The following is a 72,089-nucleotide window of genomic DNA, read 5'->3' on the forward strand; positions in this document are numbered from 1 at the left end:
AGCGAGCATCGCATTTGAAGCTTTAGATAGGGTGAAGTATTTTAGATGTCTAGCAATAGACATCTAACATTGTTACAGTTTTCAAATACAAGATTCTTTAGTTGGAGAGAAGTACTTTATATATAACATTGTTTCTCCTGATTTTCCAGTAGAGTTATTGACTCTATATATTGATGATCACCCATCAAGACTAGACTCATCTTAAAAAGATATGAGTTTGTGGTACTAAACACAAAAGAAAATAAAAGTGTTAAACATCTTGAAGCAACAAAGAATTTTATGTAAATATTTGCCAGGAATAGTTGCCTCTAGCTGGATTTTACAACCGATAAAATGTAAAAAAGCAAAGTCCTCTTTGATTTTGTGCTTCTTTTATGCTTCCTTCTCTTAAGTACTTTTCTTTATATTAATTAGTTAATTAATTATTGATAATAGTATCATCTCTCTCACTTATTCATTAACTCACTTTACTTTTTCTCATTTAAAGCTACATGAATGTTGGAAGTCCTCTTTCTCTTATGGGTCTTTTCCTTCTCAATTTCCCTAAAAATCATTTTCATTTCATTTCATTTATTAGGTACCATGTTTTTATTTTTATGGGAGTATCAAATTTTTATTTTTATAGGGTTCTTTATTTTTTTTATTTTCTATGATTTTTGTTTGTTTGGTTATTGAGAAAATGGTTAAAAAGAAAAGGATATATTTTTAAGTTTTAAAAATGTTATATAATTTAATTCAAGAAAATATAGTGTTGTGTTTTTAAATATGTTTTACAGATCAAAGAAAAACAAAACAAGATTTACATTCTTGCATGCCAGCAAAGAAATGGTGGTCAATTAGGTTAATTGTTTGGTAATTTATTCAATTTACTTTTTGTATTATTTGCATCATGCACCAAATTTTATTTGGTGGAAGTGAGAAGCATATTGATGTATCATAGGAAAAGAGACCATTTGATTCAAATTCCTTAGTAGCTTATAAAAGGCTAGGAATCGATTGGCTTTATAAAATATATTTTTAGGTTAAGTTATGACTACTTTTGGTACTATTATTGTGCTTTACAAATTAAAAAAAAAAAAAAGGTGATGAGTTTTCATGAACAAACTGTTTTATCAGATTTTTTAATAGAAAATGACAATTTTTTTTGAGATTTTTAAAGAAAACACCCAATTGAGATTTTAAAAGAAAAAAGGTTTTTTTTCTTTCTTTTTCACTAATTCATAAAATTATTTTAACTATTGAATTGCAAATTATGTATCAAAGCATGCTAATTACCTAAAATTAGGATACATGGTACACCAATTGACAATGGATAATCTAATTAACATGACATCAAATCTTGACACTCTTCAAAAGATACTCCTAATAAAAATTGCATTTGTTGATAAAGAATTATGCTCTAAACTCTCTCAGAATCTTGAACAAGCTTACATTATCAAGGTATTGAATTCTTGATATAGGGTTTTCATTTCCATGCAATCTTAATGGGATTGTTATTAAATTATGATTCTTGACATCAGTTTCTTCTATTTGTCATAATCATCAAATAATTTTACAATAGGTGTTATATAAAGGTAATTTTTTTAGTGTGCAGGATCTATTAGGTATTAAGTTTTTGGTTTGTCTGGTTATGAATGCAGAAGGATAATAAATGGATTTGTTGATTCTTGAATGGTTGAATTGTTATTTATTAGTCATCGATTGAATGATTTATGGTTGAGTGATAGGAGAGAACTTGAAGGTTCATTTTCTCACTCTAGTGGAAGGTATGTTTCTTCTTCTTATTTTTTGATATAATTTTCTCTTTTCACTTGGTTTTATTTTATTTTCATCATAAATACAATATTGGACAATGGTGTTAGAGAAAAAGATATTATGTTATGGATTGGTGATGATGTCTTTCGCTTTCATTTAGTTAATATTAAACCCTTTACTTTTTCTTTATTTAAATAAATTGTCAGCTAAATGCATTATATTATTCACTTTGACTCTTTTACTCTCTTTTTTTTTTTCATATTTTATTTTTTTAGAAACCTAGCAAGCAAGCATAAGCAGTGTTGTTGCACTAAGCATAAGCTTTACAAATATTTTTAGGCTTTAAGACTAAAACGAGTTGGTTTTCTTTATGTTTAGCTTCCATTTAATTATTTGGATTTTCCTACATGCTTCTTGATTTTTTTCCCCATTATTTTCCCTCTCCTTCACTCATCACAACTTTTATTGTTTTGCCTATGTATTTTTTCACGCGTTTGAAATCACCAATATTGTTTTAGGAAATCCAAAGTATTGACTACTTGGTTTTCTTCAGTTTATTGCATCCTATAATCAATGTATTGACATGATCAATTCACTGTAGTACCAATGACTATGCACTTTTTGAGAGCTATTAAAGGGATCATTATAATATTTTACGAAACCAGGCTTAGTTCCCTGTGTTGCTTTTCTATAAAATGATTTCTAAACAACCCCTCCTAAATAGCCTTATTTTTTTTTGTTTAACTAAGAAGGTCTATGCTTGCTAAAACATAAGTTATGTAAATTAACAACCGTAGTTGCTATTGGTTTTACATTTAGTTTGTTTGTAAAAATGCTTAGCAACTAAGTTTTTGCGTGATAGCTTGACATGCTTTCTTTGTCTCACCATTTTTTTTCTTGCTAGAATTTAGTAGAATAGAATTTTTATTATCTCAATTGACATTTGGAACCATTTCATTACAAAACTCAGAGGCAACTCGTAGCAAAGCATAGGTAACCTATCTAGTTATTAACTAGTCAGAGATTTGTAGTTGTGTAGATGGTATATTTATTTATAATTTTTTATTTTTACATAATTTTTTTAATTATAGATAAATGTTCTATTAATGATTGCATATCTACTTATAGAGAATATTTCAGTAAACAAAAAAGAAACCATCACTCAACACTATGATTTTATGGGATCCAATTATGCCTATATTAATAAGTGTAGAGGTGAAATTTTATTTATCGTAACAAGCACAAGTTTTATAGAAATGCCAAACCAAGATCTCAAATGCACTTAATCTCCATACTACACTATGAATTTCTCTAGCTAAGTTTCTATTTAACACTTAAAAAAATGCAAAATCATCATTTGAAAAATTAGGCTTAAAGCATAATTTTTTGGAAAATGTCTTTAATTCTAATGGGTAGAGGATTAGTCATAATCCTATAAGGATTTTTTTACTAGAAAAATCAATTATAACATTATAAAGTTTTCATTGCTTTATGTGAAGTGCTTATAAAATAAAGATTTGAATTTGTGTCATGTCATAACAAATCTCCACCATGGCTTAAAGTTTCTTAATAGCCAAAACTCTCCACCTTCATCATTGAGCCTTTTAACGTGACGTCATGATGATACTACTAATGAAAATCAAGTCCAAGCAATGTTTTAATTTAGACAATGAAAATGACTTTGTTAAAGTATTAGTTAGATTATCCTTGGTGTCAATTTTCTTCATAACAATATCACTCAAAGTAGTAATATCTAGAATAAAATTGAACCTAATATCAATGTTTTATCTTCTTATGGAACATATCAAGCTACATATATGACATTTTGAATATTACATTATATAATAATCACATCTTCATCTTAATTGAGCTCATTAAATAAACCTCAAAACTATATAGCTTTTTGAGTACTTCAAGCAGTACCAAGTATTCTAATTGTTGTAGACAATACCATAATATATTATAAAGTAGTCTTTCAACTAATAACAAAACTACCAATGTTATATAAATGTGTATGTGTGTATCTTTTGATAAATCTCTTTCGATTACGATCTTAAGCATAATTAAAGTTAATATAGCTATTAACACAACCAACTTGTCTCTCTTATAGCAAGTATACAAAATACCTTTTAAATGTTAAAAGATCCATTTCATAACCATACTAAGTATACTAAGTACTTGTCTCTCTTGATATTCCTTACTCATATTAGTTATGCACTTGATAACCACACTAAGTACATGAACTAAATTTTGATGAGTGCTTACCATAGTACACATAAGACTTTCTACTACTCTAGATATTATTGAACACGAGATATAAATTGCATATCCTTATATAACAACAAGTATTATACAACTAACAATTTGAAATGAGAAATAAGTAGCTACCAAAAGGTTTAGCATTTTGCATGCTAAAACACTTTTATAATCTCTCAATGTATTTTTTTTAATTAAGTACAAATATCCCCTCAACCTATCTTTTTTTATATCCATCCTAGGAATCCTTTTGGCTATTCCTAAATCATTCATTCCAAACTCCCTTCTAAGTTATGCTTTGACTTTAGAATTTATGAAAAGTCTTTTATAATAACAAACATATCATCCACTTACAATAATGAATACATAAAGGGGAAAAAAACCCTAGTCATACTTACTTCTACTATAACTATTACAAATTATAAAGGTACCAAACCACAATTGAGATGACTATTTAAGTACACATAATGACTTTCTTAGTAGGCACATATGATCTTCATTGCCATCAATCTTAAACCCTTTAATTGTTGCATATAAATATATCCATTCAATTCTCTATGTAGAAAAGTAGTTTTGACATCAAGTTGTTTTAATTTCAAGCTCATATAAGATTCAATGATAATAGAATTTTGATAGAACAATGCCTAACTTTAAAGAAAAATACCTCATTGAAGTCAACATCAACTACCTAATTATAGCCTTTTATAACCAACTAAGCTTTGTATCTAACATCTTTTAATTTTAAAAGACTATCATTTCTTTTGAAAATTCATTTAAAACTCACTGTTTTATTTCATTTTAAAGGCTTAGCAAGCTCCCATGTTTGATTTTTTCTATAAATATTTCATCTCTTTATATGTGATAACTAACTATTTATCAGAATCAACACTAGTAATTACATCTATATATAAAGAAGCCTCATTTATACATATATATTATTTAATAGATAATGCAAAAGCAACTATATTAGTATCATAAGACTAAGCAAAATTAGTATACATTGTTATTTTCTTCTTAATCCATGTTCCTCTTTCTTTGGTAATACCATATAGTACCTCACCCCCTATTATCAACTTGAATATCTTATACCTTTTTAGGAATATGTATTTGATCTGAATTATAGTGATCATAAATAATATTTTGCAAAAAGATTATAATCAATATTATCTAACTCCATTTACTTTAAGTTACTCTTATTGAAATAGAATTCATAACCACTAATTTCCTTGAATTGAATATTTTTATCTTATTAAAGGTAACTTCTGTAATAATAATAAATATTATTCCTTTAGGATAAAAAAAAAAAAAAACTAAAGCTTGTATCCATTCACTCCATATATTTAGCCTAAGAAAAAATAATTATGCTTTTGGTTGCATTTTCCATCATATATATAATAATAATAATAATAATAATAATAATAATAATAAATAAGTAGAACATATAAGAAATCTCAAATTAGAATAATCAGAAAGGCTACTAGACCTTAACTTTTCATGATTTTCAAACTCCAAAGTTGATGTAGAAGAATGATGAACCAAATAACAAGTTGTAGAAACAATTTTTGTCTAAAAATCCTTAGACAACCAACATTCAATAACATAATTTTTGCTCTTTTTAATAAAGTTTTATTCATCATTATATCTACTGGTGTCTATCTAACCATCCCATGTCTATTAATACTTTTTTTTCATATAAAACTCACCAATCTCTAATGAAAAAAAATACAAAACCATTATCTATCTTAAGTCGTTTCATCACTTTTCTTGTTTGTTTTTCAATTATGATCTTCATTTGCTTAAAATTATTAAATAATTAATGCATGTATTTAATAAAGTAAACCCAAATCTTGTTGAAGTATTCATAAATAAAAGTCATCATATATCTAATATCACATTTGAAAGAATATATATATATATAAAATTCAAAATACCCTTGGTTTTATGAACCACACCATCAAAGCAAACCTATTTGTATTTACTAAACTTTAAATAACTTGTACTTTGATAATTTAGTAAATTCTATTTACTCAACATACTCATTCCTTCCTCATTCATGTACTCTAGTCTCATATGCTATACTTGTTTACATATGAATTTGACATGTAGGATAAGGAAAGTATATCATCTCTAATAATTGTAACACCTTAGAAGATAGACATCCAATTTTCTTTTTATGATAATAAGTGCTTTTTGTTGACTCGTATAATTCTACCTTCAACAAAGTACTTGTACCTTTTATTATTAAGAGTACCTAAAGAAATTAGATTCTTCTTCATATTAGGAACATGTCTATCATTAATAAGTGTCCTATTTCATTATACATTTTAATATAAGCAATCTCGATTCCAATAACTATGATAGAAAATTATAACTCATTAAAACAATCTTATTACTAATAATCTCGTATATGTATAACTAACTCATATTGGGAGCAATATAAAATAAACAACATGTATAATTTATGTTTTTCCTTTTTCCATTTAGGATAGTTGGTCCTAAAGAGTCCTTTCCTTTTACAATAAAAATAGATCAAATTCATATTTCATGATTGGGATCTCCGACAATCAGTATTATTGCCTAAACCTCACTTTTTTGGTATACTATTGCTATAAATGCATCCCTTTAATTAATGTTAGAATTTTCACATAATTATTTCTCCATAAGATCTTTAGAAACTAAGAAAGACTTAACCTCCTTTAAAATTATGGCTTTTTTTTTTACTAAATAGAAACATAGTAGATAAAGAATATAACAATAATAGAGTTTGATCTTTATCATCAATTTCAACACCAACAAATAAAAATTAAAATAAATAAATTAAACTTATTAAGATGATATTTTATTAGTATAGCTTCTTTCATACACAACATTTATAAATGATGCTTCTAGTAGAGCTTGTTCATCAATGACTTGGTTATGTATAAGATTCCATCTTTTCCCATAAATCACATGTAGTCTTTTTAGCCATTTCTTCTCATTAAAATTCAATCTAATAATTAGAATTGGATCACTATAAAGGCTTTATCATCCACCTTACCTTTTTTTATCGTTCATCTATTATCATAGTCATTTTTTTATTATTTACATTTTAAAAACTTTATTTAAACCTTTTTAGGAAAGAGTTGTTCTCATCTCACATAGGCTAAAACTAGTGATTCATGAAGATATAGTGATTTATATAGATCAACCATAAACAACAAACTTAGAACATAACTATCAATTTATTGAGGATCACACATATAAATTTAGAGAATATCATAATACACACACGTGAGAGCGCGCACGCCTTTATATATATACAAAGAATAAAGTCTTAGAGAACTCTAAAATTCATGAAAGGACAATTTCATCTTATTGTTTTTTAGTTATTAACCATCAATTGAATCTATTATAAACATAATTATTATAATCTCTTTATGAAATGCAACCATTTTAATATCTTGAACATAACAAAAAGTAATGTCCTAGTTAGACTTTTAACTCCACAATGTAACAACGAACAACTAATAAAAGTTTATGTTGATATTTAAGAGTATAATAGAGATTGTTTTTTAAAGTGTTTTTGTTTGAAAATATATTAAAATGATATATTTTTTTAATTTTTAATATCAATATATCAAAAAAATCCAAAAATATTAAAAAATATATTAATTTAAAATAAAAAAATTCAAAATTTAATGAAATTGAAGTTGTACCACAACCCCAATCAGGATCTTAATTCATAAAATAAATCACTCTAATTAATTTATCGTTTACAATTTGCATTATTTTTATTTTTTTATCTCGAATAAATGACACACTGTCCTTCGAGCATCCTTCTTTCTTTGCACTTAAACTCAAATTCTAGACTTTTCTTCAATTGTTGATAAACCATAAGTTAATTCGTTGATCTACAAATTATGATGGGATTTGAATAGAATCATTTCATATTATTGAAATTTTTATGATTTTCACCACCATATTGAAAACCAAAATTTAAAAATAATCAACTCACTTATTACAATGGTGTATATATATATAAAAGAGAAGTCATTTTAGAGTTTATTTGGAAACATGGTTCCATGTAATTCTAAAAATTTTAAATTTTTTTAATTTAAAATGTATATTTATATTTTTTAAAATTATTTTGATATGTTATTAAAAATAAAATTTAAAAATAAAAAAAAAATAAAAAAAACTTTAAAAATCAATCGTTTCCCCCATTTCTTTCCACACACGCTATTAAATTCGTTCGGTGGCCATTGGTCAATTATGCAAGGAGACATGTAACTTTACCAGCATTGGACTTTGAGTGCTTAACGGGACATTAGTTGGACTTTTTGTCCCCTCCTTTGCTTTGGAAAAACTGAACCAAACTGTACTATCTTTCATTATCCTTCACGTGTTGAAATAATACATGTTTCTCAAGGATGTGTTGACATTGTGCTTTTGAATTTTTTAAAAAAAAATTAATTTTTTTTTTTTTTTTTAAATTAATATTTTTTTAAATATTTTTAGATAATTTTAATTTACTGATATCAAAAATTATTTTAAAAAAATAAAAAAAATATTATTTTAATGTGTTTTGGAATGAAAAACATTTTGAAAAACAACTGTTATCATTTCTAAACACACTATATCTAAGGGTGCAGTTTAACTATAATATATCCTGAGTTTACTTTTTAAAGTTTTCAATTTGAGTACTATAAATTTTAGAATTACTAGAGATTTATTTGATTGTTAACTTTAAAATCTTAATAATTAATAGAGATATGCGTAAATTAACCCTAATACCCACGGTTACCTACAAAATAATACATGCTTTCTATTTTCCCACACTTCACGTAAGACTTTGGGTTGCCAATTTTTGGGTACAATAGGAGTATATATTTCAACATCAACAAGACCATACCAAGATCCTCTTCAAAAACAAAATCATCCCACATGGAGGGACAAGTAATTTCATCTACTTGATAAGAATCCCACATGTTTCCTCTAAGAATAAGGTTGCCTAAATTTAGCACATGGAGAGGATCTTCACCCATAATATATAGTTTATCGAAACTAATTAATTAGTCCCCATAGTCTTAAAAACTATATATTCAATTATTGTGTTTTTGAATCCGCGTATAGCTTGATCATGAGTTTAGAGAAAAATATAAAAAAAGAACATCACGCGAGAAGGTTAATGAGAAAAGAAGACATTTTGTGGAGCAAAATATCACTAAATTAAGTATGATAATTATTGATTAAATGACTAATTAATTAGTTTATAAAACCTGGAGGGGCATATTTATGATTTAATTTGAAAAGAAAATGATATAATTTCAAGATTCAAACGTTGCTAGCAAGACTGCTGGAAACCTTATGATGGAAATGGACCCAGAAAGGATGAAGGGAATGAACCGAAGAAGCACAGAAGGGAGGGTCAAACGAGGAAGATCAATTTTCTGTCTTAAATAGTCAAACCGCATCTAACACCAATGATTTTTCTTTAATCAATCTACTTCTTTTTAGATTTTAGATCTCTAAAAAAAAAGCTAAAAATTAATATTAAAGAAAGCCTAATCAGTAATTAGCGCAGAGAGAGAGAGAGAGGTAGCATGCAATCATTGCTAACAAGCAGCCGCATGCAAAAGGGTATCTTTAATTTTTCATGTGAACGACCACAAAAATTAACTTTTCAGTAAGGATCCAAGCCCAGTTATATATTATAATCAGGCATTATTCAGGGCATTTAAGATTGTGTTTCAAATGGTTTTTTTTAAAAAAATATTTTTTTTTGTTTAAAATTATATTTTTGAATCATTTTAATTTGACGATTGTCAAAAATAAATTTTTTAAAATATTATTTTAATATATTTTCAAATAAAAAAAACACTTTAAAAAATAATAAATACCATATTTTCAAACACTTTTTTGGTCATGAAGAAGGTAAAAAGGAATCCTCGTCTTATTCTTTTTTTTTTTTGGGGTAAGGAACAGTCGATCAAAAATTAAATCAGTCAAATTAAACCCAAAAATTAAATCAGTCAGTCAAATTAAACCCAACTCTACTTGGAACAAACCCCAAATAGATGTATATAGCCGTAAGACTCATTCTGGGCCACCTGATTTTCAGCAATTAGACTCATTGATTTGGAAAATGAATTCCTTAATTTAACAAAAAATAAAAAACCCAACAAGGGAAAATCGAACAATCCAAAGCTTCATCATAGCCAAAATTTTGTTGGCTTTTCTAAAATACATTCATGCAGCGGAATTGATAAATTCATTTTAAAGAGTTTTTCTATAAAATATCATAGTCTTTATTTAAAAAAAAAATTACTTATTTAAGCATGAAAGAGTCTTCAAATTCACCAACAAAGATCTTTTGCAAATATCAGGTATCAACCACCAACCATCTTGGCTAAGTAAAATAATTTAGATTGTTGGAACCAAAAGATTAATTGATTATCCAACATATAAGTCTTGTTCTTAAGCTACTTGGATTTTTTAAAATATCATCAATAATGCCTTTTATGGGAACTTATAAAAAAAACCATTGATTGGTCTTCCAGAACTAGTTTATGAACATCCCTAATCACTGTCAAAGATAAATAATCAAATTATTCCTAGAATGGAACATATCATGGATCTTCTTATAGTTGTTAGAACATTTATTTTATTAGAGCTTCAACAATTCTTCAATAAAAAGTAGGAAAAGCTATGTAGTAATTTGATCGTTCTAAGTCAGAGTATGATTTCTTCTACGTATCCATTGGTTTAATGAGACAAGCAAATTTGGGTTTGGCGTTTGCCAACTTCATGAATGTAGTTAGTGCCTCAAGATTTTAGAAAGCTTTCAACAAATGCTAGCGGAATATTGGTTTAAATCATAAAACATATGATTTCTATTTGGCAACCGCCCATAAGACATTTACTAGAGAAACTCTATTATCTCCTCACTTAAAACTAAAATAATGATCTCAACAGAAATATCATTGAATTGATTATACTTTAAAGGATAAAAAAAATATACCATTTGTCAAAGAGTAAGAATGTAAGTTCTTATATATTAATTAAATTATTCATAGTAATAATATATTCTCTTCTATAGATGATATCTAGGGAAATAACCTCACAACCTTATAAGAATGGGATAAAATTAGTCTTCCTAGTATAATTACACAATTTACCTTTGAAGAAATCAAAGTCTTTTTAGTATGATTATATAATTTACCTTAAAAGGGATTGATATGATCTTCCTAGTGCGATTGCACAATTCTCCGATAATAAGACTGATACGACATCTCTTCAGGGCAGTAGCCCCATAACCTTCCAAGGATATGATGGACTTAGTCTTTTTAGTGTGATTGCATAATTTATCTTATAAGGGATTGATATATTTCTTCAATGATGGGATTGATATGACATCTCTATGGGGAAAAAGCTCCACAACCTTTCAAGGATGGGATAAACTCAGTCTCCCTAGTGAGATTATATAATTTACCTTAGAATGGATCAAAGTCTCCTTAGTATGATTGCATAATTTACTTTGGAAGAAATTAACATGGTTTCTCTAGTGCAATTGCATATTTCTCCAAGGATGAGATTAACATAACATCTATTTAGGACAATAGCCCCATACACATTTCAAGGATGAGTTGAACTCAGTATTTCTAGTTAAATTGCACAATTTACCTTAAAAGGGATTAAAGTCTTCCTAGTATAATTACACAATTTACCTTGAAAGGGATCAAAATTATATATCCAACATATAGACTTATTCTTAAGTCACATGATTTTTTTAAGATATTATCAATAAGTATTTTTCAAAAGCACAATTTCACACATATAGGACATGCCACGAGTAATCAAACCCATTATAGTTTAATAGACTTTTTATGAAATTTAGTTATGATTTAGAATTACATTTCTTTTATGTTCTAAAATGCTGATTAAATTATATTTTAGAAAATAATAATTGTTTTCAAAAAATTTAAAACCTTTCTATATAAAAAAACATTTATTTATAAATTTTTCAAAAGTATGGTAGAAATGCCCAAGTATATAGTTATTAAATTCAGCTAGACCCAACAGATTAATCTAAAAAACTAGTGTTTTTATTTTTTATTTTTTATTTTAACTCGGTCAATTCTAGTTGACTTGATCTAATTTGATCGAGACTTGATGAATTAGCTAAAAAAATTTAAAAAATAAAAATAATATTATTTTAGATAAAAATATATATACTAGTTGAATTAATAACCTATAAATTAATAAAAAAACCTCTGTACCTGAGCTTTTTTCAAGTATGTGAAAATTATGGCTCCAAGCCTTGGCCGCATATATTTAAGTTAAATGGTGTCTTGATGCTCAACTTTGAAACCAGAATTCTGACACTTTTGCTGTGGGTACCAAAATCTTGACCTTTTCTGTCCATTTCCTTGAAAATGAATGCGAAAAGATTCATGATTCTTGGGAAAGGTTAAACCAGTTGGTTCGATTCAAGCTTGAAAAGCAACCAATTAGAGAGAATTACAAGGCCATGTTTGGAGAAGAAATGACAATTCTTATCGAAAAGATGCAAGCCCAAGTGGGATCAAAAGTATTTGGAGCTTTATGACTCACATGAACGTGATGCTATCGTCGCAAGGGAAGCTTTTGGACAAGCTGAAGCTAACTAAAAGGCTCTTGTTGAGATTTTTGTCAGTCGAAAATCAAGTCATATTGTGCTCATCAAATAGGCTTATCATGAAAGATTTAGAAGGCATTTGGACCCATATATTATCAATCTTCAGCCACCCATCCATACCAAAAGGGAAGCTTGTTCAATGTTAAAAGGTTACCAAGTAATAAATACCGGATTCAATAATATACGTAGCATTTTCTGTATGTGTTATTTGAATATTTTATAAAAGATGATAGTAAAAGGAAGGCATCTATTGGCAATGCAACATGCTAATGGAGATTCCATGCCATTTCTCAAGATAATTATTATCCTAGAAGAATGATTATAATCAGTGTTCAATCTATATCTTAAAATATATTATTAGTATGCAATATTTCTCTATATGTATAAATGTCTATGCAACACATGCATTAAAAATCAAAAAAATATAAGCACATAATTTTTAGAAATATAACTTAACTGATCAAGTTTTAAATTTACTTTCTAAAAATTACTAATTCAAGTCCTCTAAACTTCAGGATCACTAGAGGCTTACATAATCGTTAATTTTAGAGTTCATGAGAATAATCGAGATAAAAACAAGCTGACCCGGAAGCATGCCTAAAGATTAAGAAAGCTGTGCTCATGAAAGGAGGAATAATGTGTCATCCACGTAGAAGGAAATCTTCGACAGCTGAAAGAAAACAGAAAGACACCAACCAACATAACACGTCAAAGCATCCAAAAAGGAAATATTCCTCTTCAAGAGTTAACCCAGAAGAAACCTCTTGGACCATACCTTATAGAATTTTCATATAAAAGAGAACAGGGAAAGACGCATCCTTCTCGAAAACAACTGTGTTTTTTCTTTCAAACATTTTTAGAGTGTATTTTAAAATATAATAATAATTGTTTTTTAAAATATTTTTTATTTAGAAATATATCAAAATAATATTTTTTATTTTTAAAAAATTAATTTTAACATCAACATATCAAAACGATTTGAAAATAAAAAAAAAATATTAATTTTGAATTATAAAAAAAAATATTTTTTAAAAATATTTTTAAAATAAAAAAACAAAAAATATTTTATAAACAAAAGAAGTAAGCATTGAATAAAAATCATGGCTGGAGCTAACGTCAAGCCCTCTTACGAGGATTCTGAACCCTATTGCAAGTGGAGAATAGAAGATGGACGGGACACTCTTGAGATTCATCTCCATGGTAACAAGATTTTCATCAAATTCTACATTAAATGTTGTCTGAAATAGTAAGATCTCTTCATGGAAATCTCTTGTCCAATGTTACAGTTAAGGAAGCTGAGATGGCTATGATACAAGAGATAGCAAAAGTATGTAGAGGTGGGTCATCCTAAATTATACTCCATAATATAAAATTTCCCATTTTCCTGGCAGTGATTTTATCACAATAAATTCAAAAGCAACAAATTATCTAATAAATTATAAAATTAGTAATCAATAATAATTTGTATTGTTCATTCTATATGCATAATCTTGGCATTTTGAACTATGACATTTCATTATTATTATATGGTTTTGGTTCAATCATTGGACCAACCGAGACCATTTCCTTATAATTAGTCCTCCATTAAATCACCTGGTTTCTTCAGCAGTGAGTTACCCTTTGATCTCACTAGAGTTTTTGAAGCATGTTCTCCAAATTCTCGTCAATAAACAAATGATGACAGACTTGAGAGGCTTTTGTTTGTTTCTTGTTTCTTTTTCTTTTTTATGACAGAGACTTGAAAGACTTCTCTAATATTCCAATCAAGCTTCATGGCTTGAACAGTAATCAATCATCTAGATATAGTCGTCCATTTTGTGTAGATTCCGACCTCCTAAATTAGTTTTTGCACATGGTGAGTCAAAACAAATATTAAGAAAAGGAAAAGAGAAATACAAGCAAACGTATACCCAAAGAAAATTAAAGGAAATCATTTCCTTTGAAACAGAAAAAAGAATTCATTCTTCTCCAAGATGAAACTCAAAAGGAACCTCCAATTTGTTTCTCATGCATGTGTCTCAAAACCAATGTATAAATAACAGCTCATTTCATTTAGTCAATCAAGAATCCACTTCTTCATCAATCTCCTTGATTCAAGAATAACCCTAGAGAAAGCCAAAGAAGCCCTCAGATGGAAACCAAGGTTGAAGAAGCCCTGAACCTCTCTTATGATGATTTTGAGCCCTTTTGCAAGTGGACAAGAGAGGAAGGACATGACAAACTCGAGGTCCATGTACAAGGTACTTCATTTAGTTGAACAGAACTTATATTTACAATCCTTTTATTTATTTATTTATTTGTCTGTTTCCATAGATTTCAAAATGGAACACATGAGCGTCCAAATAGAGGAACCTGGTGTTGTGACAATTACTGGAGAGAGACCTCTCGATGACACTCGCCGGAGCCGGTTTCGTAAACAAATCAGAATTCCGAAGGATAGTAAAACAGATGAAATTCAAGCAAACCTTTACGGGGATGTTCTTCATGTAGTTGTGCCTAGGAAAACTCCTGCACTTCCTGCCACAAAAAGCTGCACCAAAACTAGTACAATAACTGCATCTATGCCATCAAATTATTTGTTTGGCTTAATAAAGAGTGTAATTTCGAGGCTAGAAATGAACACCATGTTAGCTCTACCAGTTGCAGGAGTGCTTGCTGTGGTGGTGGCTTTCGTAGGTTATGCTTACAAATATTGTCACTGTGGAGATGCTGAAAGCTAATTGTTCCATATTGCATTATTGAAATATACTTCTAACCCAGATTCTGCATTTTTTATTTGAATTTGAAATAATATTAATGATGCCGGTCCTTTGTTTTTCCACTATTAGAAATTGGGAAAAAACAGTGAAACGCCGATGGAAAACATTTCCTCGCTAATTTCAGATGGAAATTGTGATGATGAATTTCTTTCTGCAGTTTCCTACAAAATAAAAATGATTTGCATCTTTTCGGTTACCTGACGGAGTAAAAAAATAAAAAAATTAATTAAAAATTATTCGACAATTCTAGCGGTAATTTTACACGCCATCATTTATCGACAAAATTTTCAATGGAATATTTCCATCAGTAAATGTAAATAAGTACCAATAATTCCTCCCTTCATTCTTCTTCTTCCTCCTTCTGCCAAAAAAAACTGCCAACACCCCCCCATTTATTACAAAGCTGACCATCCCAACCTGCCAGCATCGATCTATATCTATTGGTATCTATATCTATTGGTAGTATCATCACCAATCATTGATTTTTTTGTGAAGCTTCAACAACCATCCATTTTTTGTAACCCATTAATGTTTTAGTTTAATTTATTGAGTTGTTTTTTAAGTTTGTTTATATATTTAAGTGTTTTACAGCTTTTACCTAGTTAACTTTATTGTATTAATAAATAATTTGTATGCTAGGATTTGTTTGAGATTTGAAGAAAATTGAATTTTGTTGTCATTTGATGAAATTGAGTTTGATTATGTAATACATACATGTTACATTAATTGAATAAAGGATAGGTTGTTTTAATATCTTTCAATCATATTTTGTCAATTTTATTGTTAAGTTGGAAGTTTAGGGAAAATTGATTTTTTATAGAATTGATTAATATTATTCTATAAAGATTTTGTAATTTAGCAATGAATGATCATTCTTATATGTATCGAGATTCAGCTGAAAGGTTGTATAGGCAAGATTATCTTTAAGATGTTGAAGGTTTTATTAATTTTTAATTTTATACTCTCTAAATCAAATAATATTAGTGCAAATGAAATGAGATGCCCATGTGTGAAGTGTAAGAATAAAATGTTTCACCATAAAGATATTGTGATGATACATCTATTTAAAAAAGGGTTTTTTAAAGAAATATTTATGTTGGTATACATACAGAGAAACCCATGTTCCTTACAAAACTTTATTAGAAAAGATGACTAACTCAACTTCTAGTTCTAGTAATATATAGTGGTTTACAAATGATATTAGTAATTCTTATACGAGTATCATGATGGATAAAATAAGAATAAATCATGGTTATTCAAGTGAAGGTTCATGTAACATCATTTTAAAAGAAAAACCAAGTGTAGATGCAACTAGGGTTTTTGAACTTTTGAAAGATTTCATTGAACTATTATAAGATGGGTGCACAACTAATAGTAAATTATTGGCGATTGCATAAGTGCTTATATCACGCCAGATTATGGTTTTAATAAGGCCAATTATGATAACATCATTGAATAGGCTAAAAGAGAATTTTTATGTTATGAACTCTATAATGAAACCTCTTGATGTAAGATTCCAAAAAAATTAATATGTGTCCAAATTTTTGCATGGTTTTAAGAAGTGTTTATTATCAAGCCAGATTATAGTTTTAATAAGGCCAGTTATAATAGCATCATTTAATAGGCTAAAAGCATGTAAACTTATGGGAATAAGCTAAAAGAGAACTTTTATGCTATGAACTTCATAATGAAACTCTTTGGCGTAAGTTTCTAAAAAAATTAATATGTGTCCAAACTTTTACATGTTGTACTACAATGAATATGCAAACTTTATCGATTGCAAATCATGTCAGCATGCTTGGTATAAACCCAATAACAATAGAGGAAGGACATTTGTCACCTACAAAAAATTAAGATACTTTCCAATTACTACTAGGTTATAAATGTTATTTATGTCTCTAAAGACCACTAAGCACATGTCATGATATCATTCATATGATGTAGTGAATGAAATCATGATGTACCCTTTTGATGGTGAAGTTTATAAGCTATTTAATTAATAGTGTACATCCTCAGTTTTCAATGGAACTATGGAACATATGTCCTGGCCTGTGTATAGATGGATACAATCAATTTAGATCCCTTACTACACCCGAATTTTATTGGTAGGTCATACTAAAAGTTTACAACTTGCTCTGAGGGATGTGTATGAAGCTAAAATTCATGTTCTTGAATGTAGTTACACCTAGCCTTTACAATCCTGGTAGGAATATAGATTTTGGTCTTCAACCATTGATTAATAAGTTGAATCAATTATGGTCATGTTTTTGACATATGATGTTTCAAAAAAACAAAATATTTAGATGAAGACAATAATGATGTGAATTATAAATGATTTTCTTGTGTATGGGATGATTTTGGGTTGGAGCACACATGAAAAATTATCTTATCCATATTGTATGGAAAATAATAAAGCCTTTACATTAATGAATGGTGGAAGATTGTTTTTTTATTTTTTTTTATTTTTTTTATTTTTTTATTGCCACTAGAGGTTTTTACCAAGTTATCATTGATACATAAACAATAAAAATAACGTCTTAAAAAGTAAAGCTGAAAAAGATGTTGTGCTTCTAATACTGTAAAGTAAAGAATTATATGATATAGTTTCACAATATAATGATATTGTAATTGACTTTCATTATGATAAGTAGAAGTTTTCTGGTTTTGACATGACCCATAATTTGGTAAAATAAATTATATTTTAAGATCTTCCTTATTGGAAGACAAATGCCACCCGTTATAATTTGAATATCATGCATATTGAGAAAAATATGTTTGCCAACATTTTGAACATGATTATGGATGTGAAAGGGAAACCTAATGACAATATAAAAGCTAGAATGGATCTAGCTTTGTATTGTGACCATCAACATATGAAGTTATTTAATGATGGGTTACATGTTGTAAAGGCCAAAACCACCTTCACTTTAGACAATAATGCACAATTTGTTTTGTCTATAAATGGCTTTAAAGTCTTTAATTTCTTAAGATATATGCTTCAAACATAGCTAGATTGGTGAATTTAGATAAATATAGATTGTATAGAATGAAAATTCATGACTACCATGTGTTTATGAAATACTTATTCTAATTTGTTATAGGGATTTATTGCCAAAAGAAATATAAAATGTATTGACAAAGATTAATCACTTTTTTAGAGATATGTTCTCGAGTAAGTTGCATACCCATCATATGAAGCAACTTGAAACAAACATCATTGAGACATATGGATATATCTATTTGAGAGGTTAGTGATTACATGCATATTCCCATGAATTTAATGTATGAGGAAAAAGTTAAGGGTTTATGCAGTATAAATGGATATATCTATTTGAGAGGTTAGGAATTTTATGCATCATAAGTAATTGTCGATTGTTTTTTTTTTATTTTTTATATATAAACATTTAGTTATTCATCTATAATTACTTTCATACAAATACCTATTTAACCTTATAAAAATGGTTAAAAACAAAACACATGTTGAAGCTTCGATAAATGAGGCTTATATTATTAAAGAGATTTCAATATTTACTTTGTATTATTTTGAGTTGCCCGTTCTAAGACATAATGATAGTGATGAATTGCTTTGTAGTGAGAATTTGTCAATATTTTGCATCCTAGATGACCATTATTAAAGAATACAATGAGTAAAAGATACTTGACAGACATCAAATTCATACAAACACATAATTATATGCTATTCAACTGCAATGAATAATTGAGACATTTTTCGTAGTAAGTTAATTTTACAATTATATAGTTTTGAATAATTTTCGCTTATATTCTCTTATAAACTCAATTTAATAACTTCTTATAGGCAACATCATCAATTATTGTTACCCAAAATCCCAAATGCAATTAAAACTCAAGTTTTTTAATTACAAGATGAATAATTTATCACGTGGTTTAAAACAAACACATGCCAGTATTTAATAATTCACAACTCATAAGAAAATATTTATTTATGTTTTGACCTAGACCATTAATGGTTATTAATTAACTTTAAACAAGTTTTCAACATGGGAGGCAATGTTAGTAGGCTGAAATTCATATCTGTAGATCTTGAAAGAGAGTTCTAGTGTTATTAATTATGGGTATTTCATCAATGTATATGTTTTTCATACCAAAGACTATTGTGATGGTAGAAAGACATAATAGTGGATGAAATTTGTGTAAAAGGGTTCAACTTCTAATAAATTTTAAGTTGATTATTATAGCAGGTTACTAGAGGTTATTGAATCACGATATCATAATGAGCAAGATACATTTGTTTATTGGTATGATATCGATAGAGAAATTAAAGTAGATCCTTATCATGATATGCTCAAAAAAAAAAAAAAAAAAGGTTGACATTGCAATATCAACAATGTTTTTATTTTGATTTTGCCCTTCATTCTAAAAAAATCATTTGTATTTGGCCATAAAATCCCAAAAAAAACCTATAAAATCCTCCCAAAAACCACAAAATAATAAAAACATTTTGCGTACTCTTTAAAAAACGAACTAAAACTAGTTGTTTTGATCCAATTTCTAGTTAGGTATGATTCTATATATATATATATATATATATATATATATATATATATATATATATATATATATATAGTTTGGTTGGTTTTTTTTAATAAAAAATTGAACTAAAAACTCTCACCACTAATTCTTCCTTTCAAATTTACTTGTTCACATTGTCTATAGTCATTTTTTTTTTTTATGGTCCCTAAAGATTTTTATTGTTTCATAATTTTCAAGTTATATTGACATGGTTATGGTTTTGTGTTGAGATTTGTTTTTATTTAAATGTTTTTTACATATTTAATGTGTCATATAATATTTCAATGTTAAATTAAAGCTTTACTTGACAAAATAGAATTTTAGGGTATTGTTAAATGAAAATTTGAAAAAAACAAGGATCAAAATTAATAATAATAAAAAAATAGAGGTGCTTTATAACAAGTCATGAAAAACATCAATATTTTGGTCTCTCAAAATTAAAATTATACATAATTGGTCTATGTTGTTTAAGGTTTTACATTTCAATCTAAAATTTAATTTTTTTTCATGTTTCAATCTGAGAATGTTTAAAAAGAAGAGAGAAAGTCATTGACAAAAAATTGAGGAGAGAGAAAGTGTTTGACTAGTCATATTTTATCCATAAAAAAGCCAAAATTGTTGTGAAAGAGTTGGTCTTCAAGATGAGAGTTTAATAGAGATTGTTTTGATTTTTAAATTGAAAAAGTTGAATGGACTTGAGAATCTAATTTTGCTTCGGTTTAATTTTAAGTTTTTAAAGTAATTAGAGGGTTTTATGATTGTAATGTTTTTATCAAGGTTAATAGGATTTTTTAAAGATATTTTTAGATTAAAATAAAAAAAGCTAAAAAAATAGTTTTTTTTAGGTTTTAGAGCTCAAACCCTTTTTGTTTGTTTGTTTGTTTTTTTTTATCCCTAGAGACAATTGAAAAATATTAAAGCAAATGACATGTTATCCAACAAAATGAACAATGTGGTTTGCTAAAAAAAAAAAGAAAACCAGGTGTGCGGGCAACTTTGCTTTTTCAATTTTAGTGAAGCACATATGCTGGTGTGCGTAAGAACGCTTGACCTCTTTATTTTTCTTTCTTATATTAACATTAATAGATTTTTTTAATTTAAGTTTTGATTAATACTTGATGATACAAGGCATCGAAGATTCAGATAGATAGGGTTAAGGGAAGAGAGTCCTCACAAAATTCACAATAATTCTGATCAATCTCTTCGTACATCCAAAGGTTACTATTAATGTTCATTTGAAGGGATATGCATAGGCCATCTTTCTGGATTCTGTAGAAATAAAGAGCTCCTGTAATCATAATTCTAGATCATAGTGGGTACAGATGAACATTAATATCTTCGATTAATTAAACAAATAAATAAATTTGTTGCTTGCTGTGTGCGATTGTGTGTGCATGTCATGCCCTCACATTGGGCTGCGTGCATCTGTAATTTATGAAACTAAGGCTTGACTATGCTGCATTTCCAGGATAGTCAAAATGCCCCATACTCATGAAACCTTAATTATTTCTTTGCTTGAAAATAGAAATTACATCATATCAGTGCTAAATCATGCCGCGATCATCACCACGACAGCCACCGCTGCCGCAAAAATCTGATAGCCGGAAGCAGCAAGTCCATAAGCAGCATTAGGTTCTGGAGTTTCAGCCTCTACATTGATGACTAGCTTCTGGCCAAGCTCAGAACAATGTTTGCCATAGCCACATATACACCACTTCTTTCCTGGGCTGGTTAGTGTTATTATGTCGTTTCCGCTGGCCATGGGTTCTCCTGTTGCTGCACGGTCCTTAAAGCCGGCGCCGTCCACCTTGAAGAGATTGTGTGGTGGCGTGTAGTTGAACACTGCAAATTTTTTGCAAAAGATCAATAGCATCAAAACTCCCTCCTTTTTCTTCAAAGACATAGCAAACTAAGGACAAAAAACAAAGAAAATAAAATGCACTTTATTGTATTGATAAATTTACCTAGTGTATCACCAACATGAAATACTTTGCCACTAGCCCAAGTTGTGCAGTTAAAATTGACGGTCCACCCTTGGTCATCACCAACAACGTGCTCGGCTGCCATGGTGAGCGTGGGAAGAAAAATCGTGACAAGGGCCAGGGCAATAAGCTGATAAGAAGCCATTGGAGATTAGTTAATTAATATAATTGCTAAGCTACAATGCGTGATCTCTAATGTGAGCTCCAACGTGGGTCTAGTGGAGGGAAACATATAGGCCTTTGGAAATGCATAGAAAATCCCGACGTAATACCACCGGCGACGGTCGGCACTAGAAACAACTTTGGGTTATACGTACTAGGCACCAAAAGGTTAGAAATGGTTCGTCGTGTATGCATGGTGTGCAGAAACTGGCCAGAAAATGGAGATTACAAGCTAAATAAAGTACTTCTGGACTTGTTTATGGTAATATTAGAATGTTTTGTGTATGTCTTATTCATCTTCTTCTAGATGGTTTTGATATGATCAAAACCAAGAAATTTTCACCTGTTGACGAGGTCTAGATTAGCTGTCGTAGAGGATGATATCTGTCTCCAAGGAGGTATCTTTTCTTTCTTTCTCCGTCACAAACTTGTTTTTTGTGCATAGAGAATTGAAAATTGTGTGCTTTCATGTCTCTAATTTGGTTAAAAATAAACTTTATATATCGGAATTAAACAATTAATGAAAGTAATATTCCTTATAATTCAAATTTTAAATGATTTGGTGCCTTGAAAAGAAGTATACCTTATGCCTATCATATCAATCTCCTAAATTTTTTTTGTACATTAGTATATATTAAACAATTTGGGAGAAAAAGAAGCATCTTCGGATTATATATGACAATCCCAATCTGTATATTAAGAGCATATTTATTTTTATATTTGAAAAGATTTTTTTGAAAAAAAATAGTTTTTTTTAATTTTTTTTTCTTTATTTAAATTATTTTTTTATATTTTAAATTATTTTAATACATGGATATAAAAATAAATTAAATTTTAAATAAATACAGTCAAAGCTTATATAAATATTAAGGATGATCATTTTTAGTTCGGTTCAGTTTTTATATAAAAAAAGCAACCAAACAAATTTTTTTTAAAAAACAACCGAAACCGGTTTGGCTTGGTTTTGGCTCGTTTTTTCCGGTTTGGCTCATTTTTTTTTGTTTTTTTCTTTTCCTTAGGAGCATATGACATACACTTCTATTTCTTTTTATTAAGCATATGATAAGTTGCTTAAGGCAATAAGCGATTTTTCACCCGCTGTTCCTAAAATTTGGTTATTGTTGTGGTGGCTAAAAAATTAAAGGGAAGAGCTATTTGGCCTGAATTAGAGTTTTTAATGTTCAAAATATTAGGTGACGATTCCATATATTTTTTTACTGATAAAAAAAAAGAATTTTTTGCTCTTTCTATTAATCACCAAAAAATTTCGATCCAGGAAGATGATTATTACGACGCCACATATATAAGACAACATGCAACAATGTCTACAAATTGCTTTTCATATAAACTTGTTAAAATAATCAAAACAAAAGGAATAAATATACCATACAAGATTGTAAAACTACATGCATAAACTAAACAAAAAAAACATGCAAAGGATAAACTCTTACGATTGTAAACCAAAATAATTAGATGAGTGAGTATGGATGTTTATTTTATCACGGAGGAACGATAGAAAAGGTAAAATACATACATACATTGAAAAAAAGACCTTTATCCAGAAGTAAAAAAAAAAAAAACGATGTTTAATTTTTAGCCAATTAAATATGGAAGGAAAAAATACGGTAAAAAAATTAAAAACAAACTACCATGAACTAACCCGAGCTAGCATGATAGATATATAATTTGGACATTAAGGGGTAAGCTAGGCTAGATTAACTTGACACATCTGCATCTTAAGTTATGAGATCGAGATAATTCGACATAAAAAGAAATTGAAGAAAACCACAAAATTATTTTTTATTTTTTTTAAAAAAATATTGAACGATAGTATCAGAAAAGAAAATAAAACAAAAAAATAGATGTTAACCCCTATTAACTCTTCAAACTCGTGACTTAGATCATTAGACCAGAAGCACTATACATTAAAAATCATGACGCTTAAATCCTAGGAAATGAAACGTTGAAGAATGAAATAAAAACAATTATGCAATAAAATCCAAAATAAAAAATAAATAAATGGAAGGAAAATAACAAATTTTCAATTTGATAATTAAATTGAAAATAATAAAAACATTAAATAAAGGGAAAAAAAATCAAAAGAATAAGGACCAAGATGAAAAAAAATACACTATAAACTTGGATTGAAATGTGAAATTAAAAATAATAAAACTTTTATAAAAGAATCAATGAAAAAAATAAAAATCAAAAGAATAAGGATCAAATTGAAAACATTAATAAATGATAAAAAAAAAACATGTAGAATTTTTTATCATGTTTTTTTTCATAGAAAAATCTTTAAATGTAAATCAAAACTTATAATAACATCTAATTAAATAAATCAAGAACCATTTATGTAAATAAATGAAAAAAAAATGTTATTAATGAAATATAAAAATGAAAGTGGAAAAAATAAAGATATATATATATATATATATATATATATATATATTAAGATATTTAATATCGCAACATGGGTCATTTACCCAGTTGTGTTTAATGAATTTGTTTATTAGAATTAATTTGTAATAGAAATCAACACACATATAAAATTCATTGAATAAATAAAAGGAAAAAAAATATTATACAAGACTATACATATTAATAATAATATAAAAATAAATTTAATCTATGGAAAAAATAAAAAAATTACAAACTAACACTTAAAAACTTAAGCACATTTAATGTAATTAAAAATAATCATTATTTAAAAAATACTAAACAAGCAAAAAAAATATCATAGAGAAAGGGGTATTAATTAAAATATAAGCTTAAAAATTATTTTAAAAATATATAAAAAAATGGTACTAATTATAAAAATTAAAATTAAAAATTAAAAAAAGAAGACTAGGTGTTGTTAGGTCTGGTAAGCCAGGTCAAGTGCCTGGACCATCAAGAAAGGGTTCGTGCGAAGTCTTGCAATATCAGGCCCATGCACATGGGCTATTAATTATTTTTTAAAGTTGTCTAGAGTTCCTAAGATTCTGGCACCAGAAAAATAGGTTTCCTTTTTGTTTTCACCCAAAAATTCATTTGCAACCTATTTCTCATCCAAAAATCTAGAAAGCACAGTAGAAGCCTAGTTAAATCAATTCATGACCTTCAAAAAACACAAAAAACTATCTCAAAATCCAAAATAAACCTTAAATTAAAAATCTTCCGAGCTCAAATCTATTTGTTAGGCACTTTTGAGGTAAAAAAAAACCTAATTTGAACTCCCCTCATCGTATGGAAGTATTTGACACAAAAATATATTGTTTTGATGACCAAAATCATCATCAATGACAACTTTCTTTTTCTATGCTAGAATCCAGTGAGTCAACTCTCTTCTCCCACCAATAAAATACTGGAAAAAAAAAATTGGTACCAAAATTGAATTCTTAAAAATTAAAAGGACTAATTACCTAATAGTTAAAAAATATAGGGGGCTAAAATAAACTTTTCAAACAAATCTCTAAGTCACCACCTATTTTACTTGATTTTTTCAATTTAATCATTTGTCTTTCATTTAACCCTCCCTCCCAAAATAATATGCTATTGAGTGCTAATTTAGGGTCAAAATAGCTTAATTGTGCAAAATAAAAGTTTAAAGATTAGATTAAAAAAAAAATTAAAAAAAAAAACCGCATTACACTAGTCCACTATGCAACCCCCCCCTCATTTTAGTATATTTGTTATAACAAATGCATTTTGAATAAATTAGATGCTCGAGGAAAGTATAGCGTTCATACATGTTAAACTAATATTATAAATCATATCAAACTAAACAATATAAAAAATTATAAAGATTGTAGTATACATACTAAGCATATATTCAAAGATATAAAAGAGATTTAAAAAGCAATCCTAGCATGTATACTAATGTATTAGATTAAATAAAACTAAAGAAAAATACTTATATATTGAAACGCTTTAAATCCTTGATATTTAAGACTTTATTGCTCTTAACTTTGTATTAAAATTTTTTGAAATTCTAATAACACTATATTATTTATATATTATTTAGATACACTTTTCAAGAATTGTGAACAAGGTCTACAAACCAAGGGTACTGTAACTCAAGTTTCTCTAGAAATCTAAGTTTTAGATATGAGAGAAAAACCAAGACTGAAACAAAGAAGAGAAAACACTAAGAGTAAAAGGCAAGAAAAAGTTTGAAGATTCTCTAAGAAACAAAGTAGAAAATTCTTTCTTTGCCCTTTTTTTTGCAATGAAATTTGGAAAAACAATGATAAAGAATTAATTTTAATAATTACTGGAATTAATTTCCAGCCTTGATTACCTATCATAAAACAATAATTAATCACTTTAAATCTTATGTTTTTTTAACTAAACAAACTAGATGTTGAATCTTTAACCTCTTGAGTTTTTAGATGGGCAAAACAAACTGTTTATGTTGGAATCTTCCATGAGCGAGACCTTCAAAAGTCACCTCTTGTTCAATGTTTTCCATAAAAATAAAAACTTATCACAAGTAGGATTATAACAATATCTAATGCCACCTCTGTAGTCAATCTTAATGCCTCAACTTTTTTTCCTTGACAATTTCTCACCCCATCCAGGTCGTTACAGGTAACAGTAGGATTATAACGGATAAAACGACAAATGAAACACCAAGCATAAGCTGCTGCCAAGTCGTCTATTACAAACGTAAAGTCTTTCTAGCGTTGTCCTCCTAAATTTTGGAGGGCTACGATTAAAAATAAGAGGCACCCATCATTCACGTAGAAAACAAACATTTACCGACTCCGTTGAGGCGGCAACTCCACTGCAGCCCATTTGTCATCGCTGATGGGCAACACGGTGCTGCCTGCAGGATATGTCATTTTGGTCCCACTTGGATGAATCAGAACCCTAATCCCTCGGACCATAAACTCGATACTCGAGCTTGTGGCTAAATTAGTGGGGGGATCAGAAGGCAAAGAAGATGAAGTCAGGTCATGTTTAGGCGGGGAAGAGATGGCTGCGGCAGGTGAAGGTGTGATGCTTGCCATAGCTGAACTACTATCTTGCCCTGGAGATGCAATGGAGGGATTCTGATTGCTAACTACAAAGTTTGCTGCCACCAATTCAAAAGCTAAATGTTATGAGATATAGATGCCATTAAGATATCATGCAAGCATAAATCGCAATTTTGCCAATGAAAGAAGAAGAAAAAAATACTTTATAAGGAACATGGATGGAAATTTTTGTGAGTTCATCGTATATCACAGTAAAAGCTTCTGCATCGATGTAGGTTTTATTCAAGTCAAATCATCTAAAATAGCATGAAGACGCAAATCTTGACTTACTCTCTATCCTGGCTTACCGACTTGGTACTCTAAGAAAGTAAAAACCTTTTGAATATCTGTGCACTATGTTATATGTTGTCATATGAATGCACACATCTGCCATGGATATGCATAAATACATAACATAAACCCGCATCCCCATTGAGCACCATTCAACGTCATCAGAAATCTATAGGCCACAGTTAAAGCAGATTCTTATATTGAACAAATTCAGATTTCAATTTCCACCATATGTTGGCAGAAAGCATTTGCTCATGGTTTTGGAGATGTTAATAAAAACGTATAGAAGAGATATTTATTATAATATGAAACCATCTTCTAATGCCCACTAATAGAAATGCAAAATGCTTGGGGAATGTTTAGAAACTCACCTCTGTCCTCTTCAGCTTGTTCATTGGGCACGGGCAATTTAGGTTGGATGTTTTGTTGAAGATAAGCAGTGAGACCTGCACGTAGGTTAGAAACTGAGAACTGAGGAGTTTCGCTCTGAACAGCTTCTTGGGATTGGCCAGCAGGGGAGAGAGGTGAGCTCTGAGGAGCTTCTTCAAATTGGGAAGAAGTAGAGAGAAATCCAGGGCTCTGACTTGAGTAACCTGACCAAAAAAGCCATACAATCTGATCAAGCACTACAATATAATCTTTACTTTATAATTAGTTTTAATGCTTTTATTGCGGCATCTCTATTCCCCTCTGCTTATTAAAAAACTTAGAAGAACTATGAAGGGCATATGTTAATCATAAAAATGAGTATCAATTTAGAAGCTATAGTAAGAATGTCTCCACACAAATAAGTTGATTAACTGGGTACCTAAATCATGAAAGACTAAATAAGATTAAAATAAAGCATATAATAAAAGTACGCTGTTTTAGAGCTGTGAATGCAATCTTTGCTGCACTCATCTCTGCTTGCTTCTTAGTTTTTGCTCCTTGTCCTGTAAAAATCTCTCCTTCTATCTCCACTTTTGAAACAAAAGTAGGCGCATGAGCTTCACCAGATTTGTCTGTCAAATAAGTTGGCAAACCACAACCTTCTCTCTGAGCCAGTTCTTGTAAAAGACTCTTATAGCCAAATTCATCCTAAAAAGAAAACAATAAATTACATAAAGAGGAGTAATCATGTGTCTAAAAGATACAAGCACAAAAATCGCATTTGTAGCCAACAAATTTTTGCATCTCCACAATGAATTGATAACAATCTTAGAAAACTAACCTCTTCAACTCCATTCGGCAATAATGACATCAATGCAGCTTTTGCAGCTGCAAGTTCAGCTTTATTCAATGTGGGAAAATATTCTTGACTCTCGTAGGTTTGTCCGTTTACTGTGACCTTGCACTTAAAGCGACTAGCATGAGGAGGACCCACATGCTCACGAGAATACATAGGTTGACTGAAATTTCTCTTTTGAGCATAGGTTTGCAGCAGGTTTTTAAACAAGTGCTGCATACCTGTAAGCCAGGAGCAAATTCAGATGACTGTGTCAGATACTGACTTATCATGAAAACACAAAATAAACTGGAGCGTTATTTAAGAAACAAAATAAGGTGATTCAATATCAGGTTTCCATGGTCAGTAGATGCTACCACCTTCTTCAATCAGAATTCAGTTTCTCATTTGCTGCAATAACTTGGCAACCAACAGTGCGTTAAATATAAATGTCCCTCCTTTCCCCTTTTATACTCTACAATACAAACCTATAAGCTACCAAATGAATTAAATTACCCAATTACAAAACAATGATTTTGATTACATGCAGCAGATTTTCAACAGCCAAGCGAGGCACAACTGAGTACAGAGAAAATACAATAACAATAATAAACAAAGAAAGGACTGATAGAACAATTGAAGTAGAAGTTCTTATGTTTTCCTCCATTCTATATTCCCAAAGAAAGTATTCAATGAGACACAAGGGAAATAGACAGAAGAGAAGTTATCAGAGCAAACTCGCAGCATCTTAAAAGAGAAGTTATCTAGCTCTATTTGTTGAGATTTGGGCATGGGGAAGAGTCCATTCACCACAAGTATGGCCGGAAAGCAAGATTCACGATCTAACCCATCTTCAACAATCAAGAATTTTCATAAACTCTGTTATATATGGCAGCTCAGCCATGTGGTTATGGTTATTAATGAGTTCCTTTCATTTTTCTCATTTCAGTTCACTTCATTTCTACAATTGTTTTTAATGCGTGATAGATTTTTTAAAAAAAGAAGAGTTAAGTTTCATGTACAGAAATATTAGAAACATTCTAAGACTCCAATGTATGTCAAAGAAGGTCAATTCTAAAGATCATAAATCCTCACACTTAAAATTCAGATCCAAAGTACGAGCAAAAGCTCAGCCAGAAAGAGAGCAGACTTGATGCGGAAAAGTATAATATAGAAAACCTAAGAAGGTAAACATCAAACGACAAAAAAGCTACATCCATCAGAAGAAGATAGCAATTTCCATCCCAAGAAAAGCCACAAAAGTCATAAACATTGCAAGAGTGAATTTCATAATGATTGTGAAAATTGTCTTTAAATTAGATTTTCAATAATCTCACAAAACATTACACTATTTAACTATGATAATTTTTACAGATACATGAATGACATGCAAGAAAATAGTTAATCTAAAGATAACCAAGAAAATTTATTCCTAAAATAAAAACAAAGATGGACCCACGCAGGCAAGTAATTGAAGTTATACACAGATCTGTCAAATTTAAAAGATAAAGAAGAAAAACTGATTCCAAAACTTAACATATTTAACAAGACACAGGAGTAATTGAAGATAAATATATAGATATCAAGCTATTTGTAAAGCTAAAATGCTTACACCACAAACTAAGGGATTCCATCATCATTTTTTGCAGAAATTGTGTGAAGGCAACATATTTGAGATTTTTACCTCAAATTTTCAAATCAAGAATTAGAACCTTATTGTTCACGTATGAAGCAGTTGATTTTGGTTTATAGTTAGTGAGTGAATTAAAATGGCTACAGAGAGAAGGTTATTGTCAATGAGAGCCCATAGCATTTCCTTAAAAAAGATCCCATTAGAAAAATTGCATGGCAGCAGCACCAGGAAGACCATAAGAGGGGGAGCACTGATGATAATTAAGCTTAAGATGCTGTTTATATAACCTGTTTTCATGCCTGTCAATTTTGAGAGGAAAACCTATTATTTCCATAACAAATGGTTGCCGTTTTGAAATGCAACCATGAGTATCAAGCACATCCAACTGACTCCACTCCAGCACTAAGAAACGGTAATGATTTTGTAAGGAAAATAAAAAAAAACAATTCTATATTTGCTCTCACCTCCAAAGATCTCATCATTTTTGGCATTTTCCACGGCTTCATTTGACAGGGGAGTTGGATTTGCATCTTGTAGGTTTAATTGCAATTTCCCTCCAGGAGATAGACTTCCACTGGAACAGCCTGCAGAAAATTCAGCATAACATCAGTTTCATGATGCAGTGTAAATAAGCATAGGCACCACAAGATTGATTTATCATAAAAAGCTTCATGATTACACGCATCAATCAATCATTCTATTAACAATAAATAAATAAATTATAATAATCAAACGTTATTATGCAAGCATTCATTCGAAACAAACATTAATTTACAAAGTAATTTCATTTCATTAAAATAATTACATCCATAGGAAGAAGATAACAATGTCCCATCCCAAGCAAAGCCATAAAAGTTATAAACATTGCAAGAGTGAATTTCAAAATGATTGTGAAAATTGTCTCTAAATTAGGTTTTCAATAATCTCACCAACAACTACACTCTTTAACTATGATAATTTTTACAGATACATGAATGACATGCAAGAAAATAGTTAATCTAAAAGAAAACTAAGAAAATTGATTCCAGAAATAAAAACACAGATGTACCCACATGCACAAGTAATTGAAGCTATACACAGATATGTCAAATTTAAAAGATAAAGAAGAAAAACTGATACCAAAACTTAACATATTTAATAAGACACACGAGTAATTGAAGATAAATATATATATATATATATATATATATATATATATATATATATATCAAGCTATTTATAAAGCTAAAATGCATACAACACAAACGAAGGGATTCTATCAATATGTTTTCCAGAAATTGTGTAAAGGCAACATATTTGAGATTTTTACCTCAAATTTTCAAATCAAGAGTTAGAACCTTATTGTTCAGGTATGAAGCAGTTGATAGATAGTGAATGAATTAAAGTGGCTACAGAGAGAAGGTTATTGTCAATGAGAGCCGATAGCATTTCCTTAAAAAAGATCCCATTAGAAAAATTGCATGGCAGCAGCACCAGGAAGACCATAAGAGGGGGAGCACTGATGAAAATTAAGCTTAATACAACATTTTTTTTTTTTTAAAGGAGGCTGGTTATATAGGTTATCTTTTGACACCATAAAGACAACTGATTTAGCAAAATAATTTCTAGATGCTGTTTATATAATCTGTTTTCATGCCTGTCAATTTTGAGAGGAAAACCTATTATTTCCAAAAAAACATGGTTGCCATTTTGGAATGCAACCATGAGTATCAAGCACATCCACCTGACTCCACTCCAGCACTATGAAACGGTAATGATTTTGTAAGGGAAAAAAAAATCAATACTAAATTTACTCTCACCTCCAAAACTCTCATCATTTTTGGCAACTGCCACGGCTTCATTTGACAGGGGAGTTGGATTTTCAACTTGTAGGTTTAATTGCAATTTCCCTCTAGGAGATAGATGAGTATTCCCCCCTGCGCTTCCACTCGAAAAACCTGCAGAAACTTTAGCATAACATCAGTTTCTACATTTCTTGATGCAGTGTAAGTAAGCATAGGTACCACTAGATTGATTTATCATAAAAGCTTCATGATTACAAGTCTATTAACAAAAAATAAATAAATTATAACAATCAAATGTTATTATGCAAGCATTCATTCTTAATCAAACATTAATTTACAAAGGAATTTCATTTCACTAAAATAATTACCCTAAAAAAGTCTTTATAATATCTGATACAGTGCAATTAAAGCACAAGGAAATATTAAAAAAAGGAAGAAATGAAGCTTTGCAAAGAAACAAAAGGAATTCAATTACCAGAAAGGGGGGAGGAGGAAGGGTGAGAGAGGAGGGAGAAGTGGTTATAGGCAAGCTTAGCAGCGTCATTTTGAGCTTTCTTAGAGGAAGAAGAGGGGAAAGGAGAGGAAAAGAGGGCGGTGTTGATGGTGACGGTGGCAAAAAAGAGAGGGCTGTGATCTTGTCCCAGTTTAGTGACTTCATAGGTAGGGAACTCCCATCATATGATTCTGGTTTATACTTAGTGAATGAATTAAAACGGCTACAGAGAGAAGGTTATTGACAATGATGAGGAAACATGAAAGAAGAGAAACTGGGGAACAAAAACCTTGTTTCAAGTAAAGTGCCATTATGCTCCATTGCCAAACAGGCTATCAAACCCCAATATGACCATTTTTTAGACCCAATTACAGTTTATAATTTATTATGCACCCCACATATATGGTTATAACAATAAATGGAATGTTTCCATAAAGACAACTGATTTAGCAAAAAAAATTCTAGATGCTGTGTATATAACCTGTTTTCATGCCTGTCAATTTAGAATGGAAAACCTATTATTTCCATAACAATTGGTTGCCGTTTTGGAATGCAACCATGAGTATCAAGCACATCCAACCGACTCCACTCCAGCACTAAGAAACGGTAATGATTTTATAAGGGAAAAAAAATCAATCCTAAATTTGCTCTCACCTCCAAAACTCTCATCATTTTTGGCAACTGTCATGGCTTCGTTTGACAGGGGAGTTGGATTTGCAACTTGTAGGTTTAATTGCAATTTCCCTCTAGGAGATAGACGAGTATTCCCCCCAGCGCTTCCACTCGAAGAACCTGCAGAAACTTTAGCATAACATCACTTTCTTCATTTCTTGATGCAGTGTAAAGAAGCATAGGCACCACTAGAATGATTTATCATAAAAAGCTTCATGATTACGGGCATCAATCAATACATTCTATTAACAATCAAACATTAATTTACAAAGTAATTTCATTTCATTAAAATAATTAGCCTAAAAAAGTCCTTAAAATATCTGATACAGCACAAAGAAATATAAAAAAGGGAAGAAATGAAGCATTCCAAAGAAACAAAAGGGATTCAATTACCATAAAGGGGGGAGGAGGAGGAAGGGTGGGAGAGGAGTGAGGAGGGAGAAGTGGTTATAGGCGAGCTTAGCAGCGTCGTTTTGAGCTTTCTTAGAGAAAGAAGAGGGGAAAGGAGAGGAAAAGAGGGTGGCATTGATGGTGATAGTGGCAAACAAGAGAGGGCTGTGATCTTGTCCCATTTTAGTGACTTCACTAAGAAACGGTAATGATTCTGTAAGGGGAAAAAACATTCAAAACTAAATTTGCTCTCACCTCCAAAACTCTCATCATTTTTGGCAACTGCAACGGCTTCATTTGACAGGGGAGCTGGATTTGCATCTTGTAGGTTTAATTGCAATTTCCCTCTGGGAGAGAGACGAGTATTCTCCCCAGCACTTCCACTCAAAGAGCCTGCAGAAACTTCAGCATAACACCAGTTTCTTAATTTCTTGATGCAGTGTAAATAAGCATAGGCACCACTAGAATGATTTATCATAAAAAGGATTCATGATTACGGGCATCAATCAATACATTCTATTAACAATCAAACGTTATTATGCAAGCATTCATTCTTAATCAAACATTAATTTACAAAGTAATTTCATTTCATTAAAATAATTAGCCTAAAAAAGTCCTTAAAATATCTGATACAGCACAAAGAAACATAAAAAAGGGGAGAAATGAAGCATTACAAAGAAACAAAAGGGATTCAATTACCATAAATGGGGGAGGAGGAGGAAGGGCGGGAGAGGGGGAGAGAGGAGGGAGAAGTGGTTATAGGCGGGCTTAGAAGCGTTGTTTTGAGCTTTCTTAGAGAAAGAAGAGGGGAAAGGAGAGGAAAAGAGGGTGGTGTTGATGGTGATAGTGGCAAACAAGAGAGGGCTGTGATCTTGTCCCATTTTAGTGACTTCACTAAGAAACGGTAATGATTCTGTAAGGGGAAAAAACATTCAAAACTAAATTTGCTCTCACCTCCAAAACTCTCATCATTTTTGGCAACTGCCACGGCTTCATTTGACAGGGGAGCTGGCTTTGCATCTAGTACGTTTAATTGCAATTTCCCTCTGGGAGAGAGACGAGTATTCTCCCCAGCACTTCCACTCGAAGAGCCTGCAGAAACTCCAGCATAACACCAGTTTCTTAATTTCTTGATGCAGTGTAAATAAGTATAGGCACCACTAGAATGATTTATCATAAAAAGGATTCATGATTACGCGCATCAATCAATACATTCTATTAACAATCAAACGTTATTATGCAAGCATTCATTCTTAATCAAACATTAATTTACAAAGTAATTTCATTTCATTAAAATAATTAGCCTAAAAAAGTCCTTAAAATATCTGATACAGCACAAAGAAACATAAAAAAGGGAAGAAATGAAGCATTACAAAGAAACAAAAGGGATTCAATTACCATAAAGGGGGGATGAGGAGGAGGGGCGGGAGAGGAGGAGTGAAGAGGGAGAAGTGGTTATAGGCGAGCTTAGCAGCGTGTTTTGAGCTTTCTTAGAGGAGAAGAGGGTGGCGTTGATGGTGATAGTGCCAAACAAGAGAGGGCTGTGATCTTGTCCCAATTTAGTGACTTCACTAAGAAACGGTAATGATTTTGTAAGGGGAAAAAAAATTCAATACTAAATTTGCTCTCACCTCCAAAACTCTCATCATTTTTGGCAACTGCCACGGCTTCATTTGACAGGGGAGCTGGATTTGCATCTTGGAGGTTTAATTGCAATTTCCCTCCGGGAGAGAGACGAGTATTCTCCCCAGCGCTTCCACTCAAACAGCCTGCAGAAACTTCAGCATAGCATCAGTTTCTTAATTTCTTGATGCAGTGTAAATAAGCATAAGCACCACTAGAATGATTTATCATAAAAAGGATTCATGATTACGCGCATCAATCAATACATTCTATTAACAATCAAACGTTATTATGCAAGCATTCATTCTTAATCAAACATTAATTTACAAAGTAATTTCATTTCATTAAAATAATTAACCTAAAAAAGTCCTTAAAATATCTGATACAGCACAAAGAAATATAAAAAAGGGGAGAAATGAAGCATTACAAAGAAACAAAAGGGATTCAATTACCATAAAGGGGGGAGGAGGAGGAAGGGCGGGAGAGGAGGAGAGAGGAGGGAGAAGTGGTTATAGGCGGGCTTAGAAGCGTCATTTTGAGCTTTCTTAGAGGAAGAAGAGGGGAAAGGAGAGGAAAAGAGGGTGGCGTTGATGGTGACAGTGGCAAACAAGAGAGGGCTGTGATCTTGTCCCAGTTTAGCGACTTCACTAAGAAACGGTAATGATTTTGTAAGGGAAAAGAAAAATTCAATGCCAAATTTGCTCTCACCTCCAAAACTCTCATCATTTTTGGCAACTGCCATGGCTTCATTTGACAGGGGAGTTGGATTTTCATGAGATTGACGAGTATTCTCCCCAGCGCTTCCACCCGAATAGCCTGCAGAAACTTCAGCATAACATCAGTTTCTTGACGCAGTGTAAATAAGCATAAGCAACACTAGAATGATTTATCATAAAAAGCTTCATGATTACAGGCATCAATCAATCATTCAATACATTCTGTTAACAAAAAGAACATGTAAATGATAATTAATTAATCTAAATATAAATAAATTATAATAATCAAATGTTATTATGCAAGCAGTGATTCTTTATCAGACATTAATTTACGAAGTAATTTCATTACATTAAAAGAGACAAAATTACGAATTCAATTACCAGCAAGGGAGAAGGAGGAGGAGGAGATGAGGGAGAAGTGGTTAAAGGCGAGTTTGGCGGCGTCGCTTTGAGCTTTCTTAGAGGAAGAAGAGGGAGACGGAGAGGAAAAGGTGGTGGCGTTGACGGTGACAGTGGCTGAAAAGAGAGGGTTGTGATCTAGTCCTTGTTTAGCGACTTGATAGGTAGGCATCTCCCATCCTCTCTGCTGGCACACTTCTTGAAGCTTTGATTTGTACATTGACGGCGTCCCTTGCTCCCTGCTTCTTTTCAGTGGCATCGGCCTTTGCCTTTGCCTTTGCCTGGGAGTGATGCTTAAATAGAATGCATCAACACACGTGTACGTGTTGTGCGACTTCTTGTCAGTTAATTAATTCCCTTGCAAGGGAAGGTTTCTTTTTTCTTTACTTTTTTATTTTTATTTTTATTTATTCTTATTCTTTTCTTTTCTCCTGATTTTCTAGAGAAAATGTCAAGAATCATTCTTGCTTGCATTTTCTCACAAACTGATGTCGGTCACAATTCTTTTTTTAGTTTAAAATTAATTTTTTTATCTTTTTAAATTATTTTAATATATTAATGTTAAAAATAAAAATTTAAAAATATATTATTTTTATATATTTATAAACAAAAATATTTTTAAAAAAATAATTACAATAATTTCAATCACCTTCTTAAAAAACATGAGATGCTACGTGTATTTGTTTTTACTTGACTGTTCTATTTTTTTTATATTAAGTTAACTAATACACCCTTACTTAATTATTTTTACTAATAATTATATTATACATCAAAAAAAACTTTGGGTGGAAACAAGCAAATCAACTTCAAAGGTAAGGTGCTTCAAAGGCTGGGTGGAGGAGACAAGGATGTGAAATTGAAGGGACATCATTTACTACTTAATAATTTTCTTATGAAATTTTCTTCTAGAATAGGTAATTTATTATATTTGGCAAAGATATTTATTGTAAATTTATTGACCTTGTTTGTTTTTGTATATAAAAAATATTTTAAAAAAAATTTAAAAATTTTATTTTTTTTATTTTAATATTTATTTGGTGTTTTTAGATTATTTTGATGCGTTCATATCAAAAATATTTTTTAAAAAATAAAAAAGTATTATTTTGATACTTTTCTAAATGAAAAAAACTTTAAAAAATAATTATAATCACACTTCCAAACATGCATGTAATCAGTACAAGTAGTAATCTAGATACATTAAATCTAAAAGTTCACTTAGTGCACAAATTAACTAGTAATGGCATTGATTTTCATTATAAGGTACGCTAAGCAATTTGATGCCTTTCCAAGAATTGAATGCAGAAATAAAATATGAGAGAGGAAAAAAAAAAGGACAAGGAAAAGAATCATTGTTAAGCCAATACCTTAAGGACCTATCAGAGTCTAATCTTGAACTTGAAGCAAACAATTTAATTCAAAAATGGTAGAAAATAATAAATAAATAAAAGGGTTATTGAAGAATAATACAAGAGATTAGATTAAAGATTGCAACACATTCATCAGGAATTTCAAGAGTCTCTTCAAGGTATATATGTGATGAAATGAAAGGAAACAGTAGCAGCTGGAATGATGCAAAGTAGCAGTTGCAGAACTGTGGAAGGTTTTAAGACTGAAGAACATACTCCCTTCTTCATGCATACATGTCTTATGAAACTAGCATCAACCCAATATTATTCGGGATTATTGATCATGTTGACTTTGAAAATAACAGCAGAATAATTCATTTATGAATTTTTTTTATGAGATGATCAACTTCGATATTATTGGCTTGAGCAATCTTTTTCTTTGGGTTTCTTTGTTGAGCTTTATTTATGTAATTATTGACCAAGTGTCTAGTTTTATTGCAGATAAAACATTTTTCATTGAATTTCTTCGCAACACACTTCCTTTACAAAAGCAAGCCTTTTCTTTTTATTTTTATTATGGGAATTTGCCATTTTTCCCACAATATTTACTTTAAATATAGTGAAAGAGCTCACTCTTTTTTCAAACAACTTATTATCCTTTTTTTATCTTTAATCTCGGAATGATATCTTCAACTCTTATTTCCTTATGTTTATGTTTAACATGGTTCTTAAAGTCTTTCCAAGATGGTGGCAATTTTTCAATTATTGTAGCCATTTGGAATGATTCACTTAGTAAGATACCATCAGCATGAATATCATGCAAGATGAGCTGTCTTGAACTTGGCTTATAACTGTCCTTAAATCAACCATTTAAAAATTTAAAAAATTTTCAACTATATTTTTTTTTTTCATGCATGCATCTTTAACCTTGATTGAACTGCATACATCATATAATGTATTGTACATTTCATTTAAGGTGTAGTTTTTGCATACAAAATTACTATGACTTCATGCATCCATAGCTGCCACAATAGTGAGATCTGATTATTATCTAGCAACTTTGACGCTTCCTCGATCAAAAACTTTATCAAGTTCAAGGTGGTCAGATTAAATAATTATTTTTCTACCACCTTTTGAAATTCAATCCATTGAATTTTTCAGGTTTCTCATTATGTACTAGAGAAGGTGTTATGAAATCTTCATAACTAGTACATGTCAAAACAACTTTGGCTGGGGCAACCAATTCTTGAGTTGAACGCATCATAAAATCCATATAAAAAAAAAATGTAATAGCCATATATTTATAAATATGTTTTGGATCCTCACATGAAAACAAAAACATCTAACATAAAGCTTGTAAAGCAAGTAAACAAACAAAAATATTCCAACTATACAAGATTAAATAAATACTTTAATATTAGTTAAGTTCTTTTAAACATGCATCATATCATTATAATTTAGAATAAAAATTAAATGACATGCATAAACATACAAACAAGATTGCATAAACAAGCATCCACTAAACAAAAACAAATTTTTAGATGTTTGGGGAAAAAATGTGACGTGCATCAATGCATTGAAATTACTTTAAATGGAATAAATATATCATACAAGATTGTGAAATTACATGTATAAACTAAACAAAAAAAATACAAAGAATAAAGCCTTAAGATTGTAATCATATATAATTAGATAAGTAAGCTTTGATGTTTAGTTTATCATAATAAAAACATTTTAAATAAATTATATGTTCAAGGAAACTCTAGTGTTCATACATGTTGAAATTACAAGTATGCAATTTTATATATAATGGCAAACTTGTAAATATTATAAAACATATAAAGATTTTAGCAAATATATTGAGAATGTATCCAAAGAAGTATAAGAGATTGAAAAACAATCATAGTATGCATAATAATATATTAGATTAAATAAAACTAAAGAAGAGTACTTGCTTTCTAAAGCACTTTAAAAATGATGAAGCATTATTGTTCTCAATGATATATCATTTATCCTTAAGATTTTATTACTCCTCACTTGGTACCAATGATATTTACAATAAAATTTTCAAGATTCCAACAACATCACATTGTTTAGAAGCACTTCTAAAAACCTCTAAACAATGTCTACGAACTAAAGGTATTGTTTAGAAGCACTTCTAAAAACCTCTAAACAATGTCTACGAACTAAAGGTAATGTAATTGAGATATCTCTTAACAAAGATGGACCTAACCTCTATATTTATGAGGAAAATCAAAGCTTAAAAACAATCTAAAAAAAGAAGAAAACATTAAAAATATGACACAAAGAAGAGTCTAAAAATTCTGAAAAATGGTGTAGAAAACTCTTTTTTCACACCCTTTTTTTATTTTATATAGTGGATTTTGGAACCAAAACTAATAAAAAATTAATTTTGATAATTACCCGGATTAATTCCCAACATTACTCATTTTGACTACCTGTCATAAAATCAAAATTAAACTTGAACATTTCAGCTTTAAATCTCATATTTTTTGGTTGAAAAAAAAATGTTAAGGTTTTTTAAAAAAACCTCTTTTGAAAAAATAAATAATACTCAAATTCATTTGTTGAACTAAACAAAACAAGGAGCTAGCAAAAATAGTTTTTTATGGGTTAAAGAATTATTTTATAATAATAAATTCAAATCTAAGACTAAAACAGATTAAGGCTCGTGGGTTAAGCCTGAGCCAAGTGCACACATATGGATTAAACTCATACCATATACTTGGGTTATTCATAACTCTTCAACTTTTTATTAAATAAACTATAAAAAAATCTTGTATATTTCATACGTGAAATATAAGGTTTTATATTTCACAACAAACATGTCAACCAAAGTTTTAACTTATCATTCATCTATAATTTATTTTAATTATGTTAATATTTTATGTTAAATAACTTATATATAAAAAATAATTTTCAACCAAGTTTTAATCCAAAAAATAAGTTGGATCCTTTAGCTGGTTTGTTAAACAATGACCTAGTATTGGTCAAGGACCACTAACCAAAGCATGCACATAATTAGCTTGTTCCAAAAATTGAAGAAATAATCATTCTCTAGGTCAATCACTCGAAAAGGCTTCGTCCAAAACCATAACATCTCCATCCTCCACATCAATATTGTTAATGAGATTGCCCCTAAAAGGCTGGTACTGCTACTGCTTCAGATTCATTCTCCTCTATCACTATCTTCTTGTAATCTATGGTGTCCACTTGCAAAGAAACAATCATAACAAGACCATCATCACTCCCAACCTCTAAATCTTTGACTCTCAATTTCACTTTCTTGGTGCTTTGACTCGATTCAGGGTTTTCAGAGTTATCAGTCTCTCTACTAGGAAGAAAGCCTAAAAAGCATTTGGAATCCATGATTAATGGGATCTCTTTTTTTTTTTTTTTTTTTTAACTTTTTGATGATAGTTATAACATTGAATTTTGAATATTGGATGATGAGAGAGGAAGCTCATCCATTTTACTTGAATTGTTTATCTTTAAGGTTGTAGGTGTAGCATATTGTAATTATCTCAAATTGTAATTATCTTTTAAAGAGTTGTGATTAGAACTCTTAGTTGTTCAATTATATTCCTTGTCTATCACTATCAATATGTATCTCATATTTTTTAGGGAGAAACCTATACAAGGAACTATAAAGAAGCCCCATGCTTCTTGTATTTTTAATATGAATGAATTACATGAAACTCATTACCGAATATTATAAGGTATTAGAGCAGGTTTTCTAAAATCCATGCAAATTCATTAAATCAAATCACCCTCAATACAATGATTACCGAATCATCCTCTCCTATTATACATGTCCAAACTAAAAACTCAGGTTTCAATGCTGATATAATACTCACCGAAACCAATTATGACACCTAGTCCTGAATCATCAAAATACAGATTGCTGGTCGTGAAAAAATGGATTATATTATTGGCGACTCACCTCGACCTAATGCAAAAGACCCCTCTTACTCCAAGTGGTATGCCGAAAATAAAAAAAATTAAAGGTTGGTTACACATATCAATGACCTCAGAGATTATGAAGAGGTATCTTCACCTATGTACTGCTCGTGAAATTTGGAGTGCTCTTACTAAAGCATTCTATGATGGATTGGATGAAACAAAAATCACTCTCAATCAGCATGCCTTATTTATCTGTCAATTCAGTCATTCTCTTCTTACATATTATGGTGAGCTTATTGAAATATTTCAAGAACTTGATTACCGTGACAAGTTAAAATGAGGGACACTGAAGATATTATTATGTATAAAGAAGCAGTTGAAAAATTAAGGATACATATCTTCTTAAATGGCCTTGATGCTAAATTTGAGCAAGTGCAAGCAGAAAAACTTCGCATGGATCCAAGCCTGGATCTTAAGTGCACATATGTATATATTCGTCGTGAAGCAAATCATCAAATCCTTCTAACTGGTGACCTAACTACTTTTGATTATGTGGCCATGTTAGCTCGTTGAAACACACCACATGTCCGACACTCTAGTTCCATGGCGACATCTCGTAGCTTTGACATTGGAAACAAACAGTCTGGCTCATCTAGATACTGTACTGATTATGAAGACACTGGACACATTAAAAGCTACTACTATGACTTGATTGGATATCCTAAATGGTGGGATCCTTCTAAGGCTCTAAAACATAAAAGCAAGACTTCACCTGCAACATCATTTGTCTACACCACCATAGCTGAAATGTCATCACCTAATACTACTACTACTGCATTACACATTTCCTCAAAATCACCAAGTCATTTGATAAACCTACACCTGTTGGATCTTGTGCAAGGATTATTGATTCTGGATCAACTGATCATATGTCCTTTGATACTTCTTATGTCTCTAAATTGAAATCATCTAAAAAATATGTTGTGTTTATAGAAAATGGAACTCAAGCCACAGTTCTTGGAAAAGGTTCATTTTCTTTAAATAAGCTAAATTTGAACTATGTTTTTAAAGTTCCTTCCTTTAATTTTAATTTGATATCTGTCTCACAAATTACAACTTCTTTGAATTGTGTTGTGATTTTTTGGCCTAACCATTGTGTTTTTAAAGACATCAAAACAAGGAAGACGATTGGTTATGGTACTAAAAAGGGAGGCTCTATTATCTTGATCTCACTTCATCTAGCTCAAGTGCATTGGCTCAATCATTATCAGTTACCAATTCAACATCTACGTCTAATATTTGGTTGTGGCACAAAAAATTTGGATATTTAAAACATTTGTTTCCTGAATTATTTTTAAACGCATCTCCACCATTGTTTAAATGTGAAACATGTGAATTGGCAAAGAGCCATCGTGTTCCTTTTCACCCAAGTTTGAATAAAGGTCCTTTGCCATTTACACTTGTACACTCCGATGTTTGGGGACTTGCTAAAGTTCCAACTCTGAATGGATCACGTTGGTTTGTCTCTTTCATAGATGATCATAGTTGGATGACTTGGGTATGTCTGATGAAAACCAAGTAGGCTATGTGCTCACTTTCTAAACAATTTTATTCAATGGTTGCTACCCAGTATAAAACTTCAATTCAGGTTATGTGCACTGATAATGGCAAGGAGTTTGTCAATCATGAGATGAAGCAATTCTTATAGTGTCAAGGCATAATTCATCAAACTACACGCCCTTATTCCCCCCAACAGAATGGGGTTACAAAAAGAAAAAAATAGACATCTCTTGGAAATGGTTCAAGCCATACTATTTGAAGCTAATATGCCCCTTCATTATTGGGGCAAGTCACTTACAACTACATCATATATAATAAACGGTATCCCATCCTGTAACTTAGACTTTCATACACCACTTGATACATTAAACCAAAGTTTGTCCTCACCACTTACACCAAACCTGCCCCCAAAAGTATTTGGCTGCATTGCTTTTGTACACATACCAAAACATACTCGCCATAAACTTCAACCATGTGCTCTCCGATGTGTCTTTGTTGGATATGGTCTTCATCAGAAAGGATATCGGTGTTTCCATCAACTCACTCAAAAATTGTATGTCACAATGGATGTAAAATTCCATGAACACCAGATGTACTTTCCTACAACAGAGACTACAAATAAAGGGGAGGAAAGTTTTAACATAAGTTTCTTAGCCATCAAACTGAGAACATAAGTCACACTTTACCTGAACCTGAAACACCAGAATAGGAACCAACAGAACTAGAACATATGGATGCAGTAACTGAGCCAACAACACTTGAGTTTCAACCATGTGATCAATCTAATATAGCTGAAACAAGTGTATTACAACAACAATCATCTCCACTTGATTCTTCCATTCTTCATGAGTCACCATCAACTGATGAATCACAAGTAAACTTTGAACCTCTACTCCGCATACTTCCTAACCGTATCACAAGAGGAATTCCTAGAGTTAGCTAAGAACCTGTTCGTACTTCTACCCCTAAATACCCACTAAATAATTATGTATCTTACCATAGGCTATCAAAGGCATGTTAATCATTTGCAAATTAATTGTCTACTGTACATGTTCTTAATAGTGTGCAGGAAGCTATCAAGGACCCTAGGTGGAAAAATGCAATGAATGACGAAATGAAATCTCTCCAAAGAAATGCAACATGGGAGGTGATTGACTTACCTATTGGAAAAAAAACTTATGGGACATCGATGGATTTTTTCAGTCAAATACAAAGTTGATGGTGATATTAAAAGGTTTAAAGTACGGCTTGTGGCCAAAAGATATAGTCAAACGTATGGGATTGATTATGCAGAAACTTTTGCACTAATGGCTAAAATAAACACAGTTCGTATTCTTTTATCATTAGTTGCAAATTTTGGCTAGCCACTACATCAATTTAATGTAAAGAATGCATTCCTGCATGGGAATCTCCAAGAAGAAGTATACATAAAGCTGCCTCCAGGATGTTAGTTACAAGTTGAAGGAAGCAAACAAGTTTGTAAACTATGAAAATCATTGTATGGATTAAAGCAATCACCAAGAACTTGGTTCAGCAGATTTACAAACTCAATGAAGGCATTTGGATATCAACAGAGTAGTTCTGACCACACTCTATTCATAAAGCATAAGGAAAGGAAGCTTACAATATTGATTATATATGTTGATGATATGATTGTGACAAGAAATGACTCTATTGAAAAGGAAGCCCTGCAAACTTATCTCTCTCGAGAATTTGAAATGAAAGATCTTGGACCTTTAAAGTATTTTTTAGGAATTGAGGTCTTGAGATCTAGACATGGTATACTCTTGTCACAACGAAAATACACAATTGATTTGTTTAATGAAGTTAGCATGCGAGCCTGCAAACCTAGTGACACACCTACTGCTGAAAATGTCAAGTTGAGTGCACTCTCAAATCATATTCCTGCAAATAAAGAACAATATCATAGGCTGGTAGGACGATTGATGTTTCTTGCATATACTTGACCCGACTTAGCATACTTATTTAGTGTTGTTAGCAAATTTATGCACTCTCCAAGTGTAGAACATAAGAAGGCAGTAATGCGTATCTTACAATATTTGAGGTAAAGGAATTATGTTCACTAAAGGAGACATTCTGAATATTGAAGGCTCTACCGATGCATATTGGGCTGGCTCAATTGATGATAGACGTTCTACTGCAGGATACTTGACATTTGTTTGGGGAAATGTGGTTACATGGCGAAGCAAAAAACAAGGAGTTGTCGCTAGATCTAGTGCGGAAGCAGAGTATAAAGGTATGACTAAAGGTGTATGTGAGCTGCTATAAATTAAAAATTTGTTGCAAGAACTCAAGATTTCACCAACATTTCCTATGAAATTATACTGTGATAACAAAGTTGCATGTGACATAGCTCACAATCCTATTCAGCATAACCGAACAAAGCATGTGGAGATTGACAGACACTTTATTAAAGAACAACTGGAAGCAAAGATAATTGAAGTTCCTTATGTTTGACAACAAGATTAACTTGCTGACATTCTCACCAAGGCAGTATCAAGTAAAGTCTTTCAACAAGTGTTACACACGTTAGGCATGCAAAATATCCATGCACCAACTTGAGGGGGGAGTGTAGCATATTATAATTATCTTCTAAAAAGTTGTGATTAGAACTCTAGTTGTTGAGTTATATTCCATGTCTATCATTGTCAATATGCATCTCCTATTCTATAGGGAGAAACAAGCTTATACTTGGAGGCAGGTGTTATTCATGTCAAATCATCAAATAGCAAGAAGACGCAAGTTTGAGTTATTCTCTATCCTGACTTACTGACTTGTAGACATTGTTTGGGAACGCGGTTTGCGAAAAAATTCAATTTTTTTTTGTTAAAATTTAATACGATTTGTATGTTTTGGATCGTTTTGATGTGCTGATGTCAAAAATAATTTTTAAAAAATGAAAAAACATCATTGACATGCATTTCGGCATGAAAAATTATTTGAAAAACAACCGCTACCACACTCAAACATACTCGTAGTCTAAGATAGTCAAAAACATGGGAATACCTGTACACTGTCAAACATACTCGTACTCTAAGATAGTCAAAAACGTTGGAATACCTGTACACTGTTATATAGTGTCATAAGCATGCACACATCTGCCATGTATATGCACAAATACATAACATAAACCCACATCCCCATTGAGCACCAGTCAACGTCTTCGAGCTGTGTATGCAATCTTAGCAGCACTCATCTCTGCTTGCTTCTTTGTTCTTGCTTCTTTTCCAGTAAAACTCACTCCATTTATCTCCACTGTTGAAATGAAAGTAGGCGCATGAGATTCACCAGATTTCTCTGTACAATAAGTTGGCAAACCACAACCTTCTCTCTGAGCCATATCTTGTAAAAGATTCTTATAACCAGACTCATCCTAAAAAGAAAACAATAAATTACATAAAGAAGTGTAATCATGTGTCGAAAAGATACGAACACAAAAGTTGCAAGCGTAACCAACAGATTTTTGCATCTCCACAATGAGTTGATTTAGAAAACTCACCTCTTCAACTCCATTTGGCAACAATGACATCAATGCAGCTTTTGCAGCTGCATTTTCAGCTTTGTTCAATGTGGGAAAATATTCCCGACTCCCATAGGTTTGTCCATTTACTGTGACCTTGCACTTAAAGCGAATAGCATGAGGAGGACCCGCACGCTCACAAGAATACACAGGTCGACTGAAATTTCTCTTTTGAGCGTAGGTTTGCAGCTGGTTTTTAAAAAAGTGCAGCATACCTGTAAGCCAGGAGAAAATTCAGATGAATGTGTCAAATACTGACTTGTCATCAAAGCACAAAATAAACAGGGGCAACTGAATACACAAAATAAGATGAATACGAACATTGTTTTTTTTTTAAAAGGAGGTTGGTTAATCTTTTGACGCCATAAAGACAACTGATTTAGCTAAAAACATTCATGCCTGTCAATTTAGAGAGGAAAACCTATTGTTTCCATAACAAATGGTTGCCGTTTTGGAATGCAGCCATGCATGAGTATCAAGCAGATCCAACTGACTCCACTCCAGCACTAAGAAACGGTAATGATTTTGTAAGAAAAAAAAAATCAATACTAAATTTGCTCTCACCTCCAAAACTCTCATCAGTCTTGGCAACTGCCCCGGCTTCATTTGACAGCGGAGTTGGATTTGCATCTTGTACCGATTTCCCTCCGGGAGACGGACGAGTATTGTCCCCAGCGCTTCCACCCGGACAGCCTGCAGAAACTTCAGCATAACATCAGTTTCTTCATTTCTTGATGCAGTGTAAATAAGCATAGGCACCACTAGAATGATTTATTATAAAAAGCTTCATGATTACAGGCATCAATCAATCATTCAATACATTCTATTAACAAAAACAAACATGAAAATGATAATTAATTAATCTAAATATGAATAAATTATAATGATCAAATGTTATTATGCAAGCACTGATTCTTAATCAGACATTAATTTACGAAGTAATTTCATTACATTAATAGAGAAAAAATTACGAATTCAATTACCAGCAAGGGAGGAGGAGGATGGGGACATGAGGGAGAAGTGGTTATAGGCGAGTTCAGCGGCGTCGCTTTGAGCTTTCTTAGAGGAAGAAGAGGGAGACGGAGTGGAAAAGGTGGTGGCGTTGACAGTGACAGTGGCTGAAAAGAGAGAGTTGTGATCTTGTCCTTGTTTAGTGACTTTATAGGTAGGCAACTCCCATCCTCTCTGCTGGCACACTGTTTGAAGCTTTGATTTGTACATTGTAGGCGTCCCTTGCTCCCTGCTTCTTTTCAGTGGCATCGGCCTTTGCCTTTGCCTTTGCCTGGGAGTGATGATTAAATAGAATGCATCATCACACGTGTACGTGCTGTGCGAATTCTTGTCAGTTAATTAATTCCCTTACAAGGGAATGTTTCTTTTTCTTTATTTTTTTTATTTTTATTTTTATTCTTTTCTTTTCTCGTTATTTTCTAGAGAAAATGTCAAGAATCATTCTTGTTTGCGTTTGCTCATAAGATAAGGGTGATAAAAAAAATTAAATTATTTTTTTATGTTTTTGAATTATTTTAATGAGTTGATATTAAAAATAAATTTTAAAAAATTTAAAAATATATTATTTTAATATATTTATAAAAAAGAAAAATTAAAAAAAGCAATAATTACAATATTTTTAAACATCCCTAAAACACTTGAGATGCTACAGCTATTTATTTTTACTTAATTGCTCTATTTTTTTATATTAAGTTAACTAATACACCCTTATTTAATTATTTTTACTAATAACTATATTATACATCAAACTTGGGGTGGAAACAAGCAAATCAACTTCAAAGGTAAGGTGCTTCCAAGGGGAGGTGGAGACAAGGATGTGAAATTGAAGGGACATCATTTACTACTAAATAATTTTCTTATGAAATTTTCTTCTAGATTAGGTGGGGATTGGTTTTTACTATTAAAGATTAGTAGTACTATTAAACGAAATTAGTTGATCAAAATCATTAAGAGGATTTAATTCATAATTTATTATATTTAGCTAAGATATTTGTGGCAAACTTAGACTACTACTGGCCCTATTTGTTTTTGTATTTATAAAAATGTTTTTGAAAAAATTTTAAATTTTTTTTTCTTTACTTTAAATTAATATTTTTTGGTGTTTTTAGATCATTTTAATGTGCTGATATCAATAAATAATTTTTTAAAAATAAAATATATATATATATATATATATATATATTACTTTGATATTTTTCTAGGTGAAAAGCACTTTGAAAAACAACCGCAACTACACTCTCAAATAGTCTCTATGGAATCGGTAAAAGCATCAATATAAATACATTAACATCAAAAAGTTAACTTGACTGCCCAAACTAGTAATGGCATTGATTTTCATCACAAGGTATGCTAAGCAATTTGATGCATAAATAAAATACAATATGGAATAAGAGAATGGGAAAAAAAAAAAAAAAAAGGAAATAAATCATTGTTAAGCCACTACCTTAACGACTGGTGGTATCAAAGTCTATCTTGAACTAGGAGCAAATAATTTGATTTAAAATGATAGAAAAAAATAAATCAATAAAAAGGTTGTTGAATAACAATGCACGAGATTGGATTAAAGAGTGTTGTTACTCATTGTTAGACCTCACGTGCTAAAAATGGTATGTACCCCTTTTGAACCAAGTGCAGGAGTGTGACTCATGTTTGCTGGAAAATTGACAAAAGCAGAGGAGAAAGATATATTTTTTTGAACCCTGTTTGAGTCGTTTTCTACTCTTTTTATCCTCCCTTTTTGCTGCCAAAAGCGTCAGCTTTCTTAGGCTGATAAGGACTCTTCATATAAATCCCTCAGAATTTGCATTTTTTAAAATAATTGATTCTCCTACAACTTAATTTTTTGTTCCTAGCTATTTTCTATCACTCATGACATGTTAAAAATTTGACCTACACGTTTATTGGGTCCTAGGGATCACTGTTCTTAAGGCAGACTCTCAGTCAGATTTGGATGCTCGGCGTTTTCAGATCAAGAAAACCTTTTTGACCAACCAGATTCCTGCCAGATTCTATTATCTAAAACGATTTTATCTCACTTCGAACCCTTCATCAAAGTTGTAGTCCAGGACGCATGGATGAATTTGGGCTTTTGAATTGCTTGATTTTGATATCAGAAGTTCAAGATATTCCTGTTTGAAATCTAGCATGAAAACATAGAATCCTGTCACGAGAAGGTTTCCAGCCAAGTTTGGTTGCAATTTTGTTATTCAAAACGAATTTATCTCATTTTTTTATCCTTCAAGAAAGTTTTAGCTCTATAAGTGTAGATGAATTTGAGACTTGCGAATCGTTTGATTTTGATATTAAAAGCTCATAATATTCCCGTTTGAATATCTAACGTGAAAGTAAAGAATTTTGCCGTAAGAAGGATCATGACCCGAGTTTTGCACTAAAGACTCTATTTCTGTCATAAATTTTGTTGATTTTTTCTTGGGTCATACTATCAGTCATATCAGGATGCTCGGCATTGTCAATTTCTGAATTAGATCAGGAGATCTTTTTTGATCAATTATATTACTGTTAGATTTTGTTCTCTAAAATGATTTTATCTCACTTTGAATCCTTCATCAAAGTTATAGTCCTAGTTGTGTAGATGAATTTGAACTTTTGAATCGGTTGATTTCAATATCAGAAGCTCAAGATATTCTCATTTGAATATCTAATATGAAAGTAGAGAATCATGTCGCAAGAAGGTTTAGCCCAAGTTCGCAAGCTTTATTTGAAGGATTTTTTTTTTGGACCAAGAACTGAATTGAAAAGTGCTAAAATGAGGGATTTAATTGAAGAAGGATATTGGAAGCTAGAGAGGGGGGTTGGATCATCATAAATGATGGGATTTCTACAGCACCGAATAAGGAAAATAAAACTCTACAACATACACCCTTACCCATCTGATTTCTTTCCTTTTTTCTTTGCAAATTTCCTGTTGGTTTCCATGTTTCTCTTGCTAGATTGGAGAGCTGCAGAACATGTTTTTATTGCCTCATTTCAAAGGGAGCAGCTAGTGCCTCATGGTCCTAGCTATGGAAGGAAAGAAAGGAGTTGTACCACCCTCTAGGTCACTAAAACTAATTGCTAAAATCAGAATAGGAATTAGAATATTTTAGTTTTCTTTTTATATTTCTTTTTACTTCAAATCAGCAGGGATTTGCATCCTAGAATTAATGCATTGAATCTTTTCTAAATAGAGATATATTAGACTATATATAAGCCCCCGCTAATGACCTAGCAGGGGGGAAAACAGAAAAAGAAAGACAATAAAAAACATAAGAGAGGATAGTGTAGATAACAGGGGAACAAAGGTTTTCTTTATTTGATCCTTTCATCACTATGAAAGAAAGGAAAAGGGAAAACAAAAAGGAAGGAGGCGGATAGTAGAAAGTAGAGAAAACAAATGGAAAAGATTAAGTTTTCTTAAGATTATCAAAAGCCAAAACAAGCAGGGACTGCCTTTTGATCTCTGCCCCATTCCCTACAACAAGATCTACAGAAAAGAAGAGAACCGAAGCTAAAACCAGTAGAGAGAAAGGGACAAAGACACAAAGCTGAACGTAGGAGACCAACGCAAGCAGAGAACAGAGGGAAAAGAGCTGGAACAGACTAGCCAACACGCCTTTAACATCGCTGCAACTCCTTCATTTTCTCCAAGTTTGTTATTCAGTTTCTGCATGCATTTCTTTCTTCTTCTTTTTTTTTTATCAAATGTAAGAATTGTATAGATCATTCTGCATGCATTTCTTGGTTGCATGTGTTACTGTTCAAGTGAAATATAATTAACTTGAACAGTAACTCGCCACCTATCATTAAGCTATACCTATATATATATTTTATTTCAAGGTCTGAAATTTTTTTATGTTGTAAAAAATTATCAATCTCATATTTAGAATACTCGGTTTTCAACACAATGTGACAAATATACATATATATCAAAAAAAATGTTTTCATACATACGACCAATATCCTAACATATTTTAAACGTTCCTTTTATATAAAAAAAAACACCAAAGCTTCGAAAATGTGTTTTCGCATGGATTTCTTAAACACAACAAAATTTATTTTCTTGCATTTCTGAATTTTACAACATGTTTGTAAAATTCCAAAGGGTATTGACCAATATTTCAAAAAATAAAAAAATCTTATTTTCGAGGAGAATTCATCTATTATTTACCGTAATATTTGGATAAAAAAATCCCAAATGGATGAATATCCAAAATATTATTGGGAATAACTTGTTATTATTCACTGTGAATATTTTGATAAAGAAACTCTAAGTGGTAAATATCCAAAATAATTTTTTAGGAATAATAAATCATCACACATCCTTGAAAGAAACCTTGATTATAGTTGAGAGCATTTTAATTTTTTACTGCACGGTTTATGAGCCATGAAAGTATAAAACACTAAGGTAAAAATAGGCTCTTAAAGCGCCCTGAATTTCCTTAGATTTCTAAATTTTTGTCCCTCCTTGCGATTTACGAGTCACAAACTCTTGAAATATTAAGGGGAAAATGAGCTTTTAAAGCACATGAAATCTCCTTGGATTTCTATCTTAATAAATTTATTTTGAATCAAACACAGATTTCAAGAAATTGGCATTGGTTCTTCTTGGTACTTTGTAGACATATCTAGGAGTGTGATCCACAATCCGAGTTTGTTCATCATAGCAAAACATATCCTAGAAAAACTTATTGCATTAGAAAACACCAACACCATAGCAATTATAAGGCAAACTAAACACAAAGCAGCTTACCTTAGATAAGGCATACTAGGGGTGTTAATACCTTTCATTTACACAACTAGACCCTTGTTTTAGAATCTCTGAAAGACTAGTTAGGGTTCCTAGTGACCATAATACTAGGTGGTGACTCCCTTAAAAAAAAAAAAAAAAAAAAAACTTGACATGGAATGGAGGGTCGCCTCAACGTCGCGCTCTGCCGTAAAGGTGCGACAAAGTGCAAAACTTTCATTAGGAATTTCAAGAGTCTCTTCAAAAGAAGGGTATTGTTACATTCTACAAATTCTACACATGTTATAATCAAAGATGTATATGATGGAATGAAAGGAAACAATAGCAGTAGCTGGAATGAAGGATAGTAACAGTTGCAGAACTGTGGAATGTTTGAAGACTAAAGAACATGTTAAACATGTGATTCATGTTGTTAAGCTTAATTAGTTAGTTGGTTGAAATTAATTGGGAGTTAGTCAAGATAGTTGAAGACTGTAGAGGTATAAAGTTGAAAACAAACATTTCTTATAAATCAAATAATAATAAAACAGTGCATTTCTTCTTCTTTATTATTTTCTCTTATTGTTTCCTTCTATTTTCTCTCAAATTCCTTCCTTGTTAAAAACTAGCTTAACAATCCGCAATTAGGGCTAACTCATAAGATGTTTGTGTTAAGAACTGCAAATATTTTGTTAATTATATTAGCAATATTCTTGATTGATTGAATTCTGGAAAAGTGGATATCACAGACATGAGAGCACCATATTTCTCTCCATCATGGAAGACTTAGAAAATCTTTTCATCAAAGGAAAAGTTTTTAATGGTGATCACATCAGCATCTATATCAATAATTGTTTGGATAATGTCATTGAAGTTAGAGTAATACACATGAGTATGGAACAAGAGTAAGCCGAATTAAATAACAATAAGGTATACTAATCAAAGTCAATATAAGCTCTAGATTTAGAAAATAAATCAAAGTTTAAAATAAATTTAAAAAAGTTAAAAAAAAAAACCCTAAAAATATAATATTTGAAAAAGTTTATAAATTTTTGGAAAACAGTATTGACAACTCTTCCTTCACTCCACCCTCTTTTTATAGTGGATTTTTAAACCAAAACTGATACAAGAATTAATTCTCACCATTACTGGCTTTGATTACCCTTTATAAAACCATAATTAAACCTCAATATTTTAGCTTTACATTTGAATTTGTTTAGCAAAAAACTTGAGAGGTTTAAAAAGACTCTTTTGAAAGAAAACTGATCAAATTCATGGGCTAAACTAAAAGAAATAATAGGTTGGCAAAAATAGATATTTAAAGGTCACAAAAAAAAAAACCTAAAGACCATAGCTCGAGTTGAGCCAAGCACTTGCATGTGAGTTAAACCCATACCAAATTGCTTAGTATTAGTTATGTCCCTGCAACTTCCCCTTAAATAGACTTCAAGACAACAATGTATATTTTCTATGTGTGATATAAATTTTTGGGTTTTAATAAACATGTCAGCCAAGGGTTTTTAGATCAATTTTTTATTCACCTATAATTTGTTTTAATCATGTTAATGTTCTTTATTAAAGAACTTTTGTAGAAAAATACTTTTTAACAAAGTTTTAACTCTAAAAGTGAGTGAAACTCACTTTAAATCTAAACTTAAACATGTGTATTACTATATTTTATTAAAAAAATCTCAATATTCCCTCACATGAATGAAATTATATTACTAGTATAAAAGACTCAAATATATATAGAGATATAATGTTTAGGGGAATCATTACAAAAGGATGGGTAGTTTTTAGCTTTGAACCTTTATTAATAAAAGACTATTAGATTTATTCGGTTAAATAATGAATTTAATGTATTGAACTATTCAGCCTTTTGTGTAAGCCAATATAATATCTTTCACATGGTTTTTTATCTAGATATTTTCTTTTATTTTTCACTGTTGTGTTTATTTTAGCATTGAACAATTCTTGGACTCATAAGTACTTTAAAGAATTCATTATTTTATCAAAAAAAATTTTTTAAAAATAACCTTATTGATTACTCATATAGGTAATCTTTCATTAAAAGTATTTCTTTATACTTCATATGGCATACCAAGATATGAAAATTATCAAAAATATAGCTCACCTATTATCACCCTATAACTAGTGCATGTTTCATTATATGAATAAACTAGAAATAATATTTTCCGAGTTCTACCAAAAACGTTATATTACTTAGTTTTTTATTTTAATATAAATCTTAGAATCTTTGATAAATTAGGTATGTTTACCATTATTTTATATATATATTATCTTTAAAGGTTTAAATCTCATTCCTCTCGATGAATTATACAAAAGTTCTCTCGATAAACCTTTGATTAGCAGATCTAATATATATTTTCTTTGAATTTACGTACTTGATGAAAATAATTCAATTTAAAAGCAATTGTTTAACAGTGTACACACACTACTTTTTGTCTTTCTAATTGCAGACTGACTATTGCAATTGAAACAAATTGATAACATTGGTTGTGGTCAATATGAAATATCCTCTAAGAAATTCTGAAGTCACTTAGCTTTCTCTCTAGATTTATCAAGCACAATAAACTCTAATTTCATCATTTATCTTGTGATGGAGTTTTCTTAGAGGATTTTGATGACACAATTGTGCAATCAAATGTGAAGATATATTAACTCGTGGATTTCAAATCCTTAATATTAAATATTTTTTTAGCATCACTATACCCTTCTAGTATTGTTAGGTAAATAATATAGTGTAGTCTATAGTCCAAAGTATATCTCAACTACTTGATTATCCCTTTTATTGCTTTTCAATGATCCATACTCTGATCATTCGTAAATCTACTTATTTATTAATTGAGAAAGCAACATTAGGTCTTGTACAATTCATGACGTACATTGGGCTTTTTATTTTTTTGAAATCTTATAATTAGTTTATCTCTTATATCTATATTAAATAGATGTAACCTTATGTCAATTTGTATTTTGAGAATGCTATTATCGCTTTTAGAAAATTGTCGACAATTTTCTCAATATAATGAGATTGGAACAATACTAATTCATTAGATGCACTAGAATTTTTTATTCCTGGTATGACATCTCCAACTCTGAAATCTTTCATGTCAAACTTATTAATTAATATTTTTTAGTAGACTAATCATGTTATCATTGTTACCTAACATTAGCATGTTTTCAACATAGAGACATATAATGATATAATTTGTATCTATTTTTTATATATATAAACATATTTATCAATTTTATTCATTTAAAACTTATCATTATTTAGGTTATTATTTTAAACCATATAATAACTTCACAAACTTATAGACTTTCTTTTCTTGTTCACTTATAATAAACCTCTCGACTTGCTCTATCTTTTTGTCAAGGTCACCATTTAAGAAAGATATTCTTACATCTATTTGATGTATTTCAAGTTTGTTGTTAGTTGTGATGGCTATTAACATTCGAATGAAAGTTAATCTAGATATCGGTAAATAAGTGTCCAAATAATCCATACCTTCATGTTGTTTGAATCCTTTAACAATAAGTCTTACTTTTTATTTATCAATAATTCCATCAACATTCATTTTTTTTTTTTTTGGAAGATCCATTTATGTCTTAATTGTTTATTTCCAAGTGAAAGATCCATTAGTTTCAATGTATGATTTATTCGTAATTGATTCAATTTCACTATCAATTTGTTTATTTTTATAAGAAGCTTTAGCATAAAATATTGTCTTAGAACATGTTCAAGGTTCATTTTCTAACATGTATATTAAAAAATCAGGACTAATCATTTTGGTTTTTATTTTTTTTTCTTTTTACTCGCTTTAGGCTTAACTTCATCATTTTTCAATTGATGATGACTACTTAAGGTAGCTTTAATCATTTTCTTCATTGAACTATTTTCTTGATGGAAGCATATCTTGAAAAAATACAACATTTATTGATTCTATTTTAGCATTAAGATGGATATCCTTTGTTGCTCCTAACATCACAATGATATTTTTAAAAAATAAATTCTAAAAATGCAAAAAACAGATAACTGACATCTTATTCTTAAGGGAAAATGTCTAGTTTAAGGAGTCGACATCTAGTATTATAGTCATTAGGAATCATAACTAGTCAACAGATATTCTATGGTCTGAGACTGGTTACACAAAAGGAAAGATATTATCACCCCTTACATGTTCTACCTAGGGTAGTCTGCAATGCTGGTTTTGTCTTGAATTGCTAAAGATTTGTTGTATTATGCTTTAAATGGTCTGTTTATAATATTCCTAACTATGATGTTAGTGAATATTTGCCTATGAATATTTTCAACTCTAGTGTTAGTAAATATTGTGTAACCCAAAAAGTATAGTATTCCTGACTTTGGTGCTAGTGAATAAATCTATACAATTTGAATTAAAAGAAAAGGAAACATATTTTTTTATTATTATTACTACCCTTTTTTAAAAGGAAAAAAAAGATGTATTACATATTATATTCGCATTTAACAGTAACAGTCCATAAATTGAATATTTTGTAAAAGCTATCAAAACAAAACAAAAACAAAAATGTAAGGGACCTATAAATAAATCAACAAAGAACACTAATTTTTTTTTGGAATATTTTTATATCAAAAAAAGACTCATTTGGCCAGAAATCAAAAGAAAAGAGAAAGAGCTGGCTCTTTTTTTAAATAACTTATTGTCCTTTTTTATCCTTAACCTTGGAATAATATCTTCACTTATGCAAGATGGTGGTATTTTTCAATTATGATAACCACTTGGAATGATTCACTTAGTAACATACCTTCATCACGAATATCATGCAAGATGAGATGAAATCAACCATATAAAAATTTATTGACCATGAATTTTTTTCATATGGGCATCTTCAACCTTGATTGAATTACACACATCATATAATGTATTGTCCATTCCATTTAAAATGTAGTTTTTGCATACAAAATCATTATGACTCCATACGTCCATAGCTACCACAATAATGGGATCAAATTATTATTTGGCAACTTTGATGCTTCCTCAGTCAAGAACTTTATTAAGTTCAAGGTAGTCAGATGAAATAATTTTTTTTCTACCACCTCTTAAAGTTCAATCTATTGATTTTTTCAGGTTTCTCATTAAGCACCACAAAAGATGTTGTGAAATCTTCATAAATAGTACTTGTCAAAACAATATTGGCTAGGACAACCAATTCTTGAGTTGAAGTCATCATAAAATCTATATAAAAAAAAAAGTAATAGCCATATATTTATAAATAAGTTTTGGATCCTCACATGAAAATAAAAACATCTAACATAAAGCTTGTAAAGCAAGTAAACAAACAAAAATATTCCAACTATACAAGATAAAATAAATGCTTTAATATTATTTTAGTTCTTTTAGACATGCATCATATCATTATAATTTAGAATAAAAACTAAATGATATGCATGAACATATTGCATAAACAAGCATGCACTAAACAAAAACAATTTTTTAGATGCTTGGGGGGGGGGGAATTGTGACATGCATCATGCATAGAAATTGCTTTAAATGGAATAAATATATAATACAAGATGTGAAATTACATGTATAAACTAAACAAAAAAATACAAAGAATAAAGCCTTATGATTGTAGTCTAAAATAATTAGACAAGCAAGCTTTGATGTTTAGTTTATCATAATAAGAGCATTCTAAATAAATTATATGTTTAAGGAAACTCTAGTTTTCATACATGTTGAAACTATAAGCATGCAATTTTATATATTATGGAAAACTTGTAAATATTATAAAAACATATAAAGATTGTAGCAAACATATTGAGAATATAAGAGATTGAACAACAATCATAGTATGTAACAACCCAGCTTTTCAAGCCCAAAACAATAGTAAAAAAAAAAATTGTACTTAACACACATTATGTCGATAATCGGCGAACCTGTTCCCTCACATCATCAAGATACAATCCATACATCAAAAACAATCAACATTTCATTTAAAAGTGAATCTTACATAAACACATAATATTATGTTTGCATGATTAAAAATATACATACATAGACATGAGTTTGCATTACTATCCTACTAATAGTCACCATGAATTTAAACAAACGGATCTAATAAAAGTTATATTTTCAGTACATTGATTCATATAAAATACATTGTGATTTAGAATGCAACTACATGATTTCTTGCAAAAGTAGGTTCCCGTGTATTGGGTTTTCTAAACATCTTGTTGGTGTGATGTCCCTGCTACAGTACAAAACATTTAAGAGAATGCAATTATTAATAATAATGATGATAATTAAATTGTTTGGCATTTTAATGAAGCATTAACATTATCTCATGTTTGATGCATGACATTTATAGTTTCTTCATGTACTTTGTATAAACAACTTGTAGCACATATAGATGCACCAATTCTTGCAATTAACCATAATCTTAAACCCGACTATCATCTTAAGACATCATTTTCTGAGGTTAACCATTCACTCACCTCCATCATCCACTTCAAATGCCATCAACCAAAGTTAATCAACTGTTATCCCAATCATCCAATCGGATGCTTTTAGCTTAAGCTAATCAATCACTTGTCCCGATCATCCATTCAGATGCCATTAATCGAGGCTAATCAATCATTTGATTCAGTCATCCCTTCAGATGCTATTAGCCGAGGCTAATCAATCATTTGTCCCGGCCATCCATTCAGAAGCCATCAGCCAAAGCTAATCATTCATTTGTCAACATTTAAGTGTTTGACAATCTGATATATGTTCTAACACAATACAGTAATATTCATGATAAAGTATCTCATTATTCACAGTATGAAAAAGAAAGGTGAAAGTCACCTGCCTACTCCACCTATGGGTTGTTCTTGTCTTGACGATGGTCCAATCTCGACCGCACCACCTAAGACATCAATGGTCACAAATCAGTACATTTGTATCTTTGAATCAGATTCATCACCACACTTATTTCAAGAGCTCATATGTTCACATTCAAGTGTTCCATATTTACACCATCATACCATGAAATTGTTACTATCATTTAAGCCATTTCTGTCTAGAAGGCCTATTGTAGAAATCGGCAGTGAAAACTGGTTTACTGCAGGTTCCCAATTAGTTTTCGCTGCAGGCAACCAATTCAACAGCGAAAACTATTTCGCTGCAGGCAGCCAATTCGGCAGCAAAAACTGGTTCGCTGCAGCCAACATGTTTTGCGGTAGCGAATGCTAATTCGCTACAGACAACTCAGTTTCCACAACGAATGTTAATTCACTACAGCCGACACAGTTTTGATAGTGAATCACAATTTAGCTGCAGAATACACAATTCGACAGAGAATGCTAATTCACTACAGAAGACTTAGTTTCGACAGCGAATCACAAATTCGCTGCACAATACACATTTTGGCATGAACACACACCACACATGCTGTAACAACCCCAACATATAAATTGTCACTAAGTTCCAGCAGAACACACACATTGAAACCATCAATTTCAGCACATAATCTTTCAATAAATTCCAGCAGAATACACACATTGAAAACCATCAATTTCAGGAAATGATCTTTCAATAAATTCCAATAGAACACACTCATTGAAAACCATCAATTATAGCATATAATCTTTCAATAAATCCCAGCAGAACACACACATTGAAAACCATCAATTACAATATATAATCTTTCAACAAATCCCAGCAGAATACACACATACATGCTGGCCAACCCCACAGTTAAGGCTAGCCCTCTACCATAATTTGTTATTTTCATTTTATTCATTTTTCTTTGTTAGATGTTCTTGGAATTGGCCTCATTTCGTTTCTATTTCTTTGTCCTTTTAGTTAATTTCAGTTTCCTTCACAACTAACTTAGGTCTTAGGTCAATTTTCTTAGGGTCTTCTTCTTCGTTTTCGGTTCTGGGTCTTAAGAGGAAGAGGAAGGGAGTTTCATGACCCATACCTTTTGAATCTAACTAAGTTTGAGGAAGGTTTGACAGTATTCTTTCTCCTCTCCTGTTAGTTCTCCTCCTTCTTCTTCCTCTCACGATTTCTAACCCTTTTTCCTTTTCCTCTAGGCAGTTGTCCAATTTTCTCTCAAGGTCTCATCTCTCCCTCATACATTCACAAGGCACTCTCTACTGGTTTAGTATAGGTTTATGTTGGGAAAGAGGAAGCGAAGAGCAATATGCAGCTGCAGTAGACAACTTTGGAAAGAGGAAGAGTCACCTTCTCTCTCTTCCTTGTATTTATACTCCCCATTAAATGAGGTGGGGTGTTTGGAGTTGGTTTAGATGTGTTCTTATCCTTGTTTTGGTCTATCCAAAACTGATTTCACCCCTCCCTCCCATCTCCTCAAGACAATTCAGAAATCAGCAGAGAAAATTACGTTGCTGTCGATTCAGAAATCGGTAGTGAAGTCATAAATTCTATATATATATTCTTTTGGGTGTTTATATAGTATGCATAATAATGTATTAAATTAAACAAAACTAAAAAAGAGTATTTACTTTCTGAAGCACTTTAAAAATGACAAGGCATTGTTATTGTCAATCATATATCATTTATCCTTAAGATTTTATTGTTTCTCACTTGGTGCAAATGATATTTACAATAAGCTTTTCAAGATTCCAACAATACCACATTGTTTAGATCCACTTCTAAAGACCTCTAAACAATGTCTACGAAGCAAAGGTAATGTAATTGAGATATATCTTAACAAGGATGGACTTAACCTCTATATTTATGAGAAAACATTACAAATATGACGCAAAGAAGAGTCTAAAAATTCTTTAATATGGTGTAGAAAACTCTTCTTTCTTACTGTCTCCTTTTTATAGTGGATTTTGGAACCAAAAGTAATAAAAAAATTTATTTTGATAATTACCTGAATTAATCGTCAACATTACCCGCTGTGATTACTTGTCATAAAACCAAAATTAAACCTGAACATTTTGGCTTTAAATATAATAATTTTTTTAGCTGAAAAAAACTATTTAGATTTTAAAAAAAAATCTTTTGAAAAAAAAAATACTCAGATTCATTTGTTGAACTGAACAAAACAAGGACAAAAATAGTTTTTTATAGGTTAAAGAATTATTTTATAATACTAAATTCAAATCCAAGATTAAAATAGATTCGAGGCTCATGGCTGAGCTTGAGCCTGAGTTTGCCAAGTGCACACTTATGAATTAAACTCATACAATATGTTTAAGTTATTTATAACACTTCAACTTTTTATTAAATAAACTATAAGAAAATCCCATCTATTTCGTACATGAGATAGAAGGTTTTATGTTTCACAACAAACATGTCAGCTAAAGGTTCAATTTGTCATTCATTTATAATTTATTTTAATTATATTAATGTTTCATGTTAAGTAACTTGTGTAAAAAAATAATTTTCAACCAAGTTTTAGCCCTAAAAATAGATTCAATATAGATTCAATCCTTGGCTGGTTTGTTAAACAATGACCTAAGATTGCTCAAGCACCACTAACCAAAGCATGCACATAATTAGCTGGTTCCAAATATTGAAGAAATAATCATTCTCTAGGTCAATCACTTGAAAAGGCTTCGTCCAAAACCATAACATCTCCATCCTCCACATCAATATTGTCAATGAGATTGTCCCTGGAAGGCTAGTACTGCTACTGCTTCAGATTCAAATTCATTCCCTTTTATCACCACCTTCTTGTAATCTATGGTGTCCACTTGCAGAGAAGCAAAAGTAACACTGAATTTCACTTTCTTGGTGCCACGATCCGATTCAAGGTTTTCAGAGTTATCAGTCTCTCTACTGGGGAGGAAGTCTAAAAAGCTTTTGGAATCCATGATTAATGGGATCTTTTTCTTTTTTTTACTTTTTCAGAGTTATAACATTGAATTTTGAATATTGGATGATTAGAGAGGAAGCTCATCCATTTTACTTGAATTGTTCATCTTTAAGGTTGTAGGCTGTGTTTGATTCTCGATGCTTGAGCTTGTGGCTAAATTAGTGGGGGAATCAGAAGGCAAAGAAGATGAAGTCAGGTCATGTTTGGGCAAGGAAGAGATGGCTGCGGCAGGCGATGGTGTGATGCTTGCCATAGCTGAACAACTATCTTGCCCTGGAGATGCAATGGAGGGATTATGATTGCTAACTACAGAATTTGCTGCCAGCAATTCCAATATTTTTATCCTTTTGGAAAGAAAATGCAAAAATAGTGCTCATCAGTTGAAACAAGCAAACCTTTTTCTCTGGAATTGGAAAGCAGACAAGAAGGCATTTGGTAAATATATTGGCCCATTACAATATAGGAACAGGTAGGAAATGACATCAAATGAAGGTTCTGAAACTAGGAGTGGTTTTCTATTCTTCAACAAAACTACATTGAAGATTTTTGTGAGTTCATGTCAAATTATCTAAAATAGCATGAAGACGCAAGTTTGAGTTACTCTCTATCCTGACTTACCGACTTGTACTCTAAGATAGTAAAAAACGTTGGAATATCTGTACACTGTTCTATGGTGTCATATGCATGCACACATCTGCCATGGATATGCATAAATACATAACATAAACCCGCATCCTCATTGAGCACCAGTCAACGTCTTCGAGCTGTGTATGCAGTCTTCGCTGCACTCATCTCTGCTTGCTTCTTAGTTCTTGCTTCTTTTCCAGTAAAACTCCGTCCATCTATCTTCACTGTTGAAATGAAAGTAGGCGCATGAGATTCACCAGATTTCTCTGTACAATAAGTTGGTAAACCAAAACCTTCTCTCTGAGCCATATCTTGTAAAAGATTCTTATAACCAGACTCATCCTAAAAAGAAAACAATAAATTACATAAAGTGTAATCATGTGTCGAAAAGATACAAACACAAAAATTGCAAGCGTAACCAACAGATTTTTGCATCACCACAATGAGTTGATTTAGAAAAATCACCTCTTCAACTCCATTCGGCAACAATGACATCAATGCAGCTTTTGCAGCTGCATTTTCAGCTTTGTTCAATGTCGGAAAATATTCCCGACTCTCGTAGGTTTTTCCGTTTACTGTGACGTTGCACTTAAAGCGAATAGCATGAGGAGGACCCTCACGCTCACAAGAATACAAAGGTAGACTGAAATTTCTCTTTTGCGCATACGTTTGCAGCCGGTTCTTAAACAAGTGCAGCATACCTGTAAGCCAGGAGAAAATTCAGATGCATGTGTCAAATACTGACTTGCCATCAAGGCACAAAATAAACAGGGGCGGTATTTAAGACACAAAATAAGGTGATTCAATATCAGGTTTTCATGGTCAGTAGATGCTACAAACCTATAAGCTACCAAATGAATTAAATTACCCAATTACAAAACAATGATTTTGATTACAGGCAGCAGATTCTCAACAGCCAAGCGAGGCACAACCGAGCACAGAGAAAATACAATAACAATAATAAACAAAGAAAGACTGATAGAACAATTGAAGTAGAAATTCTTATGTTTTCCTCCATTCTATATTCCCAAAAAAAGTATTGAATGAGACACCAGGGAAATAGACACAAGGGAAGTTATCAGAGCAAGCTTAGTAGCATCTTAAAAGGACTTCCTCTAGCTCCATTTGTTGAGATTTGGGCATGGGGAAGAGTCCATTCACCACAAGTATGGCTGGAAAGCAAGATTCGCGATCTAACCCATCTTCAACAATCAAGAATTTTCATAAACTCTGTTATATATGGCAGCACAGCCATGTGGTTATGGTTACTATTTAGTTCCTTTCATTTTTCTCAAAAGCTGAATACGAACAATTTTTATTTTAAAGGAGGTTGGTTAATCTTTTGACGCCATAAAGACAACTGATTTAGCAAAAAAAATTCTAGATGCTGTGTATATAACCTGTTTGCATGCCTGTCAATTTAGAGAGGAAAACCTATTGTTCCCATAACAAATGGTTGCCGTTTTGAATGCAGCCATGAGTATCAAGCACTAAGAAACGGTAATGATTTTGTAAGGAAAAAAAAATCAACACTAAATTTGCTCTCACCTCCAAAACTCTCATCATTTTTGGCAACTGTCCCGGCTTCATTTGACAGGGGAGTTTGATTTGCATCTTGTACCGATTGCCCTCCGGGAGACGGACGAGTATTCTCCCCAGCGCTTCCACCCGGACAGTCTGCAGAAACTTCAGCATAACACCAGTTTCTTAATTTCTTGATGCAGTGTAAATAAGCATAGGCACCACTAGAATGATTTATCATAAAAAGCTTCATGATTACAGGCATCAATCAATACATTCTATCAACAATAAATAAATAAATTATAAGAAGCAAGCGTTATTATGCAAGCATTCATTCTTAATCAAACATTAATTTACAAGATAATTTCATTTCATTAAAAACAATAGCCTAAAAAAGTCTTTAAAATATCTGATACAGTGCAATTAAAGCACAAGGAAGTACAAAAAAGGGAAGAAATGAAGCGGTACAAAGAAACAAAAGGGATTCAATTACCATTAAGGGGGGAGGAGGAGGAAGCGCGAGAGTGGTCGGAGAAGTAGTCATAGGCGAGCTTAGCAGCGTCGTTCTGAGCTTTCTTGGTGGAATAAGAGGGGTAAGGAGTGGAAAAGAGGGTGGCGTCGACGTTGACGGTGGCATAAAAGTGAGGGCTGTGCTCTCGTCCGTCTTTAGTGATATCATAGGTAGGGATCCCCCATCCTCTCTGCTGGCTCAGTTGTTGAAGCTTTGATTTGTACATTACTCTGTTATTATTCATGCCTCCTTCCACTCTCTCTTTCTTTCGTTATTATTGCCGTTGCCTGTGAGTGATCATATATATATATATATATATATATATATATATATAAAGACACGCACGTGTGCTGTGTCTTTTTGTCAATCAATTCCCTTCCCTGGGAAGGAAGGTCTCTTTTATTTTTCTTTTATTTTCTGATGATTTTCTAGAGAAAATGTCGAGTTTGATTATTCCAAACTGGGTAGTCACGGGTCATCTTCTTTATATCTATACTGTATATTTTTGGTATAGATAATTTCCATACTTTATCTGTTAAGCTGTGGGTATCTATATAGATATTTATTTTGTAATTATTATTTATTATTAACAAAAAAATAAAATAGTAATATATATATTTGAAGCATGCATATATATTAAATGATAAAATTATAAATATTATATATATATATATATATATTATATTATTTTCTTGGGTGGGGTTTGATAATATAAATAACATGCTCATAATTATTTTATAATTAAAGAAACTTGATGGGGAAGTTGTTGACCACCTTAAATTTGTTTTCACCTCCTTAACATTGGCTTCACATATATTTGGATGTAATCAATAGATTTATTATTATTTATTATTAGTATAAATAATTTTTAATTTATTTTATTAAATACAAATATAAAATTTATAATTTATAATTAATTTTTTTCTTGATGAAAAAAAAACACTCGGCACTCCTTTTTTATGTTGATAAAAAACAAAAAAAAAAAAAAACAAAAAGTCCTCCCTCTCGCAGCAGCCTAGCGTTAAAAATAAACTAATGATGTTTTAGATAGCTACAACACATGTGTTAGCTAGGAAATGAATTTAGGCAGTTAATATGTCTTTTAGTGACTTTAATAATCTAGTAACAAATATTTTATATAATTTAATTTGTTAATAAATATATTATATTATTTGGTAAATATAATTTGATACAAGGTAATATAATGTAAAAATGTAAAGTTGTGAGGGTAAAAATAGTAATCTTATTTACATTTTCAATGAAATATAATAAACATGTATTATAGAAAAATTTTATTTCAATTAAACAAAACACATAAATATTATGCATGAAGGAATTGTTTCAAAAGCACATTTAATAATCTTTGAGTATGTTTAAGAGTGTGATAATGGTTATTTTTTAAAATGGTTTTTTGTTTAGAAATACATCAAAAATAATATATTTTTTATTTTTTTAAAACTTTATTTTTAATAATAATATATTAAAATGATTTGAAAATACATATAAAAAATTATTTTTTAAAAAAACACTTTTAATATATATATATATATATATATATATATATATATGAAAAGGGAGATATTTTTGTTTTCTAATACTTTTAAATAGCCCACTACTAGCTTAGTTTCGTAATTAATTATCTTTATTTTCTAGTTTTAATTCAATAATATGATTTGATCTACGTGGTTAATTAGTGATGTAAGAAACTTTTAGCATAACTTATTAACTGTTTGCCTTAATTTAAAAAAATTTAAATTTTAGTGCCCGTTTGGCATTACAATTCCGGCAATAGTTGGAAGCGAATATTGATTTAAAGTGTTTGGTTAATATTAACCACGCTTTTTTTAACATGGATCCCACTCAAAAATTAAGGACGAATCTCAATTTGTGATTGATTTGTGCATGTGCTCTCCACTCTCTCATCGACTGCGCATAATCTCTGGCTCCACACAGTGGAGAGTGAATTAATTCACTCTCCACTGTTTGGATATAGCGAAGAACATCTCCATTATTCTGTATGGAATAGAACTGACCCAAACTTAATTATATTGGATTGTGTTCGATCCAGTAAAAAAAATCTAATTTTTTTTTAATTGTATTTTACTTGAAAAATTAGTATTTAATATTATTTAATAACACTACATAAATTAAAAGAAGATTGCATGATTACATAGTATTTGCAGAATTTGATAGCAATCTCAATTTCATTCCTGATAATATTTTACCTGATTTTGTTACACGCTCAAAAAACCATGAAAACTGTAGTCTTTATCGAATGAATTTCGTACTTGATGAAATTATAAATAGGTTAATGAAAAAATAAAAAAATATTTGATATAAAAATATTATTTATTTAATGATATAATAGTAGCAATTAAATCTGTAATATTTAAATTAAAAACCATTAATATTAATATATTTCTTTATAGTTATTTTATAACCTGAATTTAAAAATCATTTTTTACCAAACATATTACATTATTTTTTATTTCATCTCAATTTCAACTATAGTTTTAACCAAACATATATAAATATCAAACTAACCTCAATTAAAAATATTTTTTATAAAATAACTTTCAAAAAAATTACCACAATACCATACCCATTCTTATGGTCAACCAAACTTCTCCAACAAGCTTTCCTATTGTTACTATCAAACTTTGAAAGACTATTCCTCCTACCAACGTCGAAAAACTTTATGGCTAGCAAATCCAATGCATTAACTTAATGGAATAACTTAGTTCCTCACATAAGTATAGTTATTAAAAATTCAGTTCGATTCAATCTTACAAATTGATTTAAAATTCAAAACATGAATAAAAATCAAGTTTTTAATTGAATTAAATAAAATATTAACCTGGTCAATTTTATTGACCTGATTATATTTTTAGAGCGTGTTTGGTAGTGTGGTAGCGGTTGTTTTTCAAATAGCTTTTCGTGCCAAAATACATGTCAATGATGTTTTTTTATTTTTTAAAAATTATTTTTGACATCAGCACATCAAAACGATCCAAAAAGTACAAACCGAACTCAATTTTAGTAAAAAAAAAAATCAAAATTTGACGAAACACGGGTTGAAACGCACTACCAAACGGTCCCTTAGTAATCTACTTAATCAAATAACTAAATATAGTCAAAACTCAACAAGAAAAAAAAAAAAAACATGAGGGAGGGAGGGATCCAACTTTCAACATAATTGTATCTATATTCTATATCATTATCCATCAAAACAAGTAAAACAACTTCAAAGGTAATGTGGAGTCGAGGTAAGGTGCTTGAATGGCAAGGTGGAGTTTTATGAGAGTGGATATCACAGACATTAAAGCATTATATTTCACTATATCACAAAAGACTAAGAGAAGTTTTTTTATTTGAGAAAAAGTTTTCAATGATGATCACACCATTATGTCAATAATTGATTGGATAATGTCATTGAAATTAGAGTAGCCCATGTGAGTATAGATATGCAGGAATTAAGAGCGTGTTTGGTAGTGTGGTAGCGGTTGCTTTTCAAATAGCTTTTCGTGCCGAAAAGCATGCCAATGATGTTTTTTTATTTTTTAAAAATCATTTTTGACATCAGCACATCAAAACGATCCAAAAAGTACAAACCGAACTCAATTTTAGCAAAAAAAAAAAAAAAAAAATTTCAAAATTTAACAAAACGCAGTTACAAACGCAATGCCAAACACTCTCTAAAAGGAGTGAGTCACTGCATAAATAAAAAAGGAATTAAGTAAGAAATAAAGTATACCAACCAAAGTTAAAATAAGCTCTAGAATTAGAAAAGAAATCAAAGTTTAAAATAAATTTTATAAGGTAAAAAAAAAAAAAAACTAAAAATTTGACACAAGAAAAAGTTTAGAAATTTTGGGAAAACAATGTTCAGAACTCTTCTTTCATCCCATCTTTTTTATATAGTAGATTTAAAAACTAAAACTGATAAAAAAAAATTAATTATCATCTTAATTAGCTTTGATTACCTTTTATAAATTCATAATTAAACCTCAATAATTTTGCTTTAGATGTTATGTATTTTTAGCTAAGAAAACTTGAGAAATATAAAAAAACTCTTCTAAATAAAAATTGATTAAATTCATAGGCTAAACTAAACGAAACAATAAGTTAGCAAAAACACTAATCCAAACCTAAATACAAGACCTAGGACTCATGACCCAAAAGGTAGGGCTCAAGACCCTAGCTCGAGTCGAGCCAAATACCTGCATGTAGGCTAAATCCACACCACATTGCTTAGGTTTATTTATATCCCTATAACTTTCCCTTAAATAAACCTCAAGACAACAATATATATTTTCTGTGTGATATAAATTTTTGGATTTTAATAAAAATGTTAACCAAGGATTTCTAGATTATAATTTGTTTTAATCATTTTAATATTTTTTGTTAAATATTTTTTATAAGAAAATAATTTTTAACAATCTTTTAACTCTAAAAATAAGTGAAATTGCCTTTAAATATCTCCATTAACTATATTTTATTTTAAAAAATCTCAATCCCCCCCTGAATGAAATAAATCACACATTTCTTTTCTTTCTTTTATGAAGAATGACGTTTTATTACATTAAATGTTATAAATTGTACCTCTTTAATTATATTTTAATATCGTTTTATAACATTTACATCAAGAATTAATGTATTTGTCATCGGAGTTAGAAATTTTAAAAAAAAAAAACCTACAATTTTTGTTCACTTTCCAATATATATAGGAGCTAGTTACTACCAATCATTGTCACTGTACAAGCACATGTAGCTTAACATCAAGCTGTCAGAACTGATTATTGGCTCCATTTCTGTAGCATACATATCTTTCTCTTACATCATGTATACATATGAGGAAGAAGAATGACGAAGACAACTTTTGGTCATTATTTTCGTTAGTGTAGGGGAAGAAAAAAAAAGTTTTCCAAATTGGTTGACTGATTTTTTTTCCCCTTCTTTTCCTATAAATAAGGGACATTCTTTGCAATCCCATTCATAAAAACAAAACAAAAAAATATATTGCCAACAATTAATGCACATACTTTGCAAGTGATCCACTGCAATTAATGAGTAGTGATATTAACTAAAGTATTGTTCATTCACATTCATTGTACTATAAATTACAATAATAATCCATATTATATTATTTATTTATTTTACTTTTTTTAAATTTTTGTTATTATTTTTTTAAATTTTATTTTTGTTTATTTTTTTAATATTCTTTTTTTTCACTTTTTTAAAATTTTTGTTATTATTTTAAAAAAAAATTGTTTATTTTTTTATTATTGATGTAATTAAAAATTAAGTTTTGTAATTTATTTCTTTTCATTTTGCTTTTTTACAGGGTTAAAATGGTCTATCTATTTGCTAGGGTAACCCAAGTTTTTTCCGGTTTACAAGTTTGATGGGATTTGTTTTCTTTTTAATTGAATTTGATTGTGTTATCGTTTATCCCATATAATTAAAAACAATAATTTTAGAAAACAAACCATTATACATAAAACTAAAACATATGGGGAAAGTACTGTAACTTTCCTCACATGATACTTTGGATTGCTACAGTACTTTCCCCTTTTTTTAAAAAAAAATTTATCTTTGTCAATTTTACTTTTTTAATATTGAGCTAGTTAAAAATTTATTTTTGTAATTTTTTTTTCTTTAAAATAATGTGGATTTCTACGGTGCTTTCCCGCATGATTTTTCTATTTTATTTTTTTTATTTTTTAAAATTATATTTATCAATTTTATTTTTTTAAATATTGAGCTGATTGAGAATTTAGTTTTGTAATTTTTTTTTTAAAACATTGTGGATTGCTTCGATATTTTTCCACATGGTTTTTTTTCCAGTTTCTTTTGTATTTTCTTTTTTTTTTAAATATGTTTTTTCCATAATTATCTTTGTCGATTTTTTTTTTAATATTAAGTTGGTTAGAATTTAACTTTGTAATAAAGCTTAATCATGTGGGGAAAACACTAAAGCCTTCATCACAAAATATTGTGAATTGCTACAATGTCTCTTCACATGGTCTTTTTACCTTATGATTTTTTCAAAATTATCTTTGTTAATTTTATTTTTTTAATATTGAGTTGGTTGAGAATTACAATTAAAAGTAATTACAAATAAGGCTAAAGGTATGTTTGGTATTGCGGTTGTTGTTGTGGTTGTGGTTTTAAAAAAATTATTTTATAAAAAAGTACTTTTAGTTGAGGTTGGTTTGAAAAAAATATATATTTGGTTAAAACTATGGTTGAAATTGAGGTCGAGCAAAAAGTAGTTTAATGTGTTTGGTTAATAATGCTTTTGAAATTGAGGTTATAAAATAATTTTAAAAAATTATTATTAATATTGATAGTTTTTAATTTAAATATTATAAATTTAACTATCGTTACTACATTATGAAATAAATAATACTTTATATAAAATATTTTGTATTGTTCCAATAAACTATCTATAATTCCATCACGTATGAAATACATTCGACAAGAACTATAGTTTTTTTTTGTTTCTTAAGCACGCAACAACATCAGATAAAATATAATCAGGAACAAAATTGGGATTGCGATTAAATTCTGCAAATGTTACGTCATCAAACGATCTCTATCTAATTTATATAGTGTCATTAAATAATGTTAAACACTAGTTTTTTGAATAAAACATAATTAAAAAATAAAATATAATTTTTATTTTTTATTTTACTGGGTCGGACTTGGTTCAATGCATTTTGAGCTTTAGACTGGTCGGGCCTAAACCGGTCTGACTGGAACAATGTAGCTGGCTACATTGTTCCTTTTAATCATAATAAAAAATGTTTTTTTGTCTTTCGTTTCTTTTCTGAACAAATAGAAAAACCTAATGGATTAATTAGCATGAACAGTGGATAGCCATGCTCCACTGTTACTGTTCATGCTAATTAATTAGCATGAAGTGCGCAGGAAGCATCATTCATCTGCTTTTTTTTCCTGGGACTCGTGAATAGTAAATTGATTTTTTTCTTTACCAAATGAGTTGCATCTGCGTTTTGTTTAAAACGTTTAAAACGCAGATGCAACCTCGTTACCAAACGCCCTCTAAATCATATGGGGAAGCACTGTAACTTTCATCACAAAACACTGTGAATTGCTACTGTGTTTCCAATATTTTTTTTCCTTTTTTATA

At 30.4% G+C, this 72,089-nt stretch overlaps 4 protein-coding genes and 1 long non-coding RNA gene across 14 annotated transcripts; 1 reads left to right on the forward strand and 4 right to left on the reverse strand.

Annotated features, from left to right (window-relative positions):
• Positions 1-14,405: 14,405 nt before the first annotated feature.
• On the forward strand, positions 14,406-15,442 carry LOC118027747 (uncharacterized). The gene is made up of 2 exons (XR_012168733.1): positions 14,406-14,907; positions 14,981-15,442. It is a non-coding gene; the product is annotated as an uncharacterized lncRNA (long non-coding RNA).
• Positions 15,443-21,526: 6,084 nt separating this feature from the next.
• Positions 21,527-22,104, reverse strand: LOC118027811 (blue copper protein 1a). Its single transcript, XM_035031304.1, has 2 exons — positions 21,942-22,104; positions 21,527-21,819 (listed from the first exon to the last, which is right to left on the reverse strand). Exons 1-2 carry the CDS (start codon positions 22,102-22,104, stop codon positions 21,527-21,529), a joined length of 456 nt encoding a protein of 151 aa, XP_034887195.1.
• A 4,437-nt stretch (positions 22,105-26,541) lies between these two features.
• Positions 26,542-36,609, reverse strand: LOC118027773 (uncharacterized). Of its 8 annotated transcripts, none has more exons than XM_035031237.2 (12): positions 36,309-36,609; positions 35,920-36,036; positions 35,220-35,366; positions 34,543-34,689; positions 33,844-33,990; positions 33,181-33,327; positions 32,049-32,195; positions 30,714-30,833; positions 28,623-28,858; positions 28,273-28,489; positions 27,784-28,005; positions 26,542-27,198 (listed from the first exon to the last, which is right to left on the reverse strand). In XM_035031237.2, exons 1-12 carry the CDS (start codon positions 36,583-36,585, stop codon positions 26,861-26,863), a joined length of 2,262 nt encoding a protein of 753 aa, XP_034887128.1. In that variant the 5' UTR covers positions 36,586-36,609; the 3' UTR covers positions 26,542-26,860. The 8 variants fall into 8 exon arrangements, with proteins under 8 accessions (XP_034887128.1, XP_034887131.1, XP_034887129.1 ...); XM_035031240.2 differs by having other exon boundaries at positions 35,220-35,357; positions 35,920-36,027; positions 36,309-36,608; XM_035031238.2 differs by having other exon boundaries at positions 35,920-36,027; positions 36,309-36,608.
• Positions 36,610-43,271: 6,662 nt separating this feature from the next.
• On the reverse strand, positions 43,272-47,997 carry LOC118027775 (double-stranded RNA-binding protein 4). Of its 2 annotated transcripts, none has more exons than XM_035031257.2 (4): positions 47,681-47,997; positions 47,262-47,399; positions 46,677-46,912; positions 43,272-46,550 (listed from the first exon to the last, which is right to left on the reverse strand). In XM_035031257.2, exons 1-4 carry the CDS (start codon positions 47,955-47,957, stop codon positions 46,332-46,334), a joined length of 870 nt encoding a protein of 289 aa, XP_034887148.1. In that variant the 5' UTR covers positions 47,958-47,997; the 3' UTR covers positions 43,272-46,331. The 2 variants fall into 2 exon arrangements, with proteins under 2 accessions (XP_034887148.1, XP_034887149.1); XM_035031258.2 differs by having other exon boundaries at positions 47,262-47,390; positions 47,681-47,992.
• Positions 47,998-62,654: 14,657 nt separating this feature from the next.
• On the reverse strand, positions 62,655-65,324 carry LOC118027776 (double-stranded RNA-binding protein 4). 2 transcript variants are annotated; one of them, XM_073406731.1, is made up of 4 exons: positions 64,916-65,324; positions 64,450-64,578; positions 63,367-63,602; positions 62,655-63,243 (listed from the first exon to the last, which is right to left on the reverse strand). In XM_073406731.1, the coding sequence occupies exons 1-4, from the start codon at positions 65,175-65,177 to the stop codon at positions 63,025-63,027; spliced, it is 846 nt and encodes a 281-aa protein (XP_073262832.1). In that variant the 5' UTR covers positions 65,178-65,324; the 3' UTR covers positions 62,655-63,024. The 2 variants fall into 2 exon arrangements, with proteins under 2 accessions (XP_073262832.1, XP_034887151.1); XM_035031260.2 differs by having other exon boundaries at positions 64,450-64,587; positions 64,916-65,323.
• Between the last annotated feature and the right edge of the window lie 6,765 nt (positions 65,325-72,089).

Source organism: Populus alba, chromosome 19 (assembly GCF_005239225.2).
Source record: "Populus alba chromosome 19, ASM523922v2, whole genome shotgun sequence".
Lineage (NCBI taxonomy): Eukaryota > Viridiplantae > Streptophyta > Magnoliopsida > Malpighiales > Salicaceae > Populus > Populus alba.

Excerpts from the sequence above, each read along its gene's own strand:
- LOC118027773 (XM_035031237.2), bottom strand. The coding sequence starts at position 36,585 with ATGCCACTGAAAAGAAGCAGGGAGCAAGGGACGCCGTCAATGTACAAA. Across the intron at positions 34,690-35,219 it reads AAATGATGAGAGTTTTGGAG|TTTCTGCAGGCTCTTCGAGT; the intron begins GTGAGAGCAAAT and ends GTTATGCTGGAG. Across the intron at positions 30,834-32,048 it reads AAATGATGAGAGTTTTGGAG|GCTGTTCCAGTGGAAGTCTA; the intron begins GTGAGAGTAAAT and ends AATTTTCTGCAG.
- LOC118027811 (XM_035031304.1), bottom strand. The coding sequence starts at position 22,104 with ATGGCTTCTTATCAGCTTATTGCCCTGGCCCTTGTCACGATTTTTCTT. Across the intron at positions 21,820-21,941 it reads TCATGTTGGTGATACACTAG|TGTTCAACTACACGCCACCA; the intron begins GTAAATTTATCA and ends AAAAATTTGCAG.
- LOC118027776 (XM_035031260.2), bottom strand. The coding sequence starts at position 65,177 with ATGAATAATAACAGAGTAATGTACAAATCAAAGCTTCAACAACTGAGC. Across the intron at positions 63,603-64,449 it reads AAATGATGAGAGTTTTGGAG|GTATGCTGCACTTGTTTAAG; the intron begins GTGAGAGCAAAT and ends CCTGGCTTACAG. Across the intron at positions 63,244-63,366 it reads TGCCGAATGGAGTTGAAGAG|GATGAGTCTGGTTATAAGAA; the intron begins GTGATTTTTCTA and ends TTTTCTTTTTAG.
- LOC118027775 (XM_035031257.2), bottom strand. The coding sequence starts at position 47,957 with ATGCCACTGAAAAGAAGCAGGGAGCAAGGGACGCCTACAATGTACAAA. Across the intron at positions 46,913-47,261 it reads GACTGATGAGAGTTTTGGAG|GTATGCTGCACTTTTTTAAA; the intron begins GTGAGAGCAAAT and ends CCTGGCTTACAG. Across the intron at positions 46,551-46,676 it reads TGCCAAATGGAGTTGAAGAG|GATGAGTCTGGTTATAAGAA; the intron begins GTGAGTTTTCTA and ends TTTTCTTTTTAG.